Below are 61,152 nucleotides of genomic sequence, written 5' to 3'. Positions count from 1 at the left end.
TGCACCTCGTCCTTACCCAGGAGGTGGGCTGATGACTTAAGGCATTGCCGTTGATCTCTTCTTTATTGGCCAGCATGTTCTGTACTGTTCTACAGAAATGGACTGCTGGGGTTCTGCAAGCCTCACACATGTTTGGTCTTTTCAGGTCTGTCCAAATGGTATAGCAACACGTCCTATCCCCTCTCCATAGAGACCATACACGTCCTATCCCCTCTCCATAGAGACAATACACGTCCTATCCCCTCTCCATAGAGACCATATACGTCCTATCCCCTCTCCATAGAGACCATACACGTCCTATCCCCTCTCCATAGAGACAATACACGTCCTATCCCCTCTCCATAGAGACAATACACGTCCTATCCCCTCTCCATAGAGACCATACACGTCCACACATGCTTATCTAAGTGTTGTAGACGAGTCGTGTGTCTTGGTTTTAGTCAACATTAAGTCTGGTGGCTTGTTGTTCCATGACAATAGGTGTTGATGCTAATGTTTCTGATCTCTACTGACCAGGGTATAGGCCATATTCAGCTCTACTGTCCTGCAGTGACACGGTCATGGGTTGGCCCCACACACACACACACACACACACACACACACACACACACACACACACACACACACACACACACACACACACACACACACACACACACCAGTAAAAGCTTCACCCTGATGCCAGAGGCTGTTTGAACAAGCTGCTCTTCACAACTAGATCCACAAAGAAGATCCATGAAGAAAGTCCTATAGTTTAGATTGGATACATTCATGGAGCTTTTTGGAATAATATGTATTTATTGGTACACATATTTATTAGAAGATGACCAAAGGTGAGGTAAGGTCAATAGTAGGTCAGTATTCGGGACACAGTGTATGTAAACGGTCTCCCAGTGAGGGGGTGATGAAGGCTCTGTGTAGCGCGACGCTGGAACACAACATCAGCTCCTTTTAAATCCTGCATGATGGTTTTAATTCTACCTGCACGTTGCTTCAGCCCTGTGCAGCACTTTGGGATTGTGCAAATGAAAAGCAAGTAGAGGGGAATGAGAACCTGAGACTTTTCTAACATACTAACTAACGCAGTAGTCTATGCAATGCACTATACTGTAGGCTCTACAGAGCACCATACTGTAGGCTCTACAGAGCACTATACTGTAGGCTCTACAGAGCACTATACTGTAGGCTCTACAGAGCACTATACTGTAGGCTCTACAGAGCACTATACTGTAGGCTCTACAGAGCACTATACTGTAGGCTCTACAGAGCACCATACTGTAGGCTCTACAGAGCACTATACTGTAGGCTCTACAGAGCACTATACTGTAGGCTCTACAGAGCACCATACTGTAGGCTCTACAGAGCACTATACCGTAGGCTCTACACAGAGCACTATACTGTAGGCTCTACAGAGCACTATACTGTAGGCTCTACAGAGCACTATACTGTAGGCTCTACAGAGCACTATACTGTAGGCTCTACAGAGCACTATACTGTAGGCTCTACAGAGCACTATACTGTAGGCTCTACAGAGCACTATACTGTAGGCTCTACAGAGCACTATACTGTAGGCTCTACACAGAGCACTATACCGTAGGCTCTACTAGGGCTGCACAATATATCAAATTTTTATCACAATGACGATATTGGCTTCCCACGATGACACGTAGTGTTCTCGCGATATTTCGCGATATTTCAAATGCGTGCTCCCGACCCACATTGTTTTGTAAAATAATGCATCCGCAAAAAAAAGAAAACCAAAAAAGAAACGAGCCCCGCCCATGCCCCAGAATGAGGAGTTTTCGTCAGGGCACAGAGCCCCCCCCCTTCCCGCCATGTTGAAGGTACGCCCCTCCGAGTGCAGCTGAGCTTTGCGTTATTGTTGACACGGTAGCTGCTAGCAGAGGAGGTTGTTGCAATTCTGTACTGTTTTAACAATGCCTGGAAATAACTGCTGCTAAAAACTGCTCCAATGCCTCACACGATCGTCGAGGAAACCATAAGAACAGCGGGCTACAGTTTGTCAGGTTCCCTAAATGGACAACGCACTGAAGGCTGCCCCACACTACAAGAGTTGAGTTGGATGTACACCACACACATAAAGAGAATCTCAGCCGATTTGTTGCTCTCCGATCGTAAATACAAATACATGAGACACACTAGGACAATCTTGTCCGATAATTGCCCGCTGCAGGGCCGTGGAGGTAGAACTAGAGCAACTCGCGTCAACAGTGAAGATGGATCAGCGTCTTTTGACAGCAGTGGTTTGCTTACTTAATATCAGAGAATATCCGCGTCAGTTCGGCCGCGGCGCAATTAATGAATAAAGATTAAACATCATAAACTGAATGGCTGTACAAGTGTACAGCCATATCCAGTGGAATAGCCTACATTGACTATAATGGTTTCTAATGTCTTCGGCGAACGTTTTTATTGCCGTGCCGCTTCCGTGACGGTTCTGGTGGAAATTGCCCTTCACTCTTTATTTCTATCTCGTAATCTCTCCTGCGTCTCTATGTTGCGTAGTTCCTCATCTGTCTCTATGCCGCTCTGACAACGTTGCCCCTGGCAACCGATAGCCGTGGATGCCATCATGGCGGACGGGCTCAAACCCCTCCCCTCCGCCAAAATCACGTGACTCCTCATTCTCAATAAAAGCGAGCATGTACAGCGCAACACCATATGCAGTGGCGGATTTAGGCACGGGCGAAGCGGGCAGATAATAACCCCCCCCCCATGAATAATCGTGGTAAATAATCGTGATATCAATATTGATCAAAATAATCGTGATAATCATTTTGGCAATAATCGTGCAGCCCTAGGCTCTACAGAGCACTATACTGTGGGCTCTACTCAGTTGGAGACAGAAAAGGGCTCCATCTTGATGGCTGAATTTTACTTCTAATTGAAAGGGTTCGTCAACCTCGTACATAAATGTTATATTATGGACGGATTGGTATGGATTGTCTCTAGTCCTATGGCCAAGAGAGGCTCCAGAGAAGTCTCCTGTTCCTCCTACTGGTTACTGATGAGCAGTACATACCTGAGAGTAGACAGCCACACCTACAGCCCCATAGCTGTGTTTCGTAGACTCCTCCTTTGCCTCCAGACCATCGAACGCTGTGAAGTAATCATGACGTTGAAATGGTATATTAGCATGCATCCCGGGTTTATGGTAAATAGTACTGTTTTAGTTAATAGGATTATTCATGATATAATAGGATTATTCATGATGCATAATATTTCAGATTAATATTCATAGTGTTCCAGTAATACATATTACAGGATTACAGCAACAAAATCGAAATAGCAACATATGATTATTTGATGCATGACTAATAAATGTGTATAATATTGTGGTTTCTTCAGAACATGAAGACAAATAAGATCAACCAGATAAGTCTAGGTTCCACGTGTATATGAGCAGCCGGAAGGGAGCTATGAACTGGATGACGTTTGTTTTAAATACTGAATGCTGCCTGCTGGTCGGTAGGAGGTGAATATAGGAAAGCAGGATGGACATTTCCAAACGCTTGGCGGGTCCAGACCCAGGGGTACATGCCCTCGCTGATTTCAGGGCTGTAATTAGATTGCTAACTGTGACTCAATCGCGCCTCGATGTCTTTCCCCCCCGGAACAGGAACGTGGAGATAGATATCAGGGCGGGCGTAAACGCCTTCAGACAATGGAGTGACAAGTGCAGACAGAAAGTAGGCTGGTGTGGGCCGGACAGAGAGGGGCCGAGTGGGCCGGACAGAGAGGGGCCGAGTGGGGAGGACAGAGAGGGGCCGGACAGAGAGGGGCCGAGTGGGGAGGACAGAGAGGGGGCGGACAGAGAGGGGCCGAGTGGGCCGGACAGAGAGGGGCCGAGTGGGGAGGACAGAGAGGGGCCGAGTGGGCCGGACAGAGAGGGGCCGGACAGAGAGGGGCCGAGTGGGCCGGACAGAGAGGGGCCGAGTGGGCCGGACAGAGAGGGGCCGAGTGGGCCGGACAGAGAGGGGCCGGACAGAGAGGGGCCGAGTGGGCCGGACAGAGAGGGGCCGAGTGGGCCGGACAGAGAGGGGCCGAGTGGGCCGGACAGAGAGGGGCCGAGTGGGCCGGACAGAGAGGGGCCGAGTGGGCCGGACAGAGAGGGGCCGAGTGGGGAGGACAGAGAGGGGCCAAGTGGGGAGGACACACAGGGCTGGTTCCTCCACTCTGGGCTGGGTGGCCGCTGTCGGCTCATCCTTGGAGACGCCTCTTCCACGCTCTTCTCTGATGGGTTGATCTCCCTCCATGACGCCCCGTGGTGCATCTTGGGAGGACCTGAGCTAGTCGGACTCTTATTGGTTGATCCACCGCTGTCTGGAAACTGCAGCTATCCCACCAAGTCCTTTTGAATGAGACTCGAATGAGCCATGACACACACACGCACGCACACACACCACCTCATCACAGTCTATAGCAGGCCCATTCAACTTGTGGCATGAAATTAATTTACTAACAATTAGACTGCAGTCCCCGGGGCCCGGTGGTCTGAGGCCCGGTGGTCTGAGGCCCGGTGGTCTGAGGCCCCGGGGCCTGGTGGTCTGAGGCCCGGTGGTCTGGGGCCCGGTGGTCTGAGGCCCGGGGCCCGGGGCCTGGTGGTCTGGGGCCCCGGGGCCTGGTGGTCTGAGGCCTCGGGGCCTGGTGGTCTGAGGTGGTCTGAGGCCCGGGGCCTGGTGGTCTGGGGCCCCGGGGCCTGGTGGTCTGGGGCCCCGGGGCCTGGTGGTCTGGGGCCCGGGCCCCGGGGCCTGGTGGTCCGTGTCTGGGCGGCAGGGAGCCTTCTCCACGCTGTAATGTAATCTAATGGTGGCTGGCGCTGGGTGAGGGCTTGAAGGGGCTCAATAATTAGTATGGATCCAGAAGAAGTGTGTGCATGTTTTCCTTTCTCATGTAAGCACTTCCCCAAGTCTCAGCTCCCCCCCACTGTGTGTTTGTCCTGGTGGGGCGTGCCCTAATGTTTACTGCCACACTTCTGTCTTTAATCAACACATTTTGCTAGCCTATAACATTTCATGCTAACCTTTATTTGAGTTTTGTCCAACAACTCTACGTGTACAGAGTTCTGACCTCAGTGAGGGTCAACAGAGCTGACCTGTGCCCTCTGACCTTAGTGAGGGTCAACAGAGCTGATCTGTGCCCTCTGACCTCTGACCTTAGTGAGGGTCAACAGAGCTGACCTGTGCCCTCTGACCTCAGTGAGGGTCAACAGAGCTGATCTGTGCCCTCTGACCTCTGACCTCAGGGTCAACAGAGCTGATCTGTGCCCTCTGACCTCTGACCTCAGGGTCAACAGAGCTGACCTGTGTCCCTTTACCCTCCAGCGGCATCGGGAGGAACTGGCCCTGGGCGTCGGGCGGCAGCAGCATCCTGGCCGAGTACGGGACGCTGCATCTGGAGTTCATGCACCTCAGCAAGCTCTCTGGGAACCCCCAGTTTGCTCAGAAGGTACCGCTGGGGGACGGGGCCCCAGAAGGCGCCGCTGGGGGACGGGGCCCCAGAAGGCGGCACTGGGGGACGGGGCCCCGGAAGGCGCCGCTGGGGGACGGGGCCCCGGAAGGCGCCGCTGGGGGACGGGGCCCCGGAAGGCGCCGCTGGGGGACGGGGCCCCGGAAGGCGCCGCTGGGGGACGGGGCCCCGGAAGGCGCCGCTGGGGGACGGGGCCCCGGAAGGCGCCGCTGGGGGACGGGGCCCCGGAAGGCGCCGCTGGGGGACGGGGCCCCAGCCCTGTGGACCACTGACTACTGGGCCTTCAAATAAACGTGGCGTTATACAATTAGCATTTGTTGCCGCCTAGTTCATAATATGCAACTAAACCACAGTGTCTTTGCACAACTATTGTGTTTATTTAAGTCTCAGGTGACTTTTCTTGTGTTTCTCTCACACATGTTGTTATTTTATATTATTGCATTGTTGAATGGAGACTGAGACATTTCATTCCTGTTGCTTTAATTTAATTGTTGTGAAAATGACACATCTTGAAAAACAATGAACAAATGATTCATCTTAAAATTAAGGCATTAAAATGTACTAGCGATTATCAATAGTTTTTATGAATATGTCAGGGTTGTGCATGAGCAACGCCCTCCCAGTCCCTTTCACTGGCCATGAAGGGAACCCCATTCTGAATACATTGTATTGATCCATGGTTCCACTTTCTCTGTTCTGTGTTAGGTGATGAACATCCGGAAAGTGCTGGAACACTTGGACAAACCTCACGGCTTGTATCCCAACTACCTGAACCCCAACAGCGGGCAGTGGGGGCAACGTGAGTCCATCCAACACATCCTCCTACCCCTCCCCCTATCCCCCACGCCTCTGCTCCCTCCATCCCCTCTCTCTCTCGGTCATGTTCACTGTGCTTCGCTGTGTGCTTTCATATACCGAAAAAACTGACAACCAAATCCAGACCCATTTTCCTTCACTTCCCTGCCTGAAAAGACTATGGATTTCAGTCTGTACAATATGTAACGGCACCTAAAGAATTCTGATGACCTTATACAGGCCTATCTATCTAAATGTTGTCTCTTGCAGATCACGTGTCTGTTGGCGGGCTGGGTGACAGTTTCTATGAGTATCTGCTCAAAGCCTGGATCATGTCTGACAAGACTGACGAGGAAGCCAAGAAGATGTACTACGATGCCCTGCAGGTAGGTGGACTCCCCGTGCCTGGTGGGTCATAGGGTCAGCAGGAAGACATTCATGAATAATAGGGCGGCGGTGGCTCAGGAGGTAGAGTGGGTCTACTGGTAACCAGAGGGTTGCTGGTTTGACCCCCGGCTCCTCATAGCGGAGTGTGGAGGTGTCCCTGAGCGAGACGCCTCACCCTGACTGCTCCTGACCAACTGGCTGTCGCCCTGCGTGGTCGACTGCCGTCGGTGTGTGAATAATGTGCATAATCCCCTAAATGTAATGTCTACAATAATTTAGCAAAATACGTTTTTATCCTCAATATTATATCTATAATAAATATAGAATTTTTTTTCTATGATATTGAACCAACGATAAGAACTCGGTGAGAATAACAAATCAGTTTTAAAGAGTTGATATCGCTGACATTAGTGAACATTAAAGCTGCACTACACAGTATTGTTTCACAGCCACTAGGTGGCGCACCGAACTGAAGGCAACCTGCAGCGAGAGATGTGTGCATTCACAAAATGTTTCCGTTTATGTATTAAGACTAATGTTTATGGCTTCTGTAGCTTCCTCTCTTTCACTGAGGTGGGAGTGAAGGGAGGGCCCAGCAGGAGGGGGTGCTGGGTCCGGCTGCGGCCCGGCCAGCTGCTCAGAGGTGGTCTCCAGGACCAGCCCTGGTCTGAGATGATCTGCAGTCTGTTGGCAGACCAGCTCAAGTCTGTAGGGACGGGCGTTTAGACCCATCGTGTTCCGGGAGACAGTTTCCCCATGACAGTGATACAACCGGGATCGATTTCTCCTCCATAGCGATCCGTCCCCCACTATAGCACTAGTCCTGCTGTGGAACTTATTAAACCATGTAAACAATGTTCAAACCCCCTAATGGCTTTGGGATAATGGAAGAAGCTGTCATACTTTGGTGAGTCTTTAAGCCGCATTGAAGCTCTGCTGTAACCACGTCCAGCTGGGGCTGAGGAGTGGATCCCACAGCCACTGACGGGAGTTTGTTGTGTTGCTACTTTATTCAAATGACCCCTTTGTGTCACCGAGTGAACCACTTTAGAATCTATAGAATAAAATAGAATAAAACCCAATCAGTTGATCAAACCCTTGTTGTGCAGCAGTGGTCTCTCCTGCTGGGTTTGTCCTCAGCACTATTGTCGTTAATATACTCTTTGCTTATGTAGATGCATAATTAGCATGTATTGATGAGCCTCTGGAACCACGTTGCTGCCTTTCTGAATGGTAAATGAAGTTTACATGGAGCAACACATCCACACTGATGAGAAAAGGACCAATCACAGTGAAGGGAGGGATGGTTGTAAAGAGCAGCCTGGTGCCAGCTGGTCCCGAGAACCAGGGGAGGAAACATGAAGAGACCATCAGCAAGCATAGAAAGATAATCAAGGAGAACACACACACACAAGCACACACAGCAGCACACACACCAGCACACACACACACACACACACACACACACACACACACCAATACACCAATACACCAGCACACACACACCAGCACACACACACCAACACCAGCACACCAACACCAGCACACACACACCAGCACACACACACCAGCACACACACACACACACACACACACACACACACACACACACACACACACACACACACACACACACACACACACACACACACACACACACACACACACACACCAATACACCAGCACACACACACCAACACACACACCAGCACACACACCCCAACACCAGCACACACACACACCAACACCAGCGCACACACACACACACACACACACACACACACACACACACACACACACACACACACACACACACACACACACCATAAGCAAATGGAAAAGCAGCTGGCGCTCCAGCCCACACGCTGGTAATCAGCGCTCTTGGAAGGGGGATAATGTGGATGAGAAGGAGGTGAAGGAAGCGGCCTGTGGGCTGGTGTTAGAACAAGAGCCGCTGGCACTCTCCTGTCTGTGTCTCTGTGGAGCGCTCACTGTAAACCCGCACTTTCATTACCAGAATTATCAATTATGAAGATTTCCTCTTAACGTTCCCTGAATACGTTCATTATTAAAACCCTTCTAAACCATTAGAAGGGTAATGCCGTACTGGGTAATGCATATCCGCACACTGGACGGCAGCTACCAGAATATTAAATCATGTTTGAATATCCAAAACGAACTGATAGCTACTGATAATGCGGGGCTCCTATACGTGGCCATTCTTATGATGCTGACCACTTCCAGCGCCCTGCCATATGTATTTCATCAGTGGGATATTCAGACCACATGTAACCTAGCCTGCTACCCGCACTCCCTAACTATGCATAGACGTTAAAAAAAATCATTATTTGTTGTATACATTTGTTTGTGTTAAACGAAACAAAGCATTCAAATACTGAACTGAGATGGACCCCCACCTAAAGGCGGCCGCACACCGCGCCGAAAACCGGGCGTGGGTGAGTGTTGAGAGGGCGGTGACAGGAGTCTGATGGAGTGATCGGTGAGTCTCTCTGGTCGGCTCGGTGCGGTCGGCCGTCCATAAGGTTGTCTGCATTCTGTTCAGCCGATTCACCGTGTGTCATCGGCCACCACGGTCCTTCTGTCTTCACCAATCTGATTGGTGGAGGGCTAGCCCTTGACTAGCGAATCAGTGAAGCCCGGAAGTAAGGACGGTAAACATACAAACAGTGAATTCTTTGACCGTGTGGGCCGACGAATAATTTATTTATCAGCATGGTGGAGGATAGTCCGTCGCTGAGACATTACATCTCACGCAAGCACAGAACGTACAGCGTCGTCTGTAGTCGTCTAGGGGTGTATTTCACACTTTTTTGACAGTCGGTGAGATGAATAGCCCGACTCCATTTTCTGGCGTGGATGGGGTCGTCTTGGTGTGTGCCCGCCTTAAGGAACAGATAGCGGTCTACTGTGGCTCAGGCACACACACACACACACACACACACACACACACACACACACACACACACACACACACACACACACACACACACACACACACACGGGTGTATGTGAGTGTCTAGCGCTGGTTCTCCTCTGCGTCCCTCAGGCCATCGAGACCAACCTGATCCGGAGGTCCAGCGGGGGGCTGACCTACATCGCCGAGTGGAAGGGGGGCCTCCTGGAGCACAAGATGGGCCACCTGACGTGCTTCGCGGGGGGCATGATCGCCCTGGGGGCGGACGGCGCCCCCGGAGACCAGACCGGACACCAGATGGAGCTGGCGGCCGAGATCGCACGCACCTGTCACGAGTCTTACGCCCGCACAAGTAGGACACACACGCACACACGCACACGCACACACACGCACACACACACGTAGGACCCAGAGCAGCCATCTGCTTATAGATCACACACACACAGACCACCACAGTGGTCTGTGTGTCACTCTCTGAGTGACACACAGTCACTCTCTGAGTCACTCTCTGAGTGCGGAGTCACTCTCTGAGCGCGGAGTCAGAGCGGGGCTCTGGCTCCGGTGTGGGGCCCTCGGCCCCAGTGGGGCCCCCTGTCTGTCTCTAGTGGTGGTCTGTCTCTAGTGGTGGTCTGTCTCTAGTGGTGGTCTGTCTCTAGTGGTGGTCTGTCTCTAGTGGTGTGGTGGTCTGTCTCTAGTGGTGGTCTGTCTCTAATGGTGGTCTGTCTCTAGTGGTGGTCTGTCTCTAGTGGTGTGGTGGTCTGTCTCTAGTGGTGGTCTGTCTCTAGTGGTGGTCTGTCTCTAGTGGTGTGGTGGTCTGTCTCTAGTGGTGTGGTGGTCTGTCTCTAGTGGTGGTCTGTCTCTAGTGCTGGTCTGTCTCTAGTGGTGTGGTGGTCTGTCTCTAGTGGTGTGGTGGTCTGTCTCTAGTGGTGGTCTGTCTCTAGTGGTGTGGTGGTCTGTCTCTAGTGGTGGTCTGTCTCTAGTGGTGGTCTGTCTCTAGTGGTGGTCTGTCTCTAGTGGTGTGGTGGTCTGTCTCTAGTGGTGTGGTGGTCTGTCTCTAGTGGTGTGGTGGTCTGTCTCTAGTGGTGGTCTGTCTCTAGTGGTGGTCTGTCTCTAGTGGTGTGGTGGTCTGTCTCTAGTGGTGGTCTGTCTCTAGTGGTGGTCTGTCTCTAGTGGTGTGGTGGTCTGTCTCTAGTGGTGTGGTGGTCTGTCTCTAGTGGTGGTCTGTCTCTAGTGGTGGTCTGTCTCTAGTGGTGGTCTGTCTCTAGTGGTGTGGTGGTCTGTCTCTAGTGGTGTGGTGGTCTGTCTCTAGTGGTGTGGTGGTCTGTCTCTAGTGGTGGTTTGTCTCTAGTGGTGGTCTGTCTCTAGTGGTGGTCTGTCTCTAGTGGTGGTCTGTCTCTAGTGGTGGTCTGTCTCTAGTGGTGGTCTGTCTCTAGTGGTGTGGTGGTCTGTCTCTAGTGGTGTGGTGGTCTGTCTCTAGTGGTGTGGTGGTCTGTCTCTAGTGGTGGTCTGTCTCTAGTGGTGGTCTGTCTCTAGTGGTGTGGTGGTCTGTCTCTAGTGGTGGTCTGTCTCTAGTGGTGGTCTGTCTCTAGTGGTGTGGTGGTCTGTCTCTAGTGGTGTGGTGGTCTGTCTCTAGTGGTGGTCTGTCTCTAGTGGTGTGGTGGTCTGTCTCTAGTGGTGTGGTGGTCTGTCTCTAGTGGTGGTCTGTCTCTAGTGGTGGTCTGTCTCTAGTGCTGGTCTGTCTCTAGTGGTGTGGTGGTCTGTCTCTAGTGGTGTGGTGGTAATGGGTGTTCCTGGTTCCCCTGCAGCGCTGAAGCTGGGTCCAGAGGCGTTCCGCTTCGACGGGGGCGTGGAGGCCATCGCCACGCGACAGAACGAGAAGTACTTCATCCTGAGGCCGGAGGTCATCGAGACCTTCATGTACATGTGGAGGTTCACCCACGACCCCAAGTACCGCGACTGGGGCTGGGAGGCGGTCCAGGTACGCTCTCTGCTGCATCCGCTCTAGTCCAGAGGTGATGAGGATGGAATAGAACTATTTCCACCTCCTTTCCTTTCTTTCCCTCTATTTGTTCTGTTTCTCTCTCTCATTGCACTTGGACATTGTAAAGATGTGTCTATTGGTGATGAACAACGCACCCCAGGTCCCATTTAACCGTTTTCCGTCAAGTACTTCAGTTTGCTGAAGTACTTCAGTTTGCTGAAGTACTTGACGTCACCATGGGGTTTAATAGGAGAGCATGTCTTCTAGTCGCTGTAGTGTCATCATCAGTATCAGGTATTACTTTCTGTGGCACAACACCTCACAGGTTTTGTCTCAGTCAATGCATATTAGTATCTCATATAGTATCTCAATGCTCCTAAGCCAAGGAGTCATTAAACATTACAACTCTGGGAAAGGTTCATTTCTTTGGTTTGGGACATTGAGTTCTTCCCTGAAGCGAGGGGCGCCGTGTCCAGGAAACACTTCCACTGAGTGTTCCTCAACCACCAGAAAAAAATAATATGCGCAAATGTTCCCCATAATAACACAGCTACACAATATCTGAAGGGGTAAAGGGGCAACTTTATTGGTCACCTGGACAGATGATTGGTCCGCGGGGAGCTCCCTGACTGAAGGGGGCGCCACGGCGCGGGGCTGCTGGGAGACGGCTCGGAGGAGGCGTGTCCTCCCGGGGCGGGGCCACGCTGGGGAGCGAGGAGCAGCAGGCTCTGGGTCCTACCGAGGGGGTGACTCATGCGTCCTAACCTGGCAACCCGCTGGCTGGGCCGCGGGCCGCCTGCTGAGAGGCTCGGCCCCCTGACCAACCCGTCGCCCGGTGACCGGCCTCGGGCTGCTTTGTTACACGCATTAGTTACCATGGTTACCAGTGACGGGTTCATATGGCCCCCCCGTCGTATCACTGGCAGAGGATCCAGCCTCCGCCGGCCCCCAGTGGTCTAGGGCCCCTAACCCGGCCCCCAGTGGTCTAGGGCCCCTAACCCGGCCCCCAGTGGTCTAGGGCCCCTAACCCGGCCCCCAGTGGTCTAGGGCCCCTAACCCGGCCCCCAGTGGTCTAGGGCCCCTAACCCGGCCCCCAGTGGTCTAGGGCCCCTAACCCGGCCCCCAGTGGTCTAGGGCCCCTAACCCGGCCCCCAGTGGTCTAGAGACCCCTAACCCGGCCCCCAGTGGTCTAGGGCCCCTAACCCGCCCCCAGTGGTCTAGGGCCCCTAACCCGGCCCCCAGTGGTCTAGGGCCCCTAACCCGGCCCCCAGTGGTCTAGGGCCCCTAACCCGGCCCCCAGTGGTCTAGGGCCCCTAACCCGGCCCCCAGTGGTCTAGGGCCCCTAACCCGGCCCCCAGTGGTCTAGGGCCCCTAACCCGGCCCCCAGTGGTCTAGGGCCCCCGGCCCGGGGACCAGTAGAGTCTCTTCACTCTCCTCCATGTCACAATCCTTTCTTTATCAGAAACATGACGACAACCAAACATGCTAACTATTGCATGCAATATGGACCCAGTGCTGGGATTTATTGAGCTTCATTTTCTGCAGTGACACCTGAGTTCCCCGTGTGGTATGACTAAAGTAACATCTAGAATAATACTAATAGTTCATTAGAGCCCCAGAGCAGCTTCAGTCCTGTGATTGGGTGTGTCGTCCCAGGCCCTGGAGCAGCACTGCAGGGTGGAGGCGGGCTACAGCGGCATCAGAGACGTCTACGCCAGCGCCCCCAACCACGACGACGTCCAGCAGAGCTTCTACCAGGCTGAGACACTCAAGTAAACACACGCGCACACGCACACACACACGCACAGACACACACGCACGCGCACGCGCACACACGCACAGACACACACGCACGTGCACACACGCACAAACACACATGCACAAACGCACACACAAACGCACACACAAACGCACACACAAACGCACACGCACAGACACGTACCCACAAACACACACTGCAGCAATTCCCTTCAAGTAGGATGACGAGAAAACAGCAATCAGTGGAACTGGCTTCAGTTGGAAAATAATGTGCAGCTTTTGTTCACATGGAGTAGATTCAGATTATAACTTCAACATCACCAACACTAACACAAGACACACAAGACACACTAAATCATGTCCTAGATTTTCTAAACATAAAATCACAAATGAAGATATAAACACTTGGATCTGATATATGATCAAATGCATTATCAGTCATATATGACTAATAATGCATGTATATGTAATGTATGTATGTATACCTTACAAAGCCATGCAGTGAGCTAGATGTGGCGTTGATGTGGAAGCGCTCTGAAGTGCTCTGACCTTGGTGATGTTTAAAGGACGCAGCGACCAGCTATTCTTAGGCCCCCTTCACTCCAGGGCTCTCTGGGCTCAGAGCAGGGCTCTGTCCTACTTATTAGTTTGCTGTTGATGTTTGGGTCTGTTTCTGTCTTCTTCTCCGGAGTTCAGATGTGTTGGAGGCCGTGGGAGTACGCAGCATGCTCTCCAGTTTAAGCTAGGCGTTAAAGGGTTGATATCATGCTTTTGTTTTACCTTTCTAGACTGTTGTGTGACGTATGTCTCCTAAGATAGAAAGATCCAAGTCCTCCCCAGGGGGAGTATTGGCCCAGTAAGGACATCAAACCGCTCGTTTGCTCTCAAACTTCACTTCTGTAACACTGTGACGTCAGACTGTGGGCGGGGCTGAAGTGAAGAAGTCCCGCCTCCCGGCTATGTTTACAACTTCTCAGGGGTGTGAATTTGCAGACACACGCACAAAGCGTCCAATCACAGCAGTCTGGGCTACTCGGGAGGCGGGCCTTAAAGCGACGTGATACAAAACGTTTTTGAAAGACACTGAAATTGGTTTTGCAGAAATGAACAGTGTGAGATTAATAAGGGGTATTTCTAACATACAGGCATGTAACCCTATTCTAGTAGTACCCCCCAAATGCAATTATTAACCCTCAAAAAGCATGATATGGGACCTTTAAGCCAATAGCCTACTAAGGGCAAGATGTGTGTGTGCGTTTGTGTCTGGCTAGTCCGTCAGGCTGGAGCTCTCTCCATAGTGCCCCTCCCTCCAGCCTGGTGTCTCCATAGTGCCCCTCCCTCCAGCCTGGTGTCTCCATAGTGCCCCTCCCTCCAGCCGGTCCCTGGTGTCTCCATAGTGCCCCTCCCTCCAGCCGGTCCCTGGTGTCTCCATAGTGCCCCTCCCTCCAGCCTGGTGTCTCCATAGTGCCCCTCCCTCCAGCCTGGTGTCTCCATAGTGCCCCTCCCTCCAGCCTGGTGTCTCCATAGTGCCCCTCCCTCCAGCCTGGTGTCTCCATAGTGCCCCTCCCTCCAGCCTGGTGTCTCCATAGTGCCCCTCCCTCCAGCCGGTCCCTGGTGTCTCCATAGTGCCCCTCCCTCCAGCCGGTCCCTGGTGTCTCCATAGTGCCCCTCCCTCCAGCCGGTCCCTGGTGTCTCCATAGTGCCCCTCCCTCCAGCCGGTCCCTGGTGTCTCCATAGTGCCCCTCCCTCCAGCCGGTCCCTGGTGTCTCTGCCCCTCGGGGCCGAGGGGGCCCCTTGAGGCCCCTCTCCAGCCCCTTGAGGGCAGACAGCACACCCACCCCGCCCACTCCGTCCCCTCACTTGGAGGTTATAAAATAGCATTTACCCGTATAATTAATTTGTGTAGTAGAATCTTAATAAAGCTGTCAGCAGTTAAGAATATTTTTGGGAAAGGCTGGTTGAGCAGGTGACTGAATTGTCGGGGTTCCCCAGACGATGGAAGAGCTGCTTCTACGACGTCAACAGCAGACTGACGCTGGGCCCTTCAGCGTGTTAATATAGATCCATCTTGATCACACCATCACCATTCATTTTTCAACTTGGTCAAATAGAACATTTATTTATCCTTGTATACATATGTACCTTGACTTATTGCTTATGTTTAACAAAGTGTATTTGTTAATCACTCCCATTGATAAGACCAGTTAATGTTGAAAAGCGTCAAACATCTTTCTTAGTATTAGGTGTTGTGTGTTTAAAGGCTTGGATCAGAGAACTGGCTCGTATCATTCATCAGACTCCATCCACATTTCTCCATCAGTCAGAGAGATGTTCAACAGCAGTCAGAGTAGGACAGTTATAGGGCTATGTTCAGTTCTCCCAACCAAGCACTTAAACAAGCTCACAGTCAGCCTTGAAAAGGATTGCTCAGATCCTAAATAGCAGACACATTTATGTCAATCATTGGCAAACCAGATGGTTTAATGAACAGAAAGAACTAAACAGTGCATGAAATTGAACTGATCATTTAATTCACTTTATAAGTTTGTTCATGTGTTTGGACACTGTCAATGTATGCTCTATTAAACCCCGTTTCACAATGTGTCCTTTTAGAAACAGCAGGCAAGTGCCCATATGTCACTTGCCAGAATTGATCCCCTGTGTATATGGAGGGAGGTGACCTTGATATGTGTGTATGGAGGGAGGTGACCTTTATGTGTGTATGGAGGGAGGTGACCTTTATGTGTGTATGGAGGGAGGTGACCTTGATATATGTGTGTATGGAGGGAGGTGACCTTGATGTATGTGTGTATGGAGGGAGGTGACCTTTATGTGTGTATGGAGGGAGGTGACCTTTATGTGTGTATGGAGGGAGGTGACCATGATATATGTGTGTATGGAGGGAGGTGACCTTGATATGTGTGTATGGAGGGAGGTGACCTTTATGTGTGTATGGAGGGAGGTGACCTTGTTATATGTGTGTATGGAGGGAGGTGACCTTGATATATGTGTATATGGAGGGAGGTGACCTTGATATATGTATGTATGTATGGAGGGAGGTGACCTTGATATATATGTGTATGGAGGGAGGTGACCTTGATGTGTATGGAGGGAGGTGACCTTTATGTGTATGGAGGGAGGTGACCTTGATGTGTATGGAGGGAGGTGACCTTTATGTGTATGGAGGGAGGTGACCTTGATATATGTGTCTCTCCCAGGTACCTGTACCTGTTGTTCTCTGAGGACGACCACCTCCCGTCGGACCACTGGGTCTTTAACACCGAGGCCCACCCGCTGCCCGTCATCCAGAGGGACAGCACAGACCAGTCCCACAAAGACAAGGCGGCAGCCTAGTCCAGGTGCTTGGCTCAAGTTCAAACTCTGACCCTGCTCCACATGGATCCACGGTTATGTCTGGGGACACCCTGAGCGTTGAGCTTCATGGTACCAATACTTTCCATTGACTATAATGTTTGACTCCTATTTTTCTCCCCTATGAATGGCAACTGACATTAGGCTTGGTATTGTGCAGCTTTGAATCCCAGTCCAGCCTGTTGCCTCGTTCTCCTCATTCACCACATGTATTCCTTCAGCTCAGCAGAGCCCCCACCACCACATCGCAGCACACTCCCTAATAGTCCCCGTGGCCTGGCCCCTGGCCCGTGGCCCCTGGCCCCTGGCCCCCAGTGGAGGTACTGCGTCATGGTCCTGGCCCGGTGCAGGATGTATTCCCTCCTCCATGAGGAGGTTCCTCACACACAGGATGACTTATGGTTTATGACTTATGGTTTATGACTTATGGTTTATAACTTATGGTTTATACCCCGCTGGTTTATGAGCCCCTTCTCTCATACTGACGATGGTCAGTACTTCATGTACTTTGTTTAAAATGTTGACGTCTGTGTTGGAGAGCAAGGTTTTCCTGACCCAACATTTTAACAAGTCTTATTTAGTCTTCAATTTAGTGCCTTCGCTGCCTGGGAACACAAAACAACATGGAGACGAGCTAAAGGTTAAATAGAACTGATCTGGATTTGTTTTTCCTTCGTGTTGGGTTTCTTTAAGGTGGTCTGGTAGCTGATGAATGGAAGGTCATAGGTTTAAGAACTGCTCATGATTTCAAAGGTCCAGTTCAATATCACATCTTTTGATTCCATCATATCTTCTCAGCCTGCATGTGGAGCAGCCTCTGTAACAGCAGACCTTAATGTTACCTGAGTGGGGCCTTGAGCCTGTAGCACACTGCCACCTGGTGGTGACGCAATCTTACTGAAAAGCTTTTCCACGATCCAACGTGAATATAGAACACAGAAAGTTCATTTCAAAAGATTGAACCTGACCATTACATAATATTCCTTGTAGCGCCATCCCCATATCACATCGCAATATAGGTCAAGTTGTTTATTTTCACTGATAAATTACAAAAAGTCTAATAACATGTCCATATGTTCATGGGCTGAGGTTGTAAATAACTAAGAGCATAGCACTCTCTTAGCACTGGTCTCACGGCACTCAAGAGACGTAAGAAATCACTGAGCTCAGCCGAAAGATAGTACAGCCATCTCCATAATGTGGTCATTCAGTGATGACATCAGTTGTTTTATCCAAAATCACACACCATAAATGGCCTTTTATCATCCATGTGGTTTCTAACAAATAATGACAGCAAATGACAGATTGCTTTGAGTCGACACATATTATTTATTAGATCATATAATATGACTTCACCGAACATCTGAGCGAAATGATTATGATTTGAAATGAATGAGGTGAATAAAGAGGGAGATGGGAGGAGTCAGTTTAATGAGAGGATTACTTTGTATCCACAGGTTAAATCCTCTCCATAGAGGATTAGAGTTTACAGTACCACCCTTCCTTTCTTGTCCTCTGCCAGTGGTTTCCAGAGCCCTGTACATAATCTAGTAGCAACCGCCTTCAGATCCCTTCTCATCACTGTGGCTCATCTGCAATGTCTTTGGTTTGGTTTGTTGTCTTAGTTGAGGTTTATGGTTTAAGTTGTATTCATATGCCGATGTTTAAAATAATTAATATAGTCTGTTAATTTATTCTATAATTGTTAAAGTAGGATGTGGACACTGGAACAGAGTCCTCCAGGTGTGTTTATGGGATTAATGTGATGTTCTGGAACATTAAGATGACATCAGACACCTCCACCACCATCTGCTGGACAGCACTGGTTTGGACTTCAGACTGCTTGCGTTTGAGGGACCAGTAGGACTAACCAGTAGGACTAACCAGTAGGACACGTTGGTTAGCCGATGGTTGTTATAATGGTGTGATAAAGTACACATGGAATGCAATCAATAGATTCATGTCGGGGATCGGGGAGACAAAGGATTAAATGGATGTGTCCTCCACTGTGATGGCTGGATGCCAGGCCACGGTCCTGGTACTTTGTAAGTTTGTGTCTTTTGTTATCTTGTGTTATTTGCTTTAGTGGGATATTTTCTTGTCTTGGAAAGCACAAAAATGAAGCAGTGTACCGGCTCAATGCTGATGGAAGACATTTGCAATGTGCAATACACTCAGAGATGTGATCCACTCTATTCTTTGGACAGGTCGATTAAGTTGCCGTACAGAAACCTTTTCAGTCTCGATGTCGTCTCCACCGGACACCCGCCAGACGTGGGCTTTTCTCACGCATCAAACTTTTTATAATGACACCATATGTACGTTTTGTACTTCCTACGTTTGTGTTACAGTTGGGCAACACTGTTTATACTGTCTGGTGAAAGAAGTATAACAGTTACTTTTAATGATGCTTTAAGTAACTCATTTGGGTATTGTGTTGATATTTATTGATGCATTGGACCAGCGTTAGGAATGTAACTGGTACAGACGAGGGAATCTTCACACGTTGACAACGTGCTGTCCTCCTCTGTGGAGTCCTCCTCCTGGCTCTACTGAGGTGGAGCCCAGAGGTCTCATGTTGTATCGGCTTCTCCTTCCTCGTGAAGACACCGTATCAAACACATCATGGCTTCTTGGCTACCAGATTAGCTTTAATTTTCTTTTCTGGAAATAAAAAGGTGTAAAAATCTTGAAATAGGAATTATGGCGGACCTGATGACAAGTGAAAGTGACTTATCAAAATCTTCAAGTCATTCCGCAACTTGATAAAAACAATGGTTACAATGGTGGCTAATTAGCCTATTAAAGATGGGTTGGAATCATTACTAGACACTGTGATTTGCTGTATGTAAATGGATAGCATAGGTCTTGATTAGAGTTGCTGGCTAAAATCACTTCTTACAATTGTGTTATGTTATTGAAAAATGCAAATTCAGAGGATGACCTTTCGTATTTTGACCATGTTGAAGGGAGTAAATGTGACAAAAGTTGTTTTTGAAGGCCTCTGATTGTTATATATTGGCATTAAGATGCTTAAACGTGTAAACTTTTACAAACTTGACGCTTATCTTCTTTCTAACATCTTTGATTTTGTTTATTCTTCAAAGTAGGTTGATTGTGGTGATACTTTCAATATTGATTATTGATGTGTCGCATTCCAATGCCTTTCTCGTTGTGATCGATCCTTTATAAAAAGCTTTAAGTGTGGCGACCCAACCTCAGAAATGGAACTGCAGGCCATATCGCTGATCATCATTCCGCTGCACATATTTTACTTGGCGTTTGTATGCAGTATTTTCATTTTGTTTGGAATTGTTTTGTGTTTTGGTCTTTATTTTTTGTGTTTGTTATTATTGGAAAAATGTAAATATTCCATTAAGACAAAAAAAACATTCTACATTTATATAAAAATCGAATGAGCTTCGAAATTAAAAGTGATATTAAGAGCAGCAAACTTTTCAAATGAACTATATTTGTTACAATTCTATTGTGAATAAAACAATCTTTTAATAATTTGTATCATGAGTGTTCTGCGCCTTGAATCATTATCTCCTAATAATGTATATATAATAATGTGTGTATAATGTCTGTTCCGTCATACACTTCTAATTGTAAGTGTGGCTGAGAAGAATTGAAGATGAGGGAATGTAGCTGTTTAGTTTATATTAACCCTTGATTTTAATTATTTATTGAAAATTGTAAATGATGGACATATTTATGACAAAATCTTTGCCTTAGTTGAGGAACTTGTACCAAACTTGGATTTGGTACAAGTCATATGTACTTGATGTTTATATTTTGATGCTCATCTAATTATCAAAGGTGATGCTAAAGTCTATACAAAGTAGTACACATGTGTGGGATAGTAGCCTAGCAGATATTTGGCTTCAACCCTAAGCTCTGATAAGTTCAGCTCTAACAGTGCACAATACGTACATTCAGTAAGTGTTCTGGTATAGGTTCAATGTATAGCAGGGTTGACCCTGACCCTAACCCTAAACCTAGCCCTAACCATCAACTCCCGCAAGCAGCTAAGACTAATAGACCTCTGAAGAATAAGTCCCGCCGCCTCCAAGGCTCCGGTTCCCTCGGTCAAATGTCTATGTGAAATAACGTGGGGTTTGTGAATGATCGTACATAACAAACTCTGTAGGTGGCGGAGAAGCAAAAGCTGCGTCACGTTTTGAACTACACACTTTTTGCATCTAGTTTCGACTGTTTTTGGATTGTCGGTGCCGTTAAAGAAGTAAACGATTATTAAAGCTACTTTAACGGCACCAAAAACCCAGTTGAAACTAGAGGAAAACGGTTGTAGTTCAAAACGTGACGCAGCTTTTACTTCTCCTACAGAGTTTGCTATGTACGATCATTCATTAACCCCGTGTTATTTCCCATAGACATTTGACCGAGGGAACCGGGAGCCTCGGAGGAGGGACTTATTCTTCAGAGGTCTATCGAAACACGATCTAAAGGAGAGCCTTCTACGATAATGACCGGCTTTCTATACATTATCCCTTAGGCCTACATATTCACTGCAGCATGATTAAGACATGATCAGTAGCCTACAACTCATGTCAACTACCTAAATAGCCAGCCTGCTTAATGTAGTCTTCATTCTGGTCCAGACTAAACCCATTACCCTGTAGTCTTCATACTGGTCCAGACAGAACCCATTACCCTGTAGTCTTCATTCTGGTCCAGAACCCATTACCCTGTAGTCTTCATACTGGTCCAGAACACATTACCCTGTAGTCTTCATTCTGGTCCAGAACACATTACCCTGTAGTCTTCATTCTGGTCCAGAACCCATTACCCTGTAGTCTTCATACTGGTCCAGAACCCATTACCCTGTAGTCTTCGGTCCAAATTAATCAGCTTAATTCTGACACTCTCTCATGTTTTAGTGCTTGTAATTCTCTTTTTTGGGCCCCACTCTCGTGGTTTCTTTGACCGGACATATTCGCAAATTATTTCTGTGCTCACTTTGAAATGTTCCAACGTTGTGCGTGCGTTCCGTTGACTCACTCAACATGAGGCCCCCTGGTGGCGAGGCCCGGGGCTGCAGCCCTTAAAGCCCATTGTCTTAATCCGGGCCTGCCAAGGGGAAATTAATATATATATATATATATATATATATATATATGTGTGTGTGTGTGTGTATATACATACAGTATATCCCGCACGAGAAGGGTTCCACGGGCCACTAGTAACTGTCTCGTTCCCACGGAAAACCTTCTCATGCTCACTCGCTGTGATGTTTGAGTGACTCTACCAGCAGCATCAACCACTCCCAGTATAATCTACCAGCAGCATCAACCACTCCCAGTATAACCTCTGCTATAACACATCAGCGTCTAGGTCTGTGTGTTTGTATTGATTAGTTAATTGGGTGATTATTGTGATGTATTCTTACTGTGTGGTTGAGGCATGGGACCTGCTGCTGTGTATTTTTAATTGTGTGTGTTACAACATAAACAGTATTACTGTTCAACCAATAGTATCCCAGCCGTACATACTAAACCTATATTTTGGACCATTTTGAAATTTAGCATTTTTTGCCGGTGTTTGTAATTCACTGGAGGCCTAGAATATCTACTGTTGGTTGTGTGTGTAGTGTATGGGCTACATCATTATAGATATCATCACAGTCACTAAAATACGTATCTTCAGCATGTTATTTCCTTTATGAATTGGATAAACATTTGATAAACTGCAACACAACAACACATAGTAACACAGTTGGTTGTACAAAAACCCTATTTATCTAGATTATAGTTACATGTTTTGATGCATTTAATTCATAAATGATCGATGTCTTCCTATCATTGTACACTGCCAAGTGGGCTTTTATTAATTACAATTGTAATCATTAAAAAATATATGTTTAGTGAGTTGCAATTCTGCGCCTAGCGAGCCATGGATGTCCCCAAATATAAATAGCAAAATGTATTGTTTGTTCAATAGAGGTGAAGTACATACAATCCTGCGCTACTATAACCAAACACAATGCTGCTTGTGTTGCACATTTGCATCATGGGCGATGTAGTCGTTATTTCTAAATGATCAATTAAATCATTAATTAAATTTATTACAAAGGTTTGTACTTCCAAGTTAGTAGTTAGTCATTCCCAATCATTGATATATCGCCAAGCACTAACCCTATTCATCATAATGGTGCGGTAGGTGCCATTACAGAGCTATTATCTGAGTGTAGTTTTATAGAAATGCCACGCATCTTTCAGCTATTAGTGAGTGAAATGCTGTGAGAACATATTTTTGACGGGTTTCTGCCTCTGAGACAATTTAGATGATAGACTACTCCAGTCTAAACCGTATCAGTCAGAGGTGTGCAAAAACCAACATTTCTCACGGAAACAATCGGAGGGAGGGGATTTTTTATTTCTTTTGGTTGTTTGGCGTGCTCTCTTCCGCTCTTTTCTGCTCGCTCTCTTTACAACTTTCAAATCTTATCTACAGCACCTTCAATAACTACAACCATCAACATGTCACCTACAGCACCCTTATTAGTTTCATGAAGGCCTGATGGAGTCATCGGTCAACAGGTGGCAAGTAGTTCCACCGACTGGGGGAGTCCATTCTTAGAGCTTTTTTTGATCCGTCTTGCTTGGAGATATATATTGTATATGTTACTGCGACCATGGCAACAACAAGAACCAGCACCTTGTGATTTCCCAACCCTAAGATTAAGAAAAAATTACATTTGTAATATTCAGTGTTATAGAAATTTTAGACATAGTGAGAATGATTAGTATCATGTTGCTTTACGAATCAGTGATTACTCAAATGTTAATACAATTTGTATAATACTTACAATAGCAGCTGCGGTAGATCAGTTTCAAAGGTGTTGCAAGCTGGGGATTGAAAAGCAGATGTTAATAAAGAAAAAAAAATGTTTTTGCACAATTTGCAATGACATTTTCAATGGCCCTGTCCGCAAAAGGAGGCAATAGTGTATCGTTGCTATGGTTGTTTTTTTCTTTCGTTTCCAAGTCATCAAACTAATTGTGAAGAGATATTATACAGGCGACTATACAGGCGATGTGATTTGCCAGTATTGGTCAAAATGTTTTGGTCAAAATGTGTGGGATGAAATGGAAGTAATTAAAACTGTATTAACCATCAGTTCTAATATCTAGGCCCAACTGTCAACTGGCAGACAAAACTCCAAAATAACTTCAACAGAAATGTCCCCACATGTTATTACACATGCGTTGTTGTTAAGTGTGATACATTTACGTTTTTCATGGCATATCTGGATATTGTTTAAATACCATAGAACAGGGGTATCCGACTTTTTTCAGGATCTTATCAAATTCCCTTTTATTGTGGGGGCATTGCAGCATCTGTCCCTGATAGAACAAGATGTCCACACTGAGGAGGATGTTTGATGCCTCTTCTGCCATGGGAGTGACAAACTTTTCAGGGTCATAGCTATGATGTAGCACCACCAAAATAACCGGCTTTCCACCTGCAGTGAGAAACAAGAGGAGTGGGGGAGAAAGCAGAAAGGGAGGGACAGACAAAGGATACAAATATAATAATAACAAGATCATTTGGGGTTGATAGATTCTTTATTTTGAATTCCATTCCAGTCCTCACCTGGACATCTGGCCATAGTCTCCTGGAGATCAATCCCAGACCGTGTACTGATGATACAGAAGGCCAGGACGTACTCACATTGGTCTGGGGACGTAACCTCAGTCTGACCATTGTTCATCAACTTGACCTTAAATTCCTCACAGATGGGGGGACCATTGCCGTCCACACTGTAGAACCGCCTCATCCGCCTTCCTATGAGTAAATGAATGTCTTTCAGTCCGTCATTACAACCACTGAAAGAACAATCAACCAACAAAACACTACTAACTCACTTTAAGGCATTATGTACATTTGTGTTTAGCTATTATTCTGGAATTGGTTTTCAGCAAGAGGAAGATACATTTATTTAACAAGGATCTATTCATTGGCACTTGGCTTGATCAATGTGAACGTGTTGTCCTACCTCTCCAAGGCCATCCTAGTACCATTCTGGACGCTGCATACAAAGAGACAAGAGGTCAGTGTCGTCCTTTAAGTTCTGATGGAGAACAACTCTTCATGCTGTTATTCCCTCTAGCGCTGACAGCGTGTGGTTCTGTGGTTCTGTCCCTCTAGAGCTGACAGCCTGTGGTTCTGTTGTTCTGTCCCTCTAGAGCTGACAGCCTGTGGTTCTGTTGTTCTGTCATGTGGTTCTATAGGTCTGTCATGTGGTTCTGTAGGTCTGTCATGTGGTTCTGTAGGTCTGTCATGTGGTTCTGTAGGTCTGTCATGCCATCCGTCCCTAAATTTGGAGTGCGTGCGTATTTTGTCCTTTATGGTAAATGCAATGAAACAGCCAAACAAGGGCTGACGTCAGAGGCAGCGACTTTTTTCAGACTACGTCCGGTTATCAACATAAGGTGTTAACACGACAACTGTAGTGCTTACACACTAACACAAAATAAAGCATGTTTACTGTATCATAGCGCGAATTTGCTATAGAAACACATTGCTCCATAAGTTCTGATGATGGCAGAAATATTTGAGATCAGGACAGCTCTGACTGTACACTTTCCAAAAATGTTACAGTATTTACTGTATCATTTGTGAGAAGTTCAACTCGCCAGGTGACGTGGAGAGCTGTAAAAGCATTTACCGTAAAGGACAGAATGCGCGCGCTCCAAATCTGGGGGCGGCTGGCTGACGGCGGAGTGGCGCGTGTCCTGTACACAGCGGAACTCCTTACGGAGATCTCTGTTCGCATTCCCTTCGTTTGAAGGATCGTCGGTGAACAAAGCATTACTATAGGTACATAGGTTTACTTTATCTCTATTTGAACGGACTACTCTGATAAAAACGCAAATAATGCTTGTAACAGTTGTCATCGATATGACAATTAGAAACAGTGAAACACGGACAGTGGTTAACCCTAAAGATCATCTCTTTTGAGGACACTTATTCTTACCCTAATATAAGTTTGTCAAACGTTTCTCCGGTACCGTAGAGGAGCAGTCTGTTCCGTAGTCAGTCAGTTTCGCTTTGGACTGTAATAAAAAAAACCGCGCGTGCGCACTGCCTACCTCAGTCGCCACACACACACACACACACACACACACACACACACACACACACACACACACACACACACACACACACACACACACACACACACACACACACACACACACACACTAAATTAACACTGACAATCAAACAGAAAGCCCCCCCGTCCCGCCCCTCCTACTTGTTGTATGTTGTACGTCCTGCACTCAATGTACGTACTTATTGTATGTCGTATTTAGTTACAGTAGGCCTACTTAGTTGTGTAGCATCTTATCCTACCTATCTCTGTACACGGGGAATGGGTTAACCTAGCGATGGTTAGTGTATACGGGGAATGGGTTAACCTAGTGATGGTTAGTATATACGGGGAATGGGTTAACCTATGGTTAGTGTATACGGGGAATGGATTAACCTAGTGATGGTTAGTATATACGGGGAATGGGTTAACCTAGTGATGGTTAGTGTATACGGGGAATGGGTTAACCTAGTGATGGTTAGTGTATACGGGGAATGGGTTAACCTATGGATAGTGTATACGGGGAATGGGTTAACCTAGTGATGGTTACTGTATACGGGGAATGGGTTAACCTAGTGATGGTTAGTGTATACAGGGAATGGGTTAACCTAGTGATGGTTAGTGGCAGTGGCGTCACTAGGCTGTTTTATTCGGGGCTAAAGTCCCGGATATTATTTAATTAGCTCAGAATATAATTTTTTGGTAAAAAAATTATTGTTGTGTTGTCGTTTACCGCACGACAACAGAGCAACAGGTGAGTCAGTACACTTCAGCAGTCGGACTCAGTATTCACAACAGGTTAGTAGTGAGCACAAGCTCTAGATTTCACTGTCTTTATTAAATGTCAGTAATTCAAATGTCTGTAAACGTTTTGAAAACCAACTGATTAACTAACAGTTAATCAGTTAATAAGAAATGAATGAAGAAAAACAAAGAATACATGACTATGTAACTCATTAAACGTCATTAAATAGTTCAATTTTGCTGAATGTTGACTGTTGGTGTGTTTGTGAATGAGGCACTTTTGTGTTTGGGCAAAGGGAAGTTTGTGAAAATTTGTATTTTTACCATTGGTATTTATTGGTATATTTACTGGTAACCATGGAATGCATTAATTAAATTCAGTCTAGAAGTGATGAAATTATTCTAGTCACTAAGTAGGCCTAAGGGATAATCACCTCAAGGCAGGGCAATAAACAGTTTGATATGCCCGGCTAGTGGACGGCTTACCTTCCACGAGCCGAGCCGGGTGTCGGGTGTATAAGAGGGGGAGATGAGGGTGAGTAGATCGCACTGGTAGGCGACTTTGTAGAGTGGTCCGAACAGAATCACCTGAGTCTGAATGTCAACAAGACCAGAGAGATGGTGATCGACTTCGGTAGGAAGTAGAGGATACCTTCACAGCCACCAGATCCACCAGATCCGATTGGTCCCTAACTGTTGTATAATGGGCATATACATAACTGATATGACGTCCAATCAGTTTGCAGAGTTCCGCATCACACCACGCCTAATTTGAACTGTTGTTAATTAGGGTTTGTTCCGACGCGCACAACGCCCTTTAACTGTGGTATAATGAGCACATTCCACAGCCTGTCGTGAGCTATTGCTTAAATATATACTGTATATGAAGACATCGAAAAAAACAGAACTATGAAATCTTATTTTAAATTAGCCTCAGTGATGATGAGCGTTGCTGCTTGTTGTGTGATTTGATTGGTAATCTGTATCATATAGTGCAGGGATGGGCAACTGGCGGCCCGCGGGCCACATGGGGCCCGCGTCCTCACTCAGTGAGGCCCGCAGATCATTTAAGATTAAAGAAAACTCGATCAACAAAAACCGTACCTTTCAGTCAAGATGAGAAGCAGAGTATCTTTTCATAGAATTCAAAGGCAAACCCATGTGTCTGGTTTGCTTAGAAACAATATCAGTCATGGAAGATTTCAACTTAAGTCGCCACTACTACAACTGCACTGAATTTAATGCTAGTTGTTGCACTTAATGTTGTTAACTGTTTTTCAGTTTTGTGCCATCATTGAATGATGATGTATGTGAGCCCTTTGCACTGAAAAAAATAAGATTCACTCATGTGGCTTTTAAAACAAACTTGTTGTGTTTGTCGTTTAACAAGAGCATAGACGTTAAAAATGGGATTTGAGCATGGAAAATATGAAATGAATGTATGTTGGTTCAATTACCATACATAGGCTATGAATCAGAATGATTTTTTAGGTAGTGGCTATCCCCAGAATGCACCAGAATACAGGAAATCACATCTACCAAATTCAACATTCTCTGGGGGAGAACCCCCAGACCCCCGTCCATGACTACCCCACACCAACAACGTTCATCACCAGCCCCACTGATAGACATATATCTACACATCATTTGTTCTTACTTTGAATCATTTTGTAGCTTCTCTCATATCCGATTAGGTGAAGAGTGTGCCCTCTGATGGTGATGGTGACAAATTGTGGCCCTCTTAATCATGAAAGTTGCCCATCCCTGATATAGTGTGTAGAATGATTTGTCAAAATGTATTAGCACCTGCTATAAACAATGTAGCCCCCCGTAGCTCCTGCCATCATAATTCTTCGGCACCGCTACTGGACCTGGACATCAAAATGAACCGCTGCAGATAGAGCTCCACACATCCACAAAAACACCCCTCGTGCCGCGGTCCTGACGACCAAGAAAATAGGCCTGCCTCCATTTTTGTAGTATCGGAGCATAATATTGTGTACATGAATTCAGCAATTCATCGTGAAATTATTTGTCATTATTGGGTGACATTTTTGCATTTGAAACTGCTACATTGTTTGTCATGCGAGAGTTTGGATTAGCCTCGGTTACAGTATATTTACCTTTATTTAGGATTTTCATTACTACAACTCTCTTTGAGTAATCTCAAAATGTATCGCCAACAAAAAATCCAATGATGCATCATCATGATGTCCCCTGATGTACAAGCCCTAAACTAAAGGCACTTCGATCACATGAATAAAATGAGTTCAGAACATAACAGACATCACAAACTGGTTGACTGAGTCTCAAAAGCAAAAGATTCTACACCGTTTTTTCAAATAACAGCTTATTTTAATAACCGTGACAAAATGTAATAGATTACTATTACTAACAAAATAAGACCTATCAGGTAAAAAATGAATAAAAAGTGGTTCACTACCACTTTAAAAGAGCTTCGTACCAGGTTGAGCAGTGAGCAGAGAGAATCAGGGAGACCTTCTCAGGACGAATGACCCCTTCCCTCTTCTCCTCTTTACCTCCAGGCCGCCTCCCCTGTATATTGTTGCTATAATTGCTTACACAACAATCATATATATATATATATACACACACATTTCAGTTGAAAGTTTTATTATCTTTCATCAGTTATAATGAACAGGAAAAAACACAAATCACTTGCCAATAGCAATGAGCAAATGAATATCAGCATTAAGACATTCATGTTTTCTTACAAAGCCTTCTATCATTTGTATATTGACGCGTAGATCATCCGCGTCAGTCCCATTTAGTAATTTATGCCCCTTTTCCACCGACAGTACCAGCTCAACTTGCCTCGACTTTTCCTTTCGATCACCAAAATGTGGAATCTGGTACCTGGTACCTGGTACTTTTTTAGTCTCACCTCCGTCGAGGTTCCAAGAGAGCTGATCTGATACTTTTGTGTGACGTTAACAGGCTGCTGGCCACTGATTGGCCAGAGTGACGCCACTGGACGAATCATGACGAGCGCGACACCCGACACCCGGAATCTCTAAATACTAGCATCAGCGTTCAGTCAACAATAGTGATTGATTATTGAACATGGCAGGATCAGCGCGCAAGAACACGCCGTGGACCGTGACAGCGGTGGAGACACTCCTGTGTGTAGCCTGTCTGTTTATGTGTCGCGTGACTCGTGTGGATAAGTACGCAACTGCAGTTTCGTGCATACGTGCTATGACGACCCGCCCACGCTGAAGAGGTACTTTCTAGATGGAAACAGGACGTGCCTGGAACCAAACCAAGTCGTGCCACGCTAAGTCGTGGCGAGTTGAGCTGGTACTGTCGGTGGAAAAGAAGCATTAGCAACACCAATGCAGAGAATCTTTACATCACAAAATTAACTTGACAACAGTTTATGATCATTTAAAGGGGAGCTTTGATAGGACGTGACACATGATCTATGACCTTTTTGATTTCATTTTTATTGTGTTTACATTTGAGAAACTTGCCCTCATAGAACAGGCAGGTCACACTCAGGACGATCCTGTTATTGAACGGTTGTGAGGGATCCACGCTCTGAGGGCTGACGTTTTTCTCAGGGTCGTAGGTGTGGTGCAGCACTACCAGAATAACTGGCTTATTCCTCTCCCCTGGGAGGAGAATACATAAGAAACAGTTATGTGTTGTTCATTGTATGACCTTGTATTGTTTTAGATACATTATATAGCAACAAAGGGGGGGAAAGTCAGTGGCTCAGTAGCCAGTTACTTAAAACATTTTTTAAACAATATCCGAGTGACTGACATAGGTCACGTTTTATTTACTGTAGCTTTATGTCAAGCTTATGTATGAATTCACCCAACAAAAGTAGCTGGAAAATGCATTTCCTGCAGAAAATGTGAGTGCTGTAATGCAAAGTGAGGTTGAATATGTTTGAGTAAAGGCACACAGTAAAAAAGTTCAAAGTGTACTTTATTGTCAATCATACCATGCAACACGTAATTACACAGAATCAAAATTTCTCCATACTCCAAAATGTGCAAGTAATATTTGTAACACACAACATATAACATAAAAGTGCAAAAAGACAGCAACAATAGACAACACCACAACAACAATAGACACAACAAGTCAATATATGGTATGTTATTGAGGAGCAGTAATAGAAGGTGCAATATAATAAGGTGCAAATACAAAAGTAGCAGCAAGAGGATACATATGTATAACAAGAGGATACATATGTATAACAAGGGGATACATATGTATTGTAAACATGTAAATATTGTGCATATAAGGGCAGATTACAGACATTGGGTTTAATTGTTTTTTTTTGAGTTTAGTAGTCTGATGGCCATTGGAAAAAAGCTGTTCCTGAACCTGGTAGTATTGCACCACATGCTTCGGCACCGCTTGCCAGAAGGTAGGAGGGTGAACAGTTTGTGTGCTGGGTGAGTGTGGTCTTTGGTGATATTAGTGGCTCTCTTGCGGCAGCGAGACGGGTACAGGTCCTGGATGGATGGTTGTGCTGTTTTGGTGATCTTCTCTGCTGTCCTCACCACCCTCTGTTAGGGCTTTCTGGTCAGCAGCAGAACCGCTGCCATACCAGACTGAGAGGCTGCTGGTGAGGATGCTCTCAATAGCACCCCTGTAGAAGGTGGTGAGGGCAGAAGGGGGGAGGTCAGCACTCCTCATCCGGCGAAGGAAGTGGAGGCGTTGCTGTGCCTTCTTTACTAGAGAGGTGGTGTTGGTTGACCATGTCAGGTCATCTGTGATGTGCACCCCCAGGAACTTGGTGCTCTTCACAGACTCCACTGCACTGCCATTGATGGTGAGTGGGGTGGGTGGAGTGTGTTTCTTCCTGAAGTCCACAGTTATTTATTTTGTCTTGTTTACGTTGAGATGTAGATTATTGTTGTCACCAGTTGATGAGTTCATGTACCTCCTCTCTGTAGGCTGAGTCATTGTCGTTCCTGATGAGGCCCACAACTGTTGTGTCATTTGCAAACTTGATGAAGTGGTTTGAGTTATATCTGGCACAACAGTCATGTGTCATCAGTGCGAACAACAGAGGGGACAACACACATCGTTGGGGGACTCCAGTGTTCACGATGATGGTCTCTGAGGAGTTTTTGCCAACTATTACTGTCTGTGGTCTATCAGTAAGGAAGTCCAGTAGCCAGTTGCAGAGTGGGGTGCTGATGCCTATTTCAAGCCTATTTATTCACCAGGTGTTTGGGGATGACTGTGTTGAAGGCGGAGCTGAAATCAATGAACAGTATCCGCACGTAACTGTTTGTGTTTTCCAGATGAGCCAGGCATATGTGGAGTACTGTTGCTATGGCATCATCAGTGGAGCGTTTGGGACGGTATGCAAACTGGAATGGGTCAAGTATAGTGGGGAGACTGGATGTTATATGGGCCTTGACCAATCTTTCAAAGCACTTCATCATGATGGGTGTGAGTGCTATGGGCCGGTAGTCGTTCAGTGTTGAGGCTGGGGATTTCTTGGGTAACCGTATGATGGTGGTGGCTTTGAAGCATGCTGGTATGATGGCTTGGCTCAGAGAGGTGTTGTAGATATCCGTGAGAACATCTGTGAGTTGGTCAGCACAGTCTCTGAGCACACGCCCCGGTATGTTGTCAGGACCTGCAGCATTTCTGGGGTTCGTCTTGAGTAGGGTCCTCCGCACATCAGCTGGGTCCAGGTGAAGGGTTACATTGTCCAGGCAGGCCGGGGCTTTTGTTGGTGTGGTGGTGTTGTTTTCCTCAAACCGGCTGAAGAAGGTGTTAAGTGTGTTGAGGAAGTCCTCGCACGGTGGGGGTGTTGGCATGTAACCGGTGACTGACTGGATGCCTTGCCACAGGCGACTGGGGTCTTTTGTGTCCGTGAAGTGTGATTGGATTTTCTGTCCATAGGCGCGCTTGGCTGTTCTCAAGTCCCGGTTCAAGTTGGCCCTAGCAGCTCTGAGGGCGTCCCTGTCCCCGGACTTGAAGGCAGCATTCCGTGCTCTCATGAGTGCACGTACCTCCCTGGTGAACCAGGGTTTGTCGTTGGCTCTTGTAGTGATGTTTTTGATGACAGTCGCATCATCCATGCATTTGTATATGTAACCTGTCTCAGACTCAGTATATTCCGTTAGGTTGACATGTTGGTTGGTAGTGGCAGCCCCCTTAAAAACAGGCCAATCTGTGCATTCAAAACAGTCTTGGAGAGCTGAGGTTGCTCCTTCTGGCCATGCTCTGATCTGCTTCACAGACGGCTTACTCCTGGTTAGTGGTGGTTTGTAAGATTGCATTAGCAATAACAGAGAGATGGTCCGAGCTCCCCAGGTGGGGGTGGGGAACAGCTCTGAATGCCCGTTTGATGTTGGTGTAGACCTGGTCAAGAATGTTCTCTCCCCTGGTCGCAAAGTTCACATGTTTGTGGTAATGTGGAAGTACTGTCTTTAATTTGGCCTGATTGAAATCACCAGCGATTATATAGACAGAGTCTGGATTAGAGTTCTGCATTGAGCTCACAGACTGATACAGTGTAGACAGTGCGTCCTTAGTTATCGCATTGGGTGGAATATAAACACCTGTGATGTCGATGGCTGTGAATTCTCTAGGCATGTAACTGGTGGTCGGCATTTAACTGTTAGAAATTCTATATCCGGAGAACAGTAACTTGAGACAATTTCGGCGTGTGTGCACCACCATTGATGAAGATACATACACCGCCTTCCCGAGATTTCCTGCTGAGAGCATGGCTCCTGTCCGCCCGGAACATTGTTAGTCCGTCCACTTGAATGGCGCTGTCCGGAACGTTCTGATTCAGCCACGTCTCAGTGAGGATGATGGCGCTGCAGTCTCTCACTTTACTTTGTGTAGTTAAATCCAGTCTGAGCTAGTCCATTTTGTTTTCCAGCGAGCGAACGTTGGATAGCAGAATAGAGGGAAGTGCAGGTCTGTAAGGGTTTGCTTTTAGCCTGGCGCTGATTCCCGCTCAAGTTCCGCGCTTGCTGGGTCTAGCACACCGCTTACGGTGCATGCTAGGTCTCACAAACCGCTTGCGCCGCCTCCGGTGTCGGCCAGTGGTGGGAAGGGAGTCCGCTACCTTGCAGACCCCTGGGTCTTGCCACCGTAGAATGCCTAGCTCCTCGAGCTCTTCGGGTTCCAAAGCCAGCATAACTCCAGAAAGATGTTTTGAAATGTTGGAGTTTCGTAGTACGAGTAATGAGCTTCTGTTGTAGACTATTTTCGTACACGACTGTGACGGTACAGACAACACATTCAACATAAAATGCACATCGCTATCAGGAGCTGCCGAACAGGGTGCCACCATCTTGGATCGAAAGTGTGTGTGTGTGTGTGTGTGTGTGTGTGTGTGTGTAGTGTTGGGGAGCTACATAAAGTAACTGTCTTAAACCACAGTAAAGTGACACAGGACAATATTATAAAATTATCAATACAAAAAAAGGAAACAAATGCATAGCGTAACACAGTAAAGTGCTGCCCTACAGACTCCACCTCGCTGGGTGATATTCATCATGTGTCCAATTGAATGGACTTAGACAATTGTAATGTATGGCATCCCACGTTAGATACGTGATGACGTCAGGTAATGGGTGGTTGTTTGTTACCGGAAGTAAGTGAATAAAGCAGCATGTGAAACGGCCCCGGCGTTGTAATGTCTAACTGTTTTTATTGGCAGGCTAGCAGTTCCCCTCGACTTGCACTAGCCTAGCACCAGCGATTTCTGAAACTAGAAGGACTGAATGAATAGTGTTGAAAACGGTCTCCAATGATAAATAACACACTGGCTCACTTGGACATGAGACCTGATGTCCAAAATCCTGAACTACCCCTTTAAGCAGCCTAGCTCTGCTGGCCATTGAGAGGACACTGGTCAAGTCACTGGTAAAGACAGCTAGTTGGTATGACAGAGCATTTCCTTGAAAAGGAACAGAGAGCATAATTGACATATACATAAATTGACCATTTCTATGATGTAGGCCGAAAATGAGCTTCCCCTCTTTGAAAGACGAGCAGCCGCCACTGACAATGACAGATGTTGGATTGTTCTCACATGGAACATGATATGTTTGATTGGAGTTTCATTCTCCTTCACTGCGATGAAGGATGTGTTCCTCACCTCTACACTTCTCCATAGTCTCCTGGATATCAATCCCAAGCCGTGTGAGAATGGGACAGAAGGCCAGGATGAAGTCATATGGGTCCGACGACGTCACCTTAGTATGACCTTTGGATTTCAGTTGTTGAACCAATTCATTGTCAGCATTCAGCTTTGAATCATTCACTGTGGTGAACCTATATCTCGGGAGGTCTGTGAAAATAGAAATCTGCTGTCAAAAGTTATCTCTAACAAAAATAAAATTGTAGTGATCATTTAAAAACATTGCTAGCTTTTCCTTTTTTCTTGATTCTGGGTAGGTGTTTAGTATAGAGTTTTCCTGATCTCAAATATACCAGCCATTGTCAGAACTTTAAACATGCCTATTTACAACACAAACCATGACACAACACATACAAACAGTAAGGTTTGTGGAACTGGGACAACAAGATGTCTGCTCCACTATGTATCACTAAATATGTTTGTTAATGCCATAAGCACACCATCGGGATACTTTGAGAGTCAACATTAACCTGCCCTAGCTCGTTAATTTATACATGAGCACACAATGTGCATTAATTCAATAAAATTTACCTGCAAAGCCCGACTTCATCAAATAGACCTTTTGCTGTGCTTTTGCTGCTGTGTTGAAAAACCACACTGAAATGAAACGTTGAAATAATGACAAAGGTTATAAGATGCAAGAAACACACTAAACTATTGGGTTGGAACCATTGTGAAAAGGTCTGCAATGGTTTATGGGATGAGCAGTTCCTCACTTGTTCACAAAAAATAATCTACAGTCTTGTCTTGTCTTGTCTGTCTGTACTAGTCTTTGCCTTTTCTTCCGTTTTCCAAATTATTTTATGCCCTGAATGAAACGTTTTCTGGTGAACCGGTGATTCCGGTGAGAACCATGAGGCGAGTACCACCGGCAGTAAAAAACAAAATAAATACTTTATTATTTCTATGAGCTCACAATGTGAATGTGGAGTACATAATATTTCCCTGCACATTGCTCCTTAATTTACACTTGAGCATACAATGTGAATTAATACAGAACATTTACCTACCCTAGGTCATTAATTAATCAAATTTACCTGGAAGCACCATCTTCAGCAAATATAGGAAGCCGTTTATCAAGGCTGCCATAATGAAGATCAACCCTGAAATGAAATGGTTAAAGGTTTAATGAAAAGGTTTCTGAACACAAAACAGGTATTTTTCAGAGAACATTTGTTACATGACTTACAAGACCGGATCCGGATCCAGATCCTACTGGCTGTAGCCATGATGCCCTGATGAAAAAATAAATAGAAAGAAACTTCATGAGTGTAGTTTTTACTTTGTTAGACATTGTTAAGTTATGTTGAAAATGCTGAAATGAAGGTAACTAGGTTATAAATGTTGTAGTTTGGGTATGAGATGGTGAAGTTGAGGCCGTCTAGTAGGTCATAGGTTTTGTTGTGACGTTAGATGTTGCCTTAGACGCATTTGGCGTTAGATGTCTGACGCCTCGTGCACACTACCTCCGTCCGTCCGATGACGGAGGGCGTGTCTGACGTATGGGGGAGTAGTCTTTGTGGACGCAGCCTGCAACAGGGGCAACACTCTTGCTCTCTCCTTGCACCAGGCGTTATAAAGCCGGCTTCTTCCTGCGTCTCCCTGCTTGTTGTTGTTATTGCTAAATGGATCCGTAATCGCAAGGACAGTGTTGCCCCTGTACGTGTACCACAGCAATCGCCCAATTCTTAAATCCTTTCTTAAACCCCCCGCTGCCGGCCGGCTTTTTGACATTTCCACGGCGGGTTGTATCACAAAGACCATTTCATTGGACAGAATCCAAGTAGCGGCACACTAGTTTATTTACATAACCGTGATCTGATCGTCGCTTCTCGAAAAGTTGAACATTTCTCAACTTTTGACCACGGAGCCGACTTGACGGACGGACCCACAATGCATTTTGAGGGCGGCCCATGCAAAGTCAATGAGATGCGTCCGTTGATGGAGGTAGTGTGCAAGAGGCGTCACGCAACATCTAGACGCGTTCCCGTTCGTCTTTGCGATCGTGTCATGTCATTGGCTAGTCATTGTTATTGTTAGCTGCATTAGCCTCTTTAGCAAACAAGCTCGAAAACGGACAACACAAATTTACATTGTATTGAACGCACAGCAAGACTGTGCAATCCATACATTGGTGACCGGAATAAAGTAGCAATGTAATCAAGCGTGTAAGAGCATTTAAAATCAACATTAAAATGACCAATGTGGTACAAATACAAAGAAAAAATCTCTTCACGGGTGCAGCCATTTTTGTTGAGAGCGTCATCCGCAAGAAAGCTGGGAGATTTCCCCACTTCGGAAGGCTGGTGTCCAAGGCATAGACATTATAAAGAGTAGACGTCGCATTGGCTGTAGCAGCAGAAGACACAAGATGCCAGAGCACTGCAGCATATTACTGCTCAAATCGGCGGACCATTGTGACATATTTCAGCCATAATATCCTCACATAGCCACAGGGAGCAGCACCAAGCACATACAATAGTTAAAAGGTAATATCCTCGCATGGCCACAGGGAGCAGCACCGAGCACATACAATAGTTAAGAGGTAATATCCTCACATAGCCACAGGGAGCAGCACCAAGAACTAGGGCTGGGCGATATGGCTGAAAACTGTATCACGATATAAGTGTTTCATATTGGTCGATATCGATAATTATTGATAATTCTTATGACCTTTTTAAAAAGGACCAGGAGAAAAATATAAACGTTAACAGTTTTATTTTAAACTTAACCTTCCCCTGATTGTAGGCAGACAGGGAAAAGGAATGTCAACACAACCATGGAAAACTCAAATAAATATAAACATAAGTCTGAATGAAAATTAACATCACAATGAAAACTTGACAATTATCAATTATAAAGTGCTCAAAAACATGTGCTACAAAAAGTGCTAAAAACATTTGCAGTGTTAAATGTAAACATAGAGAAGCCTGAGATCTGAGAAGAACTATCTTCATAGATATTATTTACAATTTCCTCGCTTGTTGCGGTACTCATCTTTCGTTTCTCACATCGCGCTGTTTCTGTTATGAAACACACACGAGACGAGATGGTGCAGCCAAACTCGATACTGTTACATGATTGGCCATTGGCGTGTCGCTCCATACGTTGCTCTCCACAGGTATCAGGTTCAAAGCGGAGCTAGACTCTTTGCTCTGTTAACTTCCAACTAGGGATGTCACGAGAACCGATACTTCGGTACCAAGTCGATACCAAAATTCAAAAAACGTGACGGTACTCGTTTTTCTTAGTACCGTAGGTACCGTAGGTACCGAAGATGCAATTCCTCCGGACATCACGTGGGCAGCATATACACCTACACGGGAACATGGAAGACGGCAACTGCAGCGAGTGCAACAGCTCCGCCTCGACTCGTCGATAAAAAGAATAGCAAGAGTCGTGTCTGGAAGTACTTTGCGTTTGGAACGCTGTGCCGCGCGGCTGTTTCAGATAGGACCCGTTTCAATGTTGCGCTTCTAAACACGCATGGTACGACTGCGTTCGGCATCACTTACTTGATGTTGTTTTGATTGAAGATCGGCAGGTTGTAGTGGGTGCGGCGGTGAATGTGTGCGTGCGTGTGCGCGTGTGCGTGTGTGTTGCGAGCGTATGCAATTTCAAAGTAAACAAACCAACTCAAAGCCGATGCATGCATCCAAAACTATTCGTTCAAAACCAAATAAACAAATCAAAAACAGCATTGCTTATTCGCTTCAAATACTTTTTCTTTTCAAAACATGGCAATTAATACGGCGCGGTACCGAGCGGTTGAAAACAATGTTGGCGTCTCCTGTGGCTGCCTTGCGCACCAGCGTTATATTACTTAATATTAGGTTGGAAGTTATGTTTTAAACCCCGCCATGCACGCAAGTGTAAACGCGAGCCGCATAGCTGCATGACTGCCTGCTTTCAGTGCGTATTTTATTATTATTATTATTATTATTTGAACGCTACATGCCACTGTTCTTTTTTGTAATGTTAATAGTGGTTTATTTTTATTCATTACTTGAAGGCTACATGCCAGTGCCACTGTTTTTTGTAATGTTTAAATGTTTTTAATAAAGTACATGGGATTTATTGTTTTGTTTTTGACCGTGGTATCGAATTGGGTATCGAGAATCGTGGAATTTCACTGGTATTGGTATCGACTACTAAATTTCTGGTATCGTGACATCCCTACTTCCAACACGGAAAAAAATTATCGAAACGTTCTATCGAACGCATTTTCTATTGATATTGATTACGTGTCTATCGCAATACATATCGTTATCGTTTTATCGCCCAGCGATACCGAGCACATACAATAGTTAAGAGGTTATATCCTCACATAGTCACAAGGGGGCAGCACCGAGCACATGCAGTAAAGCTGCAACACTTGCACATAGTCAAGAGGGGGCAACAACGGACACACAGATGAAGTGAGCAGGTTTAAACGTTGTAGAAGAAGCCTACTTTTTCCTGTCTAAGCACCACTTTCAGCTTTGGAAGGGATCGCCACAAGCCAGAGAGATCGCCGCAAGCCAGAGGAGATCGCCACAACAGAATCTCCTGGGCAAACCCTAACCCTGCCCTAGCCGTATCATTAGAATCTCCACAAAAGAATCTCTTGGGCGGCGTATCGTAGATATAAAGCTTAGAGATGCTCCGCTCGTGTTACACAATTCCTCTCCTTTTGTTTCATAGACAATAGACAATAGACCAAAACCTTTACCAAATAAAGTGAGTTAAAAGCGATCCTGTCTCGGCGGCCTTTCCTGGATTAAAAATAACATAACACCATCGCAAACAGGGCCTGGGGGATTACTTTTCAGGAGGAGACACGGTTTGGCATCGACAACCAGACTTGTTGTCATTGGTTGTGTCTGTGTTTCACAAGTTAAGGCTGCACCACATTGCCAAACTCACCTCTCTTGAACTGCAGAAAGAAGCTCTGCAAAACAGTCCTCTTTCAGGGATTTTAGCTCATACAAAAACTTTTATGTGCATATATATATATATATATATAAATAATAGTTTATGTAGGCTATGTATATATTTATATATAGCCTAATCATATATTAATTGTTTCTTCAACGTATTAAAATAGCTGAATTTACTGCCCCTGTTTCTGCTTCTCTATCATATTTATACTGTGTGATTTGCAAAATACTTATCATAGCCTACATCACATATCATAGGCTGATCAGACGTCCCCGTTTTTGGTTGCCTGTCCCTGGCTCAATACAGAAAAAACTACCTGTCCCCGTTTAGTTTTTGAAGACACATTAGGTTTTTTAATCAGATTGCTAGTTGGACTGGAAATGTCTTTTATATATCAGATGACATATATCAGAATATTCTATTACTGTTAAGCCCACGAAATATTAAAACACGCCGAACCATGTGTCCTGTATCATAGCTACATGTATGACCTTTTCAGCAAAACAACCCGCGTGAAAATCGGTTTGGTATTCAGTGGGGTTTGATGAATTAAATGCGCTGACAGTTCATTGCACCAAACAGATCACACTGAGTGGAGCGGTCGACCGGTCCAACATGGCGGCCCCACGGCTCGGCAGCGCCAGTAGGCAGTATCGGTCGATGCGGCGGCTACTCTTCATAATGTCTATGGTCCAAGGCATCTGGAACACGGCTTCCCGGACACTTGCAGTATAACGCCACGGTGTGTATGGATTATTATTGTCGCTCATTATAACGCTCATACACAACGACGGTACCAACAAAGTATCATCAAGTTGTATCAAAACTTTCCGTCTGAATGTGGTTTCCCTCCCAGCCAGTGTGCCGCCCTGCTCAACACGACACTGATCCGGTCAGCCCCAAACTCCTCCAAACCAATGACGTTTTAGCTCATTGATATTATACAGCAGTGAGTGTAGACGGAGTCATTCTACTTATTCTTAAAGTGTTTTTCTTACCGTGCTGTGTTGCGTTCTGCTCTGCGCTCTGCGTCCGTCCATGACCATACTTTCACTTTTACTTTCCACGTCCCCGAGGTATTTATTATAAGCGGTACCAGGGGCGTAGCACCAAATTCTGGGCCCTATATACAAGAAGTCCTGATGGCCCCCCCCAAAAAAATTAAGTTCTAATATATATATATATATATATATATATATACTGAGTTTGTTTACATGACACTCAAGAAAGTCGACTTATTAGCTTAGTCCAACTATGATTGGATTACTAAGATGCATATACATCTTAGTCGAGCTATACTCGAATCAAATTGGGTTACTCATTGTAAATGACCACTTTTTGGATTTCTGCTGTTGCTAGAATTGTGCTGTTAAACAATAATACGGATTGGGCAAAGTGCAAATATTTATGCAATATTTTATGTGATTTTACGAACCGGACACCGACGCAAAGTGGAGGTGTATTGCTTCGCCCTGAAGGGTCTTATTTTAGATAATGACCGGTGACGTTCTATACATTATCCCGCTTATTACACAGCTACTTGCCAAAACTAAAAAATAACTTCACACGCTTCACACACTTTTTACAATTACCATTCATAGTGTTGATCAGCAGAGAAATAGTCTGGTCTCAGGTTGATAAGTTACCGGACTACTTGCGGAGTGATATGAAAGACGTGGAAAAAATCCACTTTCCTTGACAGCGGTCATTATATGCTTAGCAACGGTCATCATTGAAAAATAATTCACCACTGGAAGTCGGGAAGGCCCATGCAAGTGAACGGAGCGTTCCACAGCATTGAGGAGAACCGTGTAATAATAATATTTATAAAACGGGTGGCTTATATCAAGCGATCCGATTGGTCCCTAACTGTTGCATAATGGCCATATACATAACTGATATGACGTCCAATCAGTTTGCAGAGTTCCGCATCACACCACGCCTAATTTGAACTGTTGTTAATTAGGGTTTGTCCCAACGCGCACAACGCCCTTTAACTGTGGTATAATGAGCACATTCCACAGCCTGTCGTGAGCTATTGCTTAAATATATACAGTATATGAAGACATCGAAAAAAACAGAACTATGAAATCATATTTTTAATTTGCCTCAGTGATGATGAGCGTTGCTGCTTGTTGTGTGATTTGATTGGTAATCTGTATCATATAGTGCAGGGATGGGCAACTGGCGGCCCGCGGGCCACATGCCCGCATCCTCACTCAGTGAGGCCCGCAGATCATTTAAGATTAAAGAAAACTCGATCAACAAAAACTGTACCTTTCAGTCAAGATGAGAAGCAGAGTATCTTTTCATAGAATTCAAAGGCAAACCCATGTGTCTAGTTTGCTTAGAAACAATATCAGTCATGGAAGATTTCAACTTAAGTCGCCACTACTACAACTGCACTGAATTTAATGCTAGTTGTTGCACTTAATGTTGGCCACTGTTTTTCAGTTTTGTGCCATCATTGAATGATGATGTATGTGAGCCCTTTGCACTGAAAAAAATAAGATTCACTCATGTGGCTTTTAAAACAAACTTGTTGTGTTTGTCGTTTAACAAGAGCATAGACGTTAAAAATGGGATTTGAGCATGGAAAATATGAAATGAATGTATGTTGGTTGAATGAACATACACAGGCTATGAATCAGAATGATTTTTTAGGTAGTGGCTATCCCCAGAATGCACCAGAATACAGGAAATCACATCTACCAAATTCAACATTCTCTGGGGAGAACCCCCAGACCCCCGTCCATGACTACCCCACACCAACAACGTTCATCACCAGCCCCACTGATAGACATATATCTACACATCATTTGTTCTTACTTTGAATCATTTTGTATCTTCTCTCATATCCGATTAGGTGAAGAGTGTGCCCTCTGATGGTGATGGTGACAAATTGTGGCCCTCTTAATCATGAAAGTTGCTCATCCCTGATATAGTGTGTAGAATGATTTGTCAAAATGTATTAGCACCTGCTATAAACAATGTAGCCCCCCGTAGCTCCTGCCATCATAATTCTTTGGCACCGCTACTGGACCTGGACATCAAAATGAACCTCTGCAGATGGAGCTCCACACATCCACAAAAACACCCCTCGTGCCGCGGTCCTGACGACCAAGAAAATAGGCCTGCCTCCATTTTTGTAGTATCGGAGCATAATATTGTGTACATGAATTCAGCAATTCATCGTGAAATTATGTCATTATTGGGTGACATTTTTGCATTTGAAACTGCTACATTGTTTGTCATGCGAGTGTGTGTGTGAGTTTGGATTAGCCTCGGTTACAGTATATTTACCTTTATTTAGGATTTTCATTACTACAACTCTCTTTGAGTAATCTCAAAATGTATCGCCAACAAAAAATCCAATGATGCATCATCATGATGTCCCCTGATGTACAAGCCCTAAACTAAAGGCTTCGATCACATGAATAAAATGAGTTCAGAACATAACAGACATCACAAACTGGTTGACTGAGTCTCAAAAGCAAAAGATTCTACACCGTTTTTTCAAATAACAGCTTATTTTAATAACCGCGACAAAATGTAATAGATTACTATGGTAACGAGACCTATCAGGTAAAAAATGAATAAAAAGTGGTTCACTACCACTTTAAAAGAGCTTCGTACCGGGTTGAGCAGTGAGCAGAGAGAATCAGGGAGACCCGACGAATGACTCCTTCCCTCTTCTCCTCTTTACCTCCAGGCCGCCTCCCCTGTATATTGTTGCTATAATTGCTTACACAACAATCATATATATATATATATATACACACACATTTCAGTTGAAAGTTTTATTATCTTTCATCAGTTATAATGAACAGGAAAAAACACAAATCACTTGCCAATAGCAATGAGCAAATGAATATCAGCATTAAGACATTCATGTTTTCTTACAAAGCCTTCTATCATTTGTATATTGACCCGTAGATCATCCGCGTCAGTCCCATTTAGTAATTTATGCCCCTTTTCCACCGACAGTACCAGCTCAACTTGCCTTGACTTTTCCTGCATTTCGATCACCAAAATGTGGAACCTGATACCTGGTACCTGGTACTTTTTTAGTCTCACCTCCGTCGAGGTTCCAAGAGAGCTGATCTGATACTTTTGTGTGACGTTAACAGGCTGCTGGACACTGATTGGCCAGAGTGACGCCACTGGACGAATCATGATGAGCGCGACACCCGACACCCGGAATCTCTAAATACTAGCATCAGCGTTCAGTCAACAATAGTGATTGATTATTGAACATGGCAGGATCAGCGCGCAAGAACACGCTGTGGACCGTGACAGCGGTGGAGACACTCCTGTGTGTAGCCTGTCTGTTTATGTGTCGCGTGACTCGTGTGGATAAGTACGCAACTGCAGTTTCGTGCATCGTGCTATGACGACCCGCCCACGCTGAAGAGGTACTTTCTAGATGGAAACAGGACGTGCCTGGAACCAAACCAAGTCGTGCCACGCTAAGTCGTGGCGAGTTGAGCTGGTACTGTCGGTGGAAAAGAAGCATTAGCAACACCAATGCAGAGAATCTTTACATCACAAAATTAACTTGACAACAGTTTATGATCATTTAAAGGGGAGCTTTGATAGGACGTGACATATGATCTATGACCTTTTTGATTTCATTTTTATTGTGTTTACATTTGAGAAACTTGCCCTCATAGAACAGGCAGGTCACACTCAGGACGATCCCGTTATTGAACGGTTGTGAGGGATCCACGCTCTGAGGGCTGACGTTTTTCTCAGGGTCGTAGGTGTGGTGCAGCACTACCAGAATAACTGGCTTATTCCTATCCCCTGGGAGGAGAATGCAAAAGAAATAGTTATGCGTTGTTCATTGTATGACATTGTATTGTTTTAGATACATTATATAGCAACAAAGGGGGGGAAAGTCAGTGGCTCAGTAGCCAGTTACTTAAAACATTTTTTAAACAATATCCGAGTGACTGACATAGGTCACGTTTTATTTACTGTAGCTTTATGTCAAGCTCATGTATGAATTCACCCAACAAAAGTAGCTGGAAAATGCATTTCCTGCAGAAAATGCAGTGCTGTAGTGTGAGGTTGAAAATATTTTTAAGTAAAGCCACAGTTTAGGACGTAAAGAAAGGTTGAATGGCTTAAATCAAGTGAAAAGATTTGAACAGAGTTCAAAATTCTAAGGCCCCGTCCACACAGAACCGATTTTTTTGTGTTTGGGCCGACCGTCAAGACGAATCCGGCGTTTTCGGTACCCGAAAACGCACGTTTCTGAAACCAGGTCCCAGGGTGGATAAGATAAAAACAGACCTATTTGTTTCGTGTTAGGATTCGTGTGGAAGCCTGTAACGCAAACGATGAGGTCATCGCCCCCCCACCAGCTGGGCGATGTTAGAAGTGCATAGATTTTTTTATTATTATTTTTGTAGCTTTAAATACAGCCCCTTGGTAAATGTAATAACTTTAAGTACATTAAAAAGTAGTTCTGCTCAATGTTTAAAGGACCCAGGACATGCCACTAGGTGTGGTGTGATTAGCCGTTACAAGCTGTTTTGGAAATCTGCCCCTTATGACATCATAAGGGGCAGAAGGTGGGTGTGTCCACCTAGATGTGTGCTGGATAGATCAGTCTATCAGCCTACCCAGTGGACTGTAGCAAACGTTGCTCATCTATCCGTCACACATCTAGGTGGACACGCCCACCTGTGATGTCTAAGGGGCAGATTTCCAAAACGGCTTGTAACGGCTAATCACACCACACCTGGTGGCATGTCATGGCACCTTTAAAAACTGCTTCCTCCTCCTCGACTGTATGTTTGTATACAACGTGCAAGCTTGATGCGTGCAGGCTTGATGCGCTCCACTTTTTTGTGGAGAACCAGTGCCACACAGTGGCCTTGGATATGTACTACAGCGTTTCTACAGCTCGATGCGTTTTCGCAACGAGTCCGTCTTTACGGAGATATTCCTGAAACGCATCAAAGGAAAACGGAGGGGAAAATATTTTTTTTGCCCGTGTGGACGGCGCCTAAATGGAGTGAACAATGTAAACACCATTTAAAAAATGTAAAATTGCTGAGCTGTTTTGATAAAGTTTGAAGTGTGTGTGTGTGTGTGGTAGTAACCTGGAAAAGTATCCTATTGACCTTATTCCTTCTATCTAGTTCATCGAGATAAGCTCACAAAATGATGAGGCTTATAACGTTGGACTCTGTGGAATCTCAGCCTTCATATGGCATATTGTTTGTGTAGATAGCATGACATGAAAAAGATTGTTTTAAGCATTGTTGTTAGCATTAAGCTTCTATCAGAAATACACCAGATATGTAGCAAGCAGCTAGCCTCTAGCCATATAAACGGGGGTCCCCACAGACAAACACCCGATATATAACAATCATATTTCCAATCTATTAATCATTTTAGCGCCAGTGTAACAAGAAATAACGCAGCCTCCTATGTCAGTGTTGCTTTACGAATACTATAGCATATCGGATTATCAAAATTGTTAAGTGTGTGCGTGAGTGTGTTGTCATGTAGGCTATAGACTGATTGTCTTGGCTTGCATCCATGAAACATTGTAATGTTATAGGCCTACTGCATATTGAGAAAATGTAGATCAGTACCCGATTGCGCAACAATTGGGAGACTGAATATTGACGTATTTCGCACACTGGGTAAAAGCTTAGAAACACTAGGCAAATATGTTGTTACTGGAGCTAGTAGGCTACCATCAAAAGGTGGGATAACTAATCAGAAATGTGTTTACAACGTCGGGGGGGAGATTTAATTAGGGATTATCTGGGGGATTAGTGACCGGACTGGCAAGTTAGCCAATAGCTAGCATTATGCCTTCTATTTCTAGATCTTCTGACTAAGTTTACCAGTACTAGATAATATAAAGAAAACGTTGACTTTAACTCACTGCTATTCACTGACAGTAAAAAAAAAGTGTTGTTATTGTATGCACTGCTGTTCAAAGACTAGCTCCAGCACTCGTTGCTAAATGATAGCAACTCTCCACCCATTCTCCTCTGACCATGCATTTAATTGGCTTTGACGGCCATCAGTTCTCTGCAATTCCTTATTCGCCCTCTCACGTCTGACAGGTTCGAAATTATACGGCTGTGGGCCATCATACATGTTATTTGTGGTTCTTGCCACCTCTTCCTCATCCCAGACGCCCTAGTTCTAGTACTAGGCTGAGGCTACCTTCCACCACGTCTCCCCAACGTGACGTCATCACCGAGTTGCGTTAGAAAACACCCGTTACTACCAAAAACGACAAAAACTGGACTTTTACACCATTTTGGAGACATTTTTTAAATGATAGACATATCTTGAGTGCTTTATGTACCCATTAATCGACAGTGGTGGTTAACCTGCAACACAGCCTTTAATCAGAGTTGCTTATGGGGAATTAGTTAGACAAGTGTGTTGGTGCTAAGTGAACGTCTGTGAAGCGTCAGACCAGAGGACGCCACTGACGCCCGGACGGGCCGTGACTCCAACGAGGATTTCACCTCCGTTGTCGTCGGGTTTCAGCTGTCAGACCATAAACTCATTTTCCAGGTCTGACATTGACGTAGCAGTTGGACTCTCTGTGTTTTGGCCTGGCTGAGGTGTGTGTGTGTGTGTGTGTGTGTGTGTGTGTGTGTGTGTGTGTGTGTGTATTTTAATTTAGTTGTTCAACTTAGTTTGCTATAGGGAAATATTATTAAAAGGGATTTTGCAAATGGGTGAAGTGTCCCTTTAAGAGGACATTATTATTTTCCTGTCTATTTAAGCTCCTTTCCGTAAAAAGTGCTACAAATGATTGCTTGGAACAACTTGTAATAGCCACTATGCGCTCACCTTGTGTCACAGCCTCATCAGGAGCTTTTGAGGGACCTGCCGCCGCATCCGTCTCACACAAACCTGACAACACATACAAACAGTTACGTTTGTAGAATTGGGACAACGTGATGATGTTCGCTCCACCTCGTATCACTAAATATAGGAAGCCCTTTATCAAGTTAAGTGCTATTTAGAAACATTGACAGATGATTGTTCTCACATGGAACATGATATGTTAGATTGGAGTTTCATTCTCCTTCAGTGCGATGAAGGATGTGTTCCTCACCTCTACACTTCTCCATAGTCTCCTGGATATCAATCGCAGTCCGTGTGCTAATGGGACAGAAGGCCAGGATGAAGTCATACGGGTCCGACGTCACCTTAGTATGACCTTTGGATTTCAGTTTTTTTACCAAATCATTGTCAGGATTCAGCTTTGAATCATTCACTGTGGTGAACCTATATCCCGGATGGTCTGTGGAAATAGAAATCTGCTGTCAAAAGTTATCTCTAACAAAAAATACAATTGTAGTGATCATTTAAAAACATTGCTAGCTTTCCCTTTTTTCTGGCTAGGTTTATAGTCAGAGTTGTCCTGATCTCGAATATATCAGCCATTGTCAGAATGGAGCAATATGTTTTTACAGAAAGCTTCAGACAGTGATTTTAATGTAAAAATGTGGGACTTAAGTGTGTAAGCAATGCAGTTTTGTTATATCCCGTCAGCTTATTTTGATAACCAGATGTAGTAACGTGTATCTGTGCACATCTGTAGTGGCTACCTCTCCCTGTCAGCTCCCACTTGGCCGTTACAATGCATTTGCTATGAAGGACAGAATACGCGTGCACCCAACGTTTAGGGGCGGCTGGCCTGACCACGGAGTTGTGAGTGGCGGCTAGTTTGACCGCAGTGTCATAACTTACACACTTTTTGCCACACGTCTGTGCAATAATAATCAATCCCATCACTATTGAGGGAACATTTAGCCTGGTTTCATCTGGTTACCCGTTTACACAACATTTCAGACTTTCTTGAGTCCAGACATACTACTTGTTAGACATTAACCACTAACTACAGCCATTCGTATGTCGTCTTCACCATCAGTCTCCAGCAATTCACTAAAGTCTTTTATTGCTGTCCTTGAGCCAGCTCCTTTAGCAAGAGCAGCTAGCGATAGCCGTCAGTGTGGTCTTTGCTTGTATGTTTCCTTGCTTTCTTTTGTACTCTTACCCAGGTCGTGGCCTCACTGTGGTGGAGTGTTTGTAGGATAGCCCGCCCCAACCTACACTGTACACGTTTTTGTTTGATGTACATTTTGTGTGATGCACATTTTCTTTCTTTTTTATTGTTATAAAATAAACCCAACGTGGCTCTTTGATAAGTGTTGCACTTTTAGTAGAGAACCCGTGCTGGAATGTTCAACATATTCTTGGCTGAGGGGCCCAAGGTAGCATTATTGTCTTTTTAAGCAGGCCTCAATTTACCACCTGGCTACAGTATGAAGACAAAATGTATGTATCACAGGTGTTATAGGTGCCTTAAAAGAGGTACTCCATGTACAGTTTGAAATCACCCCACATTTAAACCTTCTTTCAACATACTGAAGCCTACAATTACTTTACCATGGTCAATGAGGTTAGCGTAAGGTTAGTGTCATGCTTAAGAGGACATTATTATATCTATGTCTATTGTCTATGTCTTATGTCTATTTAAGCTCCTTTCAGTAAAAAGTGCTACAAATGATTGCTTGGAACAACTTTTAGTAGCCACTATGTGCTCACCTTGTTTCACAGGTTTTGAGGGACTTGCAAAGTGACCAATCCAATCCTTCCCTGTCACACCATTCCACCCTGACAACACATACAAACAGTTACGTTTGTAGAATGGACAACGTGATAATATTCGCTCCACCTCGTATCACTAAATATAGGAAGCCCTTTATCAAGGCTGCCATGGGGAAAAACAACACTGAAATGAAATGGTTAAAGGTTTAATGAAAGTTTTCTGAACACAAAACAGGTATTTTTCAGAAAACATTTGTTACATGACTTACCAGACTTGACCGTTTCAAACTGCCGTTTCCACCAGTCCTTACTGTACTTCTGAAAAAATAAATAGAAAGAAACTTCATGAGTGTAGTTTTTACTTTGTTAGACATTGTTAAGTTATGTTGAAAATGCTGAAATGAAGGTAACTAGGTTATAAATGTTGTAGTTTGGGAATGACATGGTGAAGTTGAGGCCGTCTAGTAGGTCAGAGGTTTAGTTGTGACGTTAGATGTTTCATCAGTTCAACATGCTGCACCTGTCGGTCCACCACGGAGCCAACCTCAGGTCAATGAATCAGCTCTGATTCCTCCTCTTTCTACCCTGGCACTATAGTGGCATATGTATGAATTATATTCACTAAAGCTGTGTGTTATTCTTGTTCTTTTTTGATGGAAGGTCAGGGTGGGTGTGACTTGAACCGGCTCTGAGGAGCTTGTTGATTGGTCAAGTGGTTCTTTAATCTGGAGATTGAACTGCTTTAATCTGGAGATTGAACCTCTTTAATCTGGAGATTGAACCGCTTTAATCTGGAGATTGAACCGCTTTAATCTGGAGATTGAACCTCTTTAATCTGGAGATTGAACCGCTTTAATCTGGAGATTGAACCGCTTTAATCTGGAGATTGAACCGCTTTAATCTGGAGATCGAACCTCTTTAATCTGGAGATTGAACCGCTTTAATCTGGAGATTGAACCTCTTTAATCTGGAGATTGAACCACTTTAATCTGGAGATTGAACCTCTTTAATCTGGAGATTGAACCGCTTTAATCTGGAGATTGAACCTCTTTAATCTGGAGATTGAACCGCTTTAATCTGGAGATTGAACCACTTTAATCTACTTTCATAATCTTCGCTCGGTGAATGTGTAGGATGTTTGGTTTGATAGTTGATGACAAAGAATATTTCAGGTCTCAACAGAAATATAATAACATGGTTGCTATGACGGTTGCTATGGATGCTGAAACCAGCAGCTTGCATGCCGTTTAAATCATGGCTATAAAACCATTGCTGATTATGTTATTTAATGGAACCGTTTAATGATGTTCTCCTATTTAACAACTTACATTTTTTTTTAATACATTTTAGAGCAGGTATGGTGTCTTCTTTCTTGGGATTTAATAGAGCGGGTTAATAGACCATTTTCGTTACTTTGAGGAGGTCTGGTGGTCTCCGTATATAATAAATAAATAAATTGGGAATTTATTTTCGACTTCAGAAGGGGGGGCGGGCTGTGCAGGATTCGTCAAAAAAAGTACAACAATCCAATTTATCAGATTTTTTCAGCAGACCAAAAGCTGAAACTAACCACGTCCCTTAAACCCAGTCTCACACCAGATTGAAGTAAAACTGCGTTGGTCCACAGCGGAAAACACATTACAATAACGGCTCTGAACATGTGACACGCCTAAGTTTTTTGGGCCCATTCTTTTCAATGGGCCTGCGTCCACGTCACGTGACTTGCTATGATGGTTGCCATCGACCGCCCCCCATATCTTTCTATTTTCCACAGTTTAGACTTGTATAATTAATAAGTTACTTTTGTAATCAACTTCTTTTGTAATCTTTTTATCTTCTTTAATCACTGTCTGGTGGCTGCGTCACTCTGAGAGATGCGTACGGACATATTTGGTAGTGACACAGCCTATAACCTATTCGTGAAAGCAAAACACCAAGCTCATTGATTTAACGAGGCAGGGTTATCATTCAAGTTATCATGTGTGAGAGGTCATTCCTCCTCCTGAGTGTGTATTGACTATTTCTGGTGATTGAAATCCTCATTGCAAGCTTCCTATTCATGTCTAGTGTACCCCTACTGTCCACAAGCACCCCCCCCTCCCCATATGGATATGGAGAATTGCTGCCACGCCCCAGTGGTGGTGGTGTCATATATATGAAAGAGGGCATTCAAATATACTACAATGATCAATTAGCAGGCCAAAGCCCTAAAGGAAGTGATGCAATAGGTAACTTCTGAGTCAAGGACAGTAACAAGTAAGCTATAGACCTGGGGTCTCTTTTATATCAACAGGGGTCTCAAAGGACGCATACGATTATAAACTTGTGTTTAATCCATTGAAGTTGAAGTTGCGAAAGCATCCGGTGAACAATATAACAATATCTGTGAAAACTTGTTTTTGTGTCATGTGTGTGATGTGCAATCTGGTTGCGGATTGACATAATGAAAGATCTGATGGTGAGGCTGCATTAGTCTAGCTGCGGTAATGCACAGTGGTGTGCGTGTGCACTGTTGTTGTTGTTGGGGGGGGGGGGGTAGTCGGGTTAAAACAGGAGTGAATGGGCTGCTGAAGCACCCGGTCTGAAGGTCAAACATCGCCGGGGATGGCATTACATTGTAGTGAATTGAACCCCCTCTCCGTCTGCAGACGACGCCAAAGGGTACTTTTCCCGTCAGTGACAGACACTAAAGTGCCCTTGCCACTAGTTGGAATTGGACGTTCTGGGAGTGAGACTGTGTTGGCTTACACGTCACCAAACCAACCAACCAGTGTGTGAAATACCCTTCAATATTCGGGGGGGTCCCCATCTCCCGATTGTTGCGCAATATCGATCTAAACTTTCTCATGCAGCAGGCCTATAGCATACTTAACGCCTATTATCGCACAGCCCCTATTATTATTACGTTACCTCAGCACCTGATGCGTCTTCGGAGCACTCGGCCCCAACTTCAAGTTCAAGAGGATCCTCTGTTCTGGTAGTGAGTGAGTCCACTGTGCTAGCTGCACCAGCATCGTCTTCATCGCTGAGTGCCACGGTCGGTTGGACGGTCTAAAACACAGACGTCAAGGCGCAAATTCAAAGTACTTTGTGGGCAGTTCTATGGCGCTGTTGCTATTATGACGGCGAGATAAGTGAGCTTTGTGCCCGGCGCAAATCTAAAATGGGTTGGGCTGAAACCCGTAGGTGTGTTTTGGGCGTAACATGCAATAAACCAATGAGAGTGGCATCTCATCCCATCCCCTTTTAAGACCCAGCGCATTTGACTTGACAAGTTGATATTTTGACAGCGAGTTTGCAGTCTCCGCTGAGACAGATGCATGACCACATGAATTTCTAACTTCAAATGGCTCAGTTTAGGCCTAATCAATAGGCCTAATTAACACATGGAATAGCGTTTTCTTCTCCAACTTCAGAAACACTGATTCGTCATGTAAATTGCAGCAAAGACAACTTATATAAACATATATGATATGCGGACGCGGTCCTCGATGGCCGCAACTGTGGGTCTATTTAATGATATGCGGCAATACATTAACAAAGATAGTTTGTTACCAGTATTGTATACATTATCGTTATCGACTTGTGTTCATAATATGCATGTATCCCCCTGTTAATATACATCGCCATGGACTGCATTATGCGTTACGTGTTTAATTTGAGTGTGTTTAGACAGATAGGCGCGCACACACATGCGCACCAAGCATCACCCTCATAAAATAGCACCAAGTATCATTTGCGCCGGAACACGGCCCTGCTTTTCGCCGACACGCCTCTCCAGGCTCTAGTGTAGTGGTGCCTGGTTGCTGCGGGGGAAAATCAGCTTAGTGACAAACCATTAGTGACAATAAAATATATATTTTTTTTTGGATGAAATTTGAGACCCCCTTCAAATTTAGCTTTTGAGTCTTTCAGGGGGTCTCATGGGTTAATCTCATGGGTTAATCGGGGGGGCCCAGCCCCGGACCCCCTCGTATTTCACACACTGCAACCAACCGTCGAGGAAGGCCGAGCTCCATGTGTGACCAACGACACGCGTCGCGCCGTGGTCGCATTGGTCGCTGTGTTGGTCGCTCGTCTGGCTGCTTGTGGTCGCTGTGGTCGCTGGCTGGCTGTCTCTGGGCGGTCGTCAATCAGTTAATTTGCATGTTATTAACATTTTTTGCACAGTTGAATTAGCAGAAAGCCATGATCTCTGGCGAAAGCTACCTACAACTCTTTATTGCTAATATTATTTTAATATTTTCTATTGAAATACAATTTAAAATGATGTAATCGTTGCTTTATCAGCATCAATCAAATCTATTAGTTTTTAGTAATTTGCGGCTGTCACAATGTTGGACTTTTTTACCACTAGATGTCGCCAATTCCTTCTGTCTGCTCCCTGTGCTTTTCCTGCCTAATTGTCTCTGCTCATCACTCACCTGCCCCCTGTTAACTAGTCATCTGAGTTGTTTGCCTCACAGTATTTAAGCCTGGTCATTTCTTTCTGTCTCTTGTGTCTTCACTGAACACTGTAGCTAACTATGTACGGAGCGCTGTTCATTCTACCCGATTTGATCTCGTTGCCAACCTTTTGCCTGTGACCTGACTCTGATTCTGGATTACCCTTTTGACAAACTGTCAGATTTGTTTTTTGGCCTTTTTGATTTATGGACTGAGTTTTTGTTTTTTGATCTCCTGAGCTTTCTGGAACGTTATATTTTTTTCCCTCTGTGGAATAAAAACCTTAAAACTTAAATCCTGTCTTTGCTTCATATTTGAGTCACCCTCAGTTCCTGGATTCCATAAACCCTGACAGCGGCATATTCAAATAAATTATATTATATATAGCCTTATAGCCTTAACAATTTGTTTTGTTAAATGTCATAAGCCTAATAAGATACATTATGTACAAAGTTCTCAATTATAGAGTAATGTAGTTCAATATAAGTTCAGTCAAATGAATGTTTAAAGAATACCCCAGTGGTTCAAGCAGTGGGTAGTGACGCTATGTCAGTAATCAAGAGGTTGCCGGTTCTATTCTCTCCCCAGTCAGATTTATTTTTGCTCTTTTAGTTAAGTCAAACTTATTGACGCAATCGACCTCTTTCAATTGAACATTTTAGTATGATTTAGTACGATAGTATGATAATTATACGACGTAATGACGGGCTGCGACGCCTGGCTGGTGTCGGCTGGCTGGCTGCGACGACAGCCATGGCTGGCCGCTGGCCGCTAACCTCTGACCTCTGGCCTCTGGCCGCTAACCTCTGACCTCTGGCCGCTAACCTCTGACCTCTGGCCTCTGGCCGCTAACCTCTGACCGCTAACCTCTGACCTCTGGCCTCTGGCCGCTAACCTCTGACCTCTGGCCTCTGGCCACTAACCTCTGACCGCTAACCTCTGACCTCTGGCCTCTGGCCGCTGGCTCTGGCAGGCTGAGCGACTAGGTCGCGACCATAAAAGCGTTGCGACCCTTTTGGCGGCAAATAGGTTGCAGTTAACATGTTATCAGTTAACATCAGTTAACATGTTATCAGTTAACATCAGTTAACATGTTATCAGTTAACATCTTATTGAACAGAATAAATAAATGTGTGTCAGTATAAGTCACTGTTACTTTCTTCATAGGATATTTTATTAGTCATTTAACAAACCAATAGGCTATACAATATAATCAATATAAATTCGTACCCATCACTGTATTACAAAGTTAATTTAAAATTAATTAAACATAGATAGACCGATAGGCCTATTTATTTAAATATATATTATAAAAAGCCCTGTCTATCAATATCTAAGCTATATGTGATTGTATGTAAGTTTTTATTATACTGACACACATATATTTATTCTGTTCAATGAGATGTTAACTGATAACATGTTAACTGATGTTAACTGATAACAGCTTTTGGCTGTGACAGCAGCGGCTGACTGCCACAGCCCCAGGTCACTCATTCAGCCGTACCTCTGTTTGGCTGCGACCTATTCGCTGCCAAAAGGGTTGCAACGCTTTTATGGTCGCGACCTAGTCGCTCAGCCTGCCGCAGCCAGCGGCCACCGGCCAGCGCTGGCCGGTGACCGCTGGCCGCTGGCCGGTGACCTCTCACCGGAGGCCAGCGGTCACCGGCCAGCGGCCAGCGGCCAGAGGCCAGAGGCCAGAGGCCAGAGGTCACCAGCCAGAGGCCAGCGGCCAGAGGTCACCGGCCAGAGGCCAGAGGCCAGAGGCCAGCCATGGCTGTCGTCGCAGCCAGCCAGCCGACACCAGCCAGGCGTCACAATTATCATTCTATCGTACTAGATCATACTAAAATGTTCAATTGAAAGAGGTCGATTGCGTCAATAAGTTTGACTAAAAGAGCAAAAATAAATCTGGCTGAGGAGAGAATAGGACCGGCAACCTCTTGATTACTGACCTAACGTCACTACCGCTTGTAACACAGCATTTGCTTAGCAATTACATGGCATCTCTTACACTTATATTAAACTATATTACTTTATAACTGGGAACTTTGTACATAATGTATCTTATTAGGCGTATGACATTTAACAAAACAAATAGGTTATATATAATATAGAAAATACATTATTTGAATATGCCGCAAATTGCAACTAATAGATTTTATTGATACTGATAAAGCAACGATTACATCACTTTAACTTGTACTTCAATAGAAAATATAAAAATAATACTAGCAAGGGCCAGGGGCAAGAGTTGTAGGTAGCTTTCGCCAGAGATCATGGCTGTCTGGTACTTCAACTGTGCAAAAAACGTTAAAAACATGCAAATAACATGCAAATGAACTGATTAACGACCGCGCAGAGACTTTGAGCGACCAAGCCAGCCAGCGACCACAGCGACCACAAGCAGCCAGACGAGCGACCAACACAGCGACCAATGCGACCACGGCGCGACGCGCGTCATTGGTCGCTCACGGAGCTCGGCCCTACTGAACCGTCCCGAGTGATCCCGACCATAGATATATATAGATCCAGACGGCGATACAATGTGCAGCAGCGCCCCCAGGGCTCAGACTTTAAGGTGTCACACCGTATATCGCTCATTATGACAGTCAGTGGCGCCGGAAGTAGGGGAAACAGTGAAATAAGTTAACGACGGTACCAACGAAGTATCATAAGGTTGCCGTGGCCCGTAACGATGGTGATAACCCCCTCCATCCTATAACTGTCAGCCCAAAGGCTTTATTTAATCTCACAGTGGCCCAGTGAATCCAGCTGAACCAGGATCCACTGAGCCTCTTTCCGGATGAATGTGGTTTCCCTCTTTCTCTTACTCCAGCTACAGCCCCCAACTCCTCCAAACCAAGGAAACTTTCAGTCTATAGCAGTGAGTTAAATATGGAGTAATTAGACCTATTCTTAAAGAATAGGTGTTTTCTTACCGTAGTGACTGCTGTGTTGCGTTCTCCTTCAAGTACCGGTCCGTCCATGATCATACTTTCACTTTCAATTTGACGTCACGCTTATAACACATCCGTGTCCCGGATGTATTTATAAGCGGTACCATATATGGTCAACCTCGACTATCAAAAGAGACATTGTTAATAAAGGTTGCTGTATAGGCTACTATATATAGAATAACTTATAGCCTAAAGTTTGTTGCATTTATGAAATGAAGACTTTTACTTGTTATTTTAGCCACACTACCGCCTTGATCTCCTAAATAAGACGTGCTTGAAAAAGACCTTTGAAAGAAAAAGCAAAAATAGCAATTATTAGTCGAGTTCTTGTTCTGAGGCGCTGCAGTCAGATTAAACATTTGGACGATAACTAGGGGGGGGGGGGGGTGGGGGATTCATATTATATTCATATGAGCACGAGAGAAATATGACTACATATATGTCAATGAATCCATTAACAGTCTGTATGCGTTCATATTTCTTGTAACCGTTGATGTTATGATAGCGGTCTCCTTTCCCTCCCAAATGAAACAGAAAAACTGAGTGGCCGTTTCACACTAGGCGACATTCCACTCGCGTTGTGCCCTGGCCCCGTGGCGTCGTGCTCCCCCTGTGAAGGCTGATTTTAATAGCAAATATAGCATCATTTATTAGTTAATTCAGCTTCTTTTACTTTAGTTTTCTACTTTATTAGGTTTATTTTTAATAGGTGTAGATCATTTGTCATTTTGTGTATAGTTTAATCATGAAGCGACGAAAAGGATCCTCCAGATGTGTCAACTGATCAAAATATATCGTGGCGACGGCATGGAAAGAATGAGACAGGAGCCCAGGTTTAAACGGTCAAACAACTCCCGTGCCCCATACACCGCACGACTCCGGTAGTTGTCTTTATTTGAACACACACGATAACACAGAAACACGGCACACCTGACCAACACAACTAACACTCTCACTCACGGTCATGAACACACACGCTGAACAACCACCAACCCCAAGGTGATCCAGGGGGCACAGAGAAGGTCCAAACCCCTACCAGAGGTGCACCCCCCAGCATCCCTTGCGCAGGACCCCCTTAGGTGTCCATGGCAGTGGTCGCCACACAGCTCCCCCCTGAGGGGTCAGTCGTCCCCGACGACCCCCTCACCCGACACATAGTCCCTCAAGTGTTCGGGGGCCCGGCGGCGCCGGGTAGGCCGCTGGATCCTTTCCACTACAGCACCACCTGATGCGCCCACATCCTGGCCGAAACCTCCCCAGAGAAGAGCGCATTTATAATTACCGCCTCTCGTGCCCGCAGGATAGTGGAGAGCGCTTTAGGGATCCTCACTACCCAGTGGCGCCCGCTCCATCGCGTGCTGCCCCTGAGAAGGTGCTGAAGGCTGTAAAAGCTGCATCCTGCAACATGACTTGGGGAGGCACATGGAGGTGGAAAGGGCAGAGGAGGCAGGTTTAAGTGCTCCAGTTCCACCAGTGGGCATCCAGGTTTGGCTCCAACAATGCCAGTGAAGAGGAGTTGTTTGAAGAAGGTTTTAATTCTTCTAATTAAAAAAAATATATATAATAATAATATTTCAAGCTTGAATAAGAATTGCCCTAATTTACAATAAAAAATCAAAAAAGAGCAATATGAATACTTTCTATGGCAACACTGATATAATGTGCTTATTTCACAGAGGTTGCAGCATTTTTACCTATTGACAGGTAAACAATCAAGATTATATTCCAAAATAATTTGGTTGACTTCTAGATGAAACAATCAAAGAAAATTGTTAATGCCTCTTAAATATAACAACAAGTGTTACGGTTTATATCATGTTCACATTCATTGGCAATTTATTTGCGACCATAGGCTACAGTTGGCTAAAACAATAAACACTAGATGAAAAACTGTGTATTAGCACAGGTCTAATACACAGCAGTGCTATTTCACAGGTCTCACCAGCGGACGCATGAACAACAAACCATCCCACCTACTTTTGGCCAATCACAGGACCGCTGAATGACTGACAGGCCTCACTGCCTCTGAACGGAAGACACGTTCAGTGACACATAGGAAATCTCAGAAGTAAAAGTAAACTACCATTATTTCTATCTTAAATAATCACATTTAACTAGCAATACTTATAACAGATAACATAAATGTTTCAATAAATCCGCTACAATAGCTAGAAGTCACAACTTTATAGCCTAACTTAATTTAGTTAAAACTTTCAATATTACCTTCGAAGTTTTTGCTTTTGCTACATCCTCTGCCTACTGCTCACCACTAAGAATTTCTCTCATGCCATCTCTACATCTTGAAATTATACAACACACAACTACATGCACTGTAGCTTGATTTGACTCATTTCATTAATGCAAGTCAAAAGTCAATGTACTTACAACACAAAGATTAGTTTATTGTGTTAACCAATAATAAAACCAAAAAATACATTTAAAAAACACCCTTTGCGATCATGGACAGCGGACAGCGGATTGAAACATGGCGCCCAGTCATTCCTATGAAAACTGCTCATTGGCGCAGAGGAACATGAAGGATAGAATTTCCTCTGCATCATGGGATGCACGCCCTAGTGCATGACGTTACGGATGTGGAAATATTCTCGTTCTCTAGCATTGTTAGCATTGTAGCATCATAAGCGAGAGGTCTGAGCGAGCAGTCACATTGTTTAGCGACCATGGAAGGGATTCTCTATATGTGATCTTTAAATAACACTCCTCCTGCCATCTGGGCAACAATTATTACTAAACGATTATTATTACTTAACAATTATTATTTATATTATTTTAGATTAGTTTGTCTCTTTTTGACCTGCAACGAAGTTGGAGTAGCCTTCCCACATAATGAATTGTAATCCACCAACATTGTTAACTGTCATACATAGCTAAACAAGTAAATGAAAATTAAATACCAACGCAACTGAAATGTTTATATTCGTTTTTGACCATGATACCGTAATGGACCTGTTCTTTGTCTATGGATCTCTTCAATAAATGGATCAATTAATGGTGAATCGCAATGATCGCAAGCAGAGGGACATGAGCGCTATTGAGTGCCAAAAGCTGAGCCAGTCGACAAATCCCTCGGTGACTTTAAGTGATAAAAAGTCACCACAGTGCCTAAAGACTTAGTCATGAACGTCGTTCATGAGTCATGAAGTCATGAACGACCTTAGGCCATAGGCCTAAGGTCGTTCATGACTTTGGTGGTACCATTCTTGGGTATGGGAATCACCGTGGAAGTTTCCACAACTGGGGGACTGTGCTGCAGTTGATGGAGCACTAAAACAGTTGTTGGAGTACACCCCCCAGTTGCTCAGCACAGCCTATTGAGGTCAGAGCTGTTATCTTTCTCGAATCTGGTGAAGATGACCTGGTGATGACCTCTTTCTTTTCCATCTCAGAGCTGGTGAAGAAGACACTCTTTTTTTTGTTCAAAATCTCCTTTAGGTCCTTGGTTACCCAGGGTTTGTTGTTAGGAAATATTGTAACCCTCTTAGTGGGTCTAATATTATCCACACAGAAAGAGATATAAGATGATACTGTGTCCACCTGCTCGTTTAGGACACTGGAAGACGATGTCAGTATGGACCAGTCGGTGGTCTCAAAGCATCCTTGCAGCTTCTCGATGCTGTCAGCAGTCCACTGCTTGATGTCCCTCCTTATTTTCTCTGACCTCTTCACTACCAGTAGGTATGCTGGGGCTAGTAGAATGCCAAGGCGGTCAGAAAAACCAAGAGGGCTTTATATGCTTCTGGCACTGATCCATTACATTGATCCAGTGTCTGTCCTGAACGTGTGGGACAGTTCATATATTGATAAAAACCTTTAAGAGATCTGTCTACTGAGCAAAGATTAAAATCACCTAAAATGAATTTAGGGGGGTCTGGGGATATAAGTTCAGGTTTATCTATCGTTTTTCTAATACAGTCAATGGCTGAGGATTCTTTAGATCTGCAATGAATGTAGACTAGAATTTTAAAAAGTTGTGGAAAATTCCCTTGGTAAGTAAAAGGGACGCAGTGAAACAGCCAGCAGTTCGATGTCAGCATTGCACAGTGTAGTGCCGAATAGATCCAATATCATTAAAACCAATACTAATAATGCCCAAACCCTATTTGCAACTGTTGACAGACTGACCAAGCCCCCAACACAAATTCCACCTGACCTTCATTCCACGCAGAAATGCAATGAGTTTGCAGCATTTTATACTGATAAAATTGAAGGCATCAGACGCGCCATCAATGTCTCCACTTTAAACAAAAACGTTGGACTACCACCCTGTTCAGGCAAAAGTAACGTGGCAATGACATGCTTTAATGTCATAGACTCTAAAACTCTTGTGGAAACTGTGACACAACTGAATCCATCCACCTGTTGCCTTGATACTTTACCTACCAACCTCTTTAAGAATGTTTTTGACTGCCTAGCAATAGACATATTGCAAATAGTTAACAACTCTCTCCAATCAGGCAATTT

The 61,152-nt window shown here is 44.9% G+C and overlaps 3 protein-coding genes across 3 annotated transcripts in view; 1 reads left to right on the top strand and 2 right to left on the bottom strand.

Annotated features, from left to right (window-relative positions):
* Positions 1–20,237, top strand: part of man1a1 (mannosidase, alpha, class 1A, member 1) — a 77,945-nt gene extending 57,708 nt beyond the window's left edge. The window contains exons 6-12 of the mRNA XM_084483839.1: positions 5,346–5,469; positions 6,196–6,289; positions 6,556–6,671; positions 9,740–9,959; positions 11,413–11,585; positions 13,245–13,360; positions 16,565–20,237. Coding sequence (XP_084339965.1) covers positions 5,346–5,469; positions 6,196–6,289; positions 6,556–6,671; positions 9,740–9,959; positions 11,413–11,585; positions 13,245–13,360; positions 16,565–16,700 — 979 coding nt within the window. The 3' untranslated portion in view covers positions 16,701–20,237. The remainder of the gene's footprint in view (positions 1–5,345; positions 5,470–6,195; positions 6,290–6,555; positions 6,672–9,739; positions 9,960–11,412; positions 11,586–13,244; positions 13,361–16,564) is intronic.
* Positions 20,238–23,094: 2,857 nt separating this feature from the next.
* LOC311363976 (uncharacterized protein) lies at positions 23,095–40,711 on the bottom strand. The gene is made up of 10 exons (XM_084483972.1): positions 40,660–40,711; positions 35,931–35,976; positions 35,779–35,844; positions 35,273–35,338; positions 34,700–34,891; positions 24,742–24,774; positions 24,339–24,530; positions 24,011–24,207; positions 23,551–23,590; positions 23,095–23,416 (listed from the first exon to the last, which is right to left on the bottom strand). Exons 1-10 carry the CDS (start codon positions 40,705–40,707, stop codon positions 23,268–23,270), a joined length of 1,029 nt encoding a protein of 342 aa, XP_084340098.1. The 5' UTR covers positions 40,708–40,711; the 3' UTR covers positions 23,095–23,267.
* A 2,653-nt stretch (positions 40,712–43,364) lies between these two features.
* LOC311363978 (uncharacterized protein) lies at positions 43,365–56,713 on the bottom strand. Its single transcript, XM_084483974.1, has 7 exons — positions 56,653–56,713; positions 52,178–52,318; positions 49,537–49,585; positions 49,265–49,333; positions 47,769–47,957; positions 47,501–47,563; positions 43,365–44,467 (listed from the first exon to the last, which is right to left on the bottom strand). The coding sequence occupies exons 1-7, from the start codon at positions 56,704–56,706 to the stop codon at positions 44,241–44,243; spliced, it is 792 nt and encodes a 263-aa protein (XP_084340100.1). The 5' UTR covers positions 56,707–56,713; the 3' UTR covers positions 43,365–44,240.
* Positions 56,714–61,152: the final 4,439 nt, after the last annotated feature.

This window comes from Micromesistius poutassou, assembly GCF_964030765.1.
Source record: "Micromesistius poutassou genome assembly, chromosome: 19".
NCBI classification, from domain to species: domain Eukaryota; kingdom Metazoa; phylum Chordata; class Actinopteri; order Gadiformes; family Gadidae; genus Micromesistius; species Micromesistius poutassou.
Note: the sequence above shows the minus strand (reverse complement) of the source record. Positions and strands in the feature narration are given on the sequence as shown.

Bases quoted from the DNA above. Each gene is read 5' to 3' on its own strand.
- LOC311363976 (XM_084483972.1), bottom strand. From the start codon at position 40,707: ATGGTCATGGACGGACGCAGAGCGCAGAGCAGAACGCAACACAGCACG. The intron at 24,208-24,338 runs GTGAGGACTGGA...TTCTCACTGCAG, and splicing joins GACTATGGCCAGATGTCCAG to GTGGAAAGCCGGTTATTTTG. The intron at 23,591-24,010 runs GTATTTAAACAA...TTCAATCCCCAG, and splicing joins TCGGATACCCCTGTTCTATG to CTTGCAACACCTTTGAAACT.
- LOC311363978 (XM_084483974.1), bottom strand. From the start codon at position 56,706: ATGATCATGGACGGACCGGTACTTGAAGGAGAACGCAACACAGCAGTC. The intron at 49,586-52,177 runs GTAACGTAATAA...TTATTTTTTCAG, and splicing joins AAGACGCATCAGGTGCTGAG to AAGTACAGTAAGGACTGGTG. The intron at 47,564-47,768 runs GTGAGGAACACA...ATGTGTTGTCAG, and splicing joins GACTATGGAGAAGTGTAGAG to GTTTGTGTGAGACGGATGCG.